The sequence below is a fragment of the Rousettus aegyptiacus genome, unplaced genomic scaffold, assembly GCF_014176215.1.
Source record: "Rousettus aegyptiacus isolate mRouAeg1 unplaced genomic scaffold, mRouAeg1.p scaffold_m13_p_2, whole genome shotgun sequence".
Lineage (NCBI taxonomy): Eukaryota > Metazoa > Chordata > Mammalia > Chiroptera > Pteropodidae > Rousettus > Rousettus aegyptiacus.
In genome coordinates, this window is record NW_023416295.1 from 40,072,651 (window position 1) to 40,144,739 (window position 72,089).

At 34.8% G+C, this 72,089-nt stretch overlaps 1 protein-coding gene across 2 annotated transcripts; it reads right to left on the reverse strand.

Moving 5' to 3' along the window:
- Positions 1 to 757: 757 nt before the first annotated feature.
- Positions 758 to 38,904, reverse strand: ITPRID2 (ITPR interacting domain containing 2). Of its 2 annotated transcripts, none has more exons than XM_016149794.2 (18): positions 38,526 to 38,904; positions 38,118 to 38,163; positions 34,922 to 34,971; positions 34,060 to 34,116; positions 31,844 to 31,883; positions 31,658 to 31,756; positions 30,234 to 30,442; positions 28,394 to 29,085; positions 18,973 to 19,045; positions 15,125 to 15,204; positions 12,574 to 13,773; positions 10,493 to 10,567; positions 10,286 to 10,413; positions 9,731 to 9,881; positions 8,612 to 8,677; positions 7,492 to 7,953; positions 2,723 to 2,840; positions 758 to 1,866 (listed from the first exon to the last, which is right to left on the reverse strand). In XM_016149794.2, the coding sequence occupies exons 1-17, from the start codon at positions 38,734 to 38,736 to the stop codon at positions 2,736 to 2,738; spliced, it is 3,744 nt and encodes a 1,247-aa protein (XP_016005280.2). In that variant the 5' UTR covers positions 38,737 to 38,904; the 3' UTR covers positions 758 to 1,866; positions 2,723 to 2,735. The 2 variants fall into 2 exon arrangements, with proteins under 2 accessions (XP_016005280.2, XP_016005281.2); XM_016149795.2 differs by having other exon boundaries at positions 1,007 to 1,866; positions 8,624 to 8,677.
- Between the last annotated feature and the right edge of the window lie 33,185 nt (positions 38,905 to 72,089).

A 72,089-nucleotide genomic window follows, 5' to 3' on the forward strand; every position in this document is an offset into this window, starting at 1 on the left:
AAATTTTTTATTCTTCTTCATTTTCCATTTAGTACTTCTAAACTTACCCATAAATAAAAATATGCCTTGTTCTTCCACCTAGTTTGTAGACACTCTCTTATTTCTACATAGCAGCTAGCATGGTGGCTTGGATACAGTAGCTTTCAAATGTTCAAGTACACAAAGGTTTAAATTGGGGAGAGGAAAGAAGACACTCTAATAGTGTTGAGGTTCATTTTATTCGTATACTATTAAGTGATCTGCCCATTGGTTCAGCTTATTGTTGCAACTGCTATATTTCTAATTTTGATTAGCAAATTCTGGTTATCTTGTTTGTATCACCAGAAATGAAGTAAAAGTGGCTACAAAGCTAAATAGTTAAAATCATGGGTGCCTGTATTACTTTTAATGTGGGGTGTTCGGTTTATACATATCACTACTGTTATTAGCATCAACTAGTTAAATTGCTGAATAGTTTGACCAAAGAATAATACTTTAATGTCTTTTTTTTTTTTTGTAGTCTAACAGTACATTTTAAAGAAGTTTTATTTGGCCTCAAATGGCAATCATTAGGACCACAGAACTAGATGAGACTGAGAGGAATCAGTATGAGCTCTTTCTCCAGGGTGGTCTAAAGTACACTTTAATCTTTTAAGGAAAAGAGAGTAACAATCTATTAGGTTATATGCTGTAATTCTTTTGGACCTCATTTGTTCTCATCAAATCTAATCCAAATTCTTCATGTCATAGTTCAAGAAAAGAAAGCACTAAAAACATGTTAGGCAAAATAAATACTTTATTGTTTTAATTCTTTTTTAGAAATCGGCCTTTGTGTGATAATTCAAACATTTATAAACTTTTAGACAGTCTTTCAAAGAATTTCAAACACTTTTGATTAAAATTTCACACAAAGAAATATGAGTTGAAAATTATAAATGCTAAAGGAATAATTCTAACATTTGGTTGTTACTTTACATATTTATTTAACACATATTTATCCAAATAGGAACCTTTCCTTTTTTTTCCCCATAAAAACAAACAGTTCTCAATGGTTAAAAGTGAATTAAAACCATCTATTATGAGAACAAATCTAAATTACTTCCATTTTTAAAAAACAAAACCAGCTTATTTCTATCCACTCAAGTCACAGGCCCCATTATTCTGGCAATCCTCTATTTAGCCTAAAAGACAGAAGAAATATCTCCTTCTAATGAAGTCTGGACAATGCAAAAAGTACATAGTGTTTAACATAAGGCACATTTCCAAAAGAAAACTACTACATAAGCTATAACAAAATTACATTTGTCTTGGGTAAAGTAACAACGCTTACAGTGTAAGAACATTAAGTAGTTGCGGATTAACCTCATACAATTCTATCCTACTGCTATTAGTAACTTCCTCAAGAATTAAGAGCAATTTTCACAAGAACAAGTTTTCTTCTGGGAAGTGACATTAATTAACAGCAGTGGAGGGAAAATCATTGGTTGCTTCAAGCTCTCAAAAAATGAATCAGTTATTGCACAGTCAATACCTCATAGAGGTCAGTGTTTAAGGGAGCTAATTTGAAGAAATATGTTATTTATAAGTTGGTTAAGTCTGGAAGTTTTCAAGTTTTAAAATTAATTCTACATAGGGAATTGACTGGAAAAATTGACAAATAAATATTAGGCTTTTCAAATGGCTACAGTTTTGATAGTTTAGAAAAGTCAGCAAAGTTCCTAATTTTCTATGTATGTTTTTAAAAAGATATGCATAGAAGAAACAAACATTGTACACTGTATATAATAGCCCAGCCCAGCAGCAAATATCTTCTGAAGCACAAATAACACCTCCACCAGTGAACATCATTAACTCCAATATTATACAGCTAATACGGTCCAGGACAACCTTGAAAAAGAGAAGTGAACATTAAATGTCTTCCAAATACATTACTAAAAATTTCTTTAAAAAAGAAATGAGAATATTCTCTAAATATATACATAAATAAGATCCTGCTGTGATCTCTAAGAGTTAATTCTTTTATTTCTGGGTTTGAAAAAAAAATATTAGTTGCTTCATGAAATAGATTAGGAAAACACTTTTCTCATTTTCTAAAGCTAGAATTATATACTTTTCTAATTATATTATTGTTTCTCATATTTTATTGAACAAATATTTTCAGTTCTATTAAAAGTATTATTTTACTGAAGGGTATTACTCCCTTTTGTATTCACCAAGTATTACTATTAACACATATTTTATAAAATGTAACTAGAGTTATGATAAGATTAAAGTCATTCATTTCAATAAATATAATAAACAAAAACAATTCCTCATAAATTATGACATGTTTAAATATGGACATATGGGATACATTTCTTTAAAAGACAAAAAATTAAGATAACAAGAATATGTGATTAATTCTCAAAATCTTGGTCTGTAAATTGCACATCTGAATACTATAATAACCAATGCTATCAAAATAAGATTCGGGTTTGAAGGTCCTGATTTCTTTAATTCCAGCATTTATTTAACTATAATGAAATTTCAGTAAAATAACATAATAATCCCTTGGAGGTTAGTATAAGATTTAACTTGCTTAATTTTCAAAAGGGGTTCTATGAGGTTTTCACACTGTAGGATAACATTATCTACATTCTAAAAATTAAAATTTCATTAGAGAAATGGACCTGTGTACTAACAAAGCATTAAAAACTAATTACTAATTTACATTTATCTAAACAAAGAAATTCAGAAAATTTACCTTTTAATTCCATTTAATGACTATCTTGCTTAGAATTAGATGCTTTACTTGAAGATACTGCTGCCAAAAGTCCACTTACAATTTCCCGTCTGATTTCTCCAACAATAGACTCTTTAATCTAGAATGGAAAAAGAGAAAAATAAGAATTTAGCAATATGACTGTAATCTATTTTTTGTTTTCAAAAAAACATAAATAGCATTTAATTCTTACAATCCTCTAAACCATAAAGAAAAACTAGAACCTTCATGCAATACAGAGAAGTTGTGGGGAATCACACCCATCTATCCTCAAACCCAGGTCAGACTTCTAGAACTGGTCTACCATAATTCAGACAATTACATTACAAATATCACATTTCTTAGATTGAGAACATTAGAAAATGTTATTTTATAGATTAAAAAATTTCTAAAGAATTTACTTCATGACACAAAATAACCTGGAAGAAGTGATTAAATGTTTGCTTCCCTTTTGTTTTTTATTAATGTCCTCCTTTGTTTGGTAATCAGCAGGATGCTTGAGTGTTCTCATTGTTAAGAAAACTCAAGAGTATCTAAAGAAGTTATAGGTTGTTCTAACCTAACATGTATATTTTAAGTGGAAAGAAGAAATGATCATTTAGCACAAATAATTTTAAAGCATGAAAACATTCTCTAAGCAACCATAAACTAGAATGAAATTTTTCTTTAGCTGTATGGTCTATGTGTTACCTGTCTGATAAGGATATACATCTCATTTTATTATTGGAAAGGGCAAAACAGACCCAGGGGCAATGACAATTCCATCAAGATTTTCTTCTCCAGATATGCAAACACTACACATGCCTAATCACACCTTTTTCTCTCTAATGATATAGCATCACCTCCAAAAAGCCTTTTGTGAAGACTTTAAATGTGCATTTCCTGAAATAAACTGACAATGCCTTCCTAAATTAGCACTGGAGACAATCTCAACCAGCTTTTAAATATTCTGCATTTTCAGTTTCCTGTCAGCCTGATCTATTTCCTACAATGTCTCTAAGTACATCCTGAACACATCTCAATTGAAGTCTTTCCAAAAATGGCTCTGTATTAATCTGTCATGCAAAACTGGTACACAACACACCGATTTATACATAAGTATCCAGAGTAACAAATGTGCCTTATCTATCAACCATATGCACTGGAATATAATTAAATAAATATAAACTACTCATTTTACCTTCTACCAATATTTCTAAACTTTAAACATCATCAAAAGTGTCTGAAGTTCATAGGACTTCAGATTCATTTTTGAAACAAATATGTTAGATACAAATATTATGAAAACCAGAATCTCTTAGCCACAGTATATAAGCACAAATAAAATGTGTTTAATGGGAACCGATTCAAATCTGTATTTACAAAAGACAATGACTGAAACAGTCTTTCTACTTTTGCAGTCCAAAGCAACATGGCAATTTCATTAAATCTCATCATTCTTCACCAGTCAAAAAACGAACTAGCCAAAAAAATTATTTACAAACTAAAAATGTGTGCCAATGTATTACTGGAGTAAAGCGAGAAAGTCTCCACCATTATAGATGTTAAAATCTTGAAGGGTGCAAAACGAGTATACTGTTACATAGAATATGAAGAGGAAAAATAACTTAATTCATTAATAACCTAAGAACAGAATAAATTTTGAAAAATGAGAGACTAGTATGGGCTAAAAGAGGAAAAAAACAAATTCTCAGAGAAAGGCAGATTTTAACATAGTAAGTCACAGAGAGGAAGGATGATTTCAGGTGACAATGAGAATAAAAAACTGCAGCAAGAGCACCCTGGATGAGAGGGGAGCAGAAAGGAACCTCACTGGTAAGATAGCTGCTGCTAGGGGATGGAAGAATAGAAAGAGTGAGGTCAAATGGAAAGTGTTTACTGTGAGCTCTTTCAGGGAGAGGACTGGGTCTCATTTATCAATGTATCCTATTATAAAGTAAGTCCTCAATAAATGTCTGAATGAATGAAACAATGACAGAGCAAGAAAGCACGAGTGAGAGACCATTTGAGACATGAAAAGCAACAGAAAGAAAAACAAAGGACTACAGACTAGCATGACGAAATGCCTTTAAAAATTTATCAAAGGAATAAATGTATGGACAAAAAAATTAGTTCTAAAGTCTGCCACGCTACAGCAAGGTTGGAGGGTTAGGAGTGAGAAAACTGTAAGGATGGATGGTAACACTGCTTTTATGAGCACAATTTCCAAAAAGTGATACAGGATGAAGACAAGCTACTTGAAATTAAGTAATGCTCACTGGCAGCCTAAACAGACTGACTACAAGTCTAAAGTGTAGGGCAACGTATCCATTTGACATGCATCTATTGAGTGCTGACTTTGTGACAGCCATTATATCAAATGATCACTAAAAGAAGTTATAATAAGAACATGGTCAAGCTGTGTATTTACCAAAATACATGTTTAAAGCATGTCAGATGAACTGTAATGAAGATGCTAAATGGCATGAATCAAGCTTAGGAACTTCAATAAACAAAGAACAGCTCTTTAAACATAAAGCAATGTATGTTTACACGTGGACATTTAACTCTGTTGAATTTGCTGTGAGCAAATGTTCATTTATTCTATTAAGTAATTTTTTACCTTTTTTTTTTTTTTAATACTTAAAACAGTTTCAGGCCACTAATACATACATCACAGGCAACCTGGGCAAATTCCAGGAGAGTACTTTCCCTCCACTATAACATATACAATCTCCACAGAAAAGGGGTATCTTCTTTATTCTGACAAAAGCTTAGATATTGAATGAGTGTATTAAACATTTGTCTGAAAGGACTTTCTTTCAATGCTCTCCTTTAAACAAAAATTCTACTGTATTAATATATTATAAATAATGAAAGCTTTCTTTTCAGACATTTCACATATCATGAAATGATGGAGACAAAGGCCCAACAGACATTATTGTTTTCATGCACTCATGAGTGCAATAGGAAATCTTCTGCCAAACATGCTTAACCCTTACTTGCAAAACTGTTCAACCCAAGCTTAAAACTTGCCTTCCTGAATGAAGACTTTGTTAATAGGGTCAGGGGCCCAGAATTTACTAGGAAGGCAAAATCTAATGTTCTTGGTAGTTGATACAATAAGCTTTTAAAGAAATGGGAATTCAGTACCAAGTGTATTTAAGTAAACACATTATGAATTTGAAGTGAATGGAATCAAGACTAATCTGAATTTTAAATATTTTGTAAACAAAGTTTAACAGAATACCATTATAATTGAGTTAAAAAGATACTAACACAAATTATAAATGGCATTAGACTAATTTATCAAAATGTGCTTCTAAAGTGGTTCAAAATAGTTTATTTTCTTAAGAATATCAATACTCCTCTTTCCTCTTGATCTATATATTTTGCTTGGTAAGTCATTTTTCTATAAACAGTACAAGGGTAACTGTTAAGCCCAGCTTCTTCCAAACTACGCCAAATTCTGAATTAGAGAGTTTCTAATAATGGGTTTAGTAACAAATTCTGAAAAATTCTTAAAATATCTGCTTGCATTTCAGTTTAAACATTTTCGAATCATAAAATCTTATAAATCTAATGGGAGAGTCTTCTAAATGTTAAATAATTCTCTAGGACCAAGAGAACAGCTGACTTCCTATACGTTATGTTCAGCCGGTCCAAAATCAATGCTCTGGTCTAAGATATTTACTCCTAGGAAATTACATACAGCACACATCAGACCATCCATTAATGACTTTAAAAACAGGGACTCAAGAGTGCATTAAGGGAGTATTTGTGCCAAATGAGTAATATACAGTAGAGTTTTTATCCAAAGCAAGGTAAAGAAAACTAAAATATTATATTTCAGAGGGGAGCGTGGGAAGTACCTTAAAATTTATTTCTTTGGTTAACAAATATAGCATGAAGAAAAACAATTTCACTCAAAAATTGATCTTTGACATGAAGCATGTAAATAAGAATGGATTATAATCAGTTAGACCTAGCTGAGTATGATGCATGTACAGAGCTTGCTAAACATTTGCCAGCTAACTAACTTACAAAAATAATTACATTGGTAGGATCAATTTAAACTTTTAATTGGTAATTCATGTTATTAAAAAAAAATTACATGCAGTCTATTCTCCTATAATGCTTGTTTTGAAAATGTGAACTTATCTCAAGGTGACTGAAATATTAGGAAACAACTTGGTCTCCTTTTTTAAATAATATATATAATATTCCTTATTACCTGATCCTAGTGCCAAAAACAGTGACTTAACCAATTTTCTCAATTAACTTTTGACCTTTAATTACTAATCTTCCTAATTTTTTGCAATCCTTTTGGTACCCTAGAACTCTGGTTAAACACTTCAGGTTTGCACACTGCTGTCCTCTAGGGTAAACTTTTTCATTCTGATTTCTTTTTTTGAGCAACTCATATAATTTTTGTATTTCTCCACCCACTAAACTAAGAAGATCAAATTATTTGTACTAATGTGAAAATGGAGATCTAAAGAGTTTGTCACGTTTTTTCGAACCCGACAAACACCTTCGGAAAAGTGAATATACACAATTGCAATTATTTCACACTGCAGTATGAAATTTACAGAAATGCCATTATAAACATGACAAAAAATATCTTAATAGACACAAGCCAGATCAATGGAAGAGTTAATTTTAAAGCTCTCTGAAAATTACTGAATACAGTGAATAAAAGGAATATCTTATAATTAATGTTCAAATAAAACCTCCTCCAATATATATTGTCAAATAAATTATTTACTCACCTCCCGTATAACTTGCTGCAATTCATCTTGCTCTGCATTTTTATGCATTTCCTCAGCAACTGGCATTAATGGAATTTTTCCACATCCCTCTTCCACTTCAGATTTAGGTCCCACAGCCTCTGATGCTTCTTCAGCTGCTCCAGCTTCCTCAGAACTTTCCACTTCTGGAGGAGTCTGCACAGAGCCTGTTCTAGAAGGAGCAGTTGGCGTCAAGGCCACTGATGCTCGGAATACTTTCTTGCTTGGTAACCGACGGGTCTTGGGTTTGCCTGCTGAGTCACTAGGAACTCCAGTTCTTTTATTAGCATGAGAGGGACCAGAACACACGGAAGACGACTCTGATGTTGCTTGAGAGAAAACAGATTCTGAGCTTTCTCCAGGAGGAATTTCAAACCCCATTTCTCCAAGTCCCAGGCCCAATTCGGACTTTAGATATGACTGTTCCCTCATCAGTTCAGTGACCTGAAGATCAGAAAATTGTAATTCATCTCTCTTGAAATTAAGATTGGTAGTTAAAAGAAATTAAAATCCTAGCTGTGATTACTGCCAAAAATCACTTAACTTGTAAAGACATGACTCTAATTCATTCATATAGTAACTACTCAATGTCATTTCCAAAAACTGGAAAGATAACTTAAATTCATAGTGAGATCAAGCCATAAAATTTGTAACTAGAATATCCTGTTACCACACAGGTGTCCAAATTACTTGTAAAGAAAAAGTAACTAGTGAAAAACAAAATAGCTACTTATGCTTTTGCCCCAAATGAACCAATTTGTTTAAAATTAACAAAAATCAGACTTGTTCAAAAAGTAGTCATCTTCCAGGTCCAACTACCTGAAAGACCTAGAATCAAACTAAAAGAACACTTCCCCTGAAGTATAAGTTAAATATTTTTTATGACGCATTATCTCCTTTAGGCCATAAAGCTAAATCACTATTTAATTAACTGGCCTAAGATGGCAATAGACTTTCAGAAGTGTCGAACACAGTTGCGATCAATTTAACTAACTTATCGAATACTATATTTAAAAAAAAAAATTTCATCTACACTAGGAAAATTGTGCGTTTATGAAATGTATCATTCCCTTCCCCAGTGATTTAAAAGGCATAGGCTTACTGGTTCCATTACATTCAATGGACAAGGGTATGACAAGTTATCAGCGCTTCTACTGCCACACATTCCCTGAAAAAGAACAAAAATGTATATATGAATATATTTTTTCAAACTGCAACTGTTTTATAATAAAATGAATTAGCTAATTATGTCCCTAAAGCACTCCTTTATGTCACAAAGATCACCCTCAACTGTCACGAGAGCCTATAAAATGTAGTATCGTAACTGAAGTTACACAGATGTTCTAATTCTCTGTCGTTACCAACACATATTTCTCAGAATAATAGATAAAAACCGTTTACTGGAAAAGATATTCACCAATGATATTGGACGTTCCCACTCCATGCTACTCATACATATGTGTATACGCACACATTCTTATTCCACTGATTCTACTCCATATGTGTTCATGTGCATGTATTCATCCATTTATTCTTAACAAAATCACATATGTTGTTCAGGTTACAAAGAAAAATTCACTATTTCAACATTTCAAAATATTATCTTCTACAACTGCAAAGATATCAGCAAAAATAATGCAAGTGTTGAAGTTCAGATTTCATGTAAAGGAGCATAAGCAGTATAAAAAGTGGTACAAATAAAGAGAAACAGTGTTTTTTATTCTTTGTTGTATACAAGTTTTATGTTTTTACAACGATCTCATTTGATCCTTTAAAAAACATAAAGGATAAAAAAGAATTCAAAATAAAGAAAAAGCTTAAAGCAAACGCTTATTTAAAATAAGGAAGGGGGAAAAAGCTGAGTGAAATACATATTTATGTTCTTTGTAGTTACGTACAGTGATTAAAATCTAAATTAGTCATACATTAACCCATTACCATTTTTCCTTTAAAATTCCTTAACTTCTGTATTGCTCCTTATTAACTCTATTAAAAATTATAATTAGAATTTTTCAAAGCATTTCTAAATATACTAAGTATTTAAGAAAATAATCACCAATTGTATTCAACTGATTCAGGGAAAAGGAATCTTAAACATATGTATGCCTCTAATATGCTATTAAAATAAGTGTTTTTAAATTAAAGCATCTGTCTTCAGTTATATGGAACAGTATGAATAAATCCTTACTTAAAACCACTGACAACCCCCAAGGTACCATACCACAAGTGCTGAGGGGCGGAATGGAGAAGGTATGCGCATGGCACGGAGCTGATCCTCCAGGCCCAGAAGACGCTCCTCCAGCTGCAGTTCCAGGTCTTCAAGTTCCATTCGGACCGAATTTCTCAAACTCTGGAGCTGATCAACTTCATACCTATTCGTGAGGTGAGAGACACTAAGTTTGAAAAAAGCAGTCTGGGGATTCATATTCACAATTCTCCCATCAGCTATAAAAGATACTGAAATGCCAAGTTCTAAAAACTGGCACAACAGCAAATACAATTGATGTAACCATCAGGACAATCAGTCTTTTTTCCTCTAGACTTTCTCAACAAATATCTCAGACATTGAAAAACAGACTACAGTCACTCTATTCCTTAATACACTGAAAGCAGAGTAGTTTACTTTAGTAAATCACTATGCTTAATTTTATTTATACTCGTTCACAAAATAAAGGGTACACAGCAGTAGAAATAAAATCTAGCTTAAAAAAAAAAAGTTGACAATGCTTTTTAGAAAAAATATTTTGAGTTACATTAAGACAAAATGAACTTTTACCGTTCCTCCTCAGTCATATGATGGTAAACCATGGTTTGCTGACGCAGCATTGCCAATTCTAAATCCATCATCTGTGTTCTAAACAAATTCAGGCTCCGTCTCATTACCTGGAGCTCCTGAAAAGTATTCTAAAATAGAAAATAACAAAATTATACTTCTAAATCATATAAATTATTTTGTAGAACAAAGACTTAAGCAAGAACTTACTTCATAAAGAGGTAGAACAGATGATTTCTGAGTACTATATGGAGCAGCAGCAAGATCAGGTCCTCTCATAGGGTACTTCAAAAAAGGGAAAGTATGGTTACAATTAGTTAAAGTGACTACTTCCAAATTATTTAAAGTATTAACAAAGGAGGCATCTGGGGCCTTCTATTTTTCTTTCAGGACCCCCAAATAAACAAAAACAAAACTTCATATTGTAAGCAGGAACCAAATAAATCATTCCCTAATGCTACCTATTACTCCTGTTTCAGGTAAAAGTCAGTCTATTTGGAATGAGGCCGAGGCAAAGGAACATGTATAGTTCATCTGTGTCTTATAAGACTTCCCTCTTGCCTTGAGAAAGTAGAAAAAGAAAAACAAAACTCAAAAATGTAGAACTAACAGCAAATGTCATTCTGAGATAACAAACTGTTGACTTGAAAGGAGAGAGTAGCAATCATACTCATTCTTAGATATTTGAGCATCCACTATGTTACTCTTTTAGGTAGTGAAGACAAAAGATAAAAGATATAATGTATTCTCAGCCTTCAAGCATTCTCACAGTGTAAGAAAAAAATAAGAGAAGTTAAAAAAAAATTATTATAATAGGGTAGAGGAGAGTGCTACAATGGAACAAACAAAAATCCAGATTAGGGGAGTATGTGGTCCCAACAGCGGTGACACCCGAGCTAAGCCTTAACAGTAAACAGGATTTGGTCAGGTAAAGAAAGGCAAGGCGGGGCACTGCAGGATAAAGAAAGAAAGAAAGAAAGAAAAAAAGTGGTGTGTGTAAAAACAGGTACCAGGAACACATAACTACTTAGAGGCCTGCATGCTGTTCAATATGGCTAGAGTACACAGACAAGGAATGAGTCTGAAGAGACAGGCGAAGGCCAGGTCACAAAGAGCATCTATCTACGAAGTGAGACTGGAAATTAATTAGCTGAGTTACTGATGGGATATCTAAGAGCAGATGACCACACCTAGGACTGGTCTTAGGAAAAAAAAAGTGCAACATGGCGGTGCAGGTAGACAGGGTCCTGAGAATCCTCAGCTTTGCATAATTACAGCTAGAGGTTAAATGTCTTACTCACAGAACTATATTTTGTACAGAATAGACTGAAAATCATTAGGAGACGTCCATCATGAGGATAAAATATGTATTTTGAAATCTGTATTTTAAAAAAAGGTATATTTCACTACATAACTTGAAAAGTTACAACTTTAATTTTTACTTTCAAAGTGGCTTTCTGTGTCATAGTGATGAGATCTATTATATACATTCTAGGCCTCCTGACTCCTAGCTGAACACTCTGACCATTGGATTACACTGTCATTTTCATTTCCTAACTGTCTAAATACAAGTAGTTCACAGAGATATTTAGAAAGGAAATATAAAATATGAAAGGCAAATCTAAAGACAATTTACTTAAAGTCCTTGGAAATTATTACCAGCTCACTAATAGATCTGAGCAATGACTTTAAAAGTGACAAGACATGCAGACCATTTTTATTCAAATTTACACTTTACCTGTTTTTTTTTTTTTCTTTTTGGGGGTACTTCCAGTCTTTGAACCCAGTGGAAACAGACTAATTCTGTGCCAGAAGACCAGCATCAGGAGTCAGTAGGTGAAGGGGAAAGCTTAATCAGAGAGCTACGAGCAGAACCAGGAGAACACACGGCGACAGAAGCCAAGGAGAGGAAAACGTAGAAAGGAAGACGTGGTGAACACTGTCAAATGGCAAAGAAAAGGAGAGAAAGTACTTGAAAGGGAAGATTTTTTAATAATAGGGACAACCTAAGACAAAGACAATGGAGAAGAGGCTAAAGAAGAGAGGATAGATACCTAATGGGCAAATCTCTTCTCTAGAAGAGGGATTATAAGCAGAGAAATTGACCTTGTTCAGGATTTAGTTACAGCCTTTCCCCTGAGATAGGACGGAAGAATATAGAAGGGTAGCTATAGGCACATTAAGAAAATGAAGCTGTGGTTGTTTATGCCTGATGGATCTTAGCTTCTCAGTAAATTAAGAGGTGCTCAGATCAATAAAAGAAAAAAGTTAAGATATACTTTTTCTCATACCTGTGAAAGATTCTGCAGTGAATTTCTAATATCATGCAATACTCTTCGCAACTGCATTTCGATGGCGGAAGGAGGGTTCACAGAGCACGCTCGATAAGGGTAGGCAGCATGTCTACGTGAGTGAGAACACCCGAAAGGGGAAGCGAAGGCACTACAGGTAGCGCTGGATATGTTGGGAACACTGTGCGTGCTCAGAGTTCTCATGTGATCACACAGGGGCCTTTCCTGCCACTCAGAGTGGAGAGAGTGAAGGGAGCAGGTGGACTGAGATATGGGTGCTGGGGCATACAGTGAACAGGTAGTAGTCCTTTGATGATGACATTCTTCCAACTGGTTCACCTCTCTCTGAGAGGCTTCTTCTTTCTTCACAGATGATGGAGAGATGAAAATAGTGGATTTAACTACGGACTGACCATCATGCTCAATCATCTCTTTTTCTAATTTCTGTTCCTCTTCAGGTGTGTATTTATAGGTGAAGGAAGGCGGACTACATCTCGTCTCTTTTCCTGGGGACAATCGAACATTGACAGAGGACACAACCCTTACTGGGCTCAATAAGGTGGTTGGTAAAGATTGAGACCTTCTTAGGGGATAGCCAGCTTTTGCAAGTAAGTACCTTCGTTTTAACAGATCTTTCGATTTTATTAAGCTACGCCCTGCTCTTTGATTAGACAGACCGCAGATCTTCATTTGAGCTCTTTGCAAAGCTGTATTAACTCTGTCCACAGAAGAGGGAGGTGCACTTATATTTTCAGAGCCCTTCTCACTGCATTTAGCTTCAATAGAAGCCAATGATTTAAGAATATGGTGTGTGGTATACTGGACAAATTCGCAGTCAATGCTTTTATCCAAATCACTTTCAGTACTTGCTTCCTTCGGCAGTTCCACTGGCTGTGCTGGGGATGAATCCTCTTTCATTTCAGTGATTTCAGTAGCATGATCCCTTGCACTATAGGTGGACAGTTTAATTCCTGTCTCGCACTGTAAGAAATCCTGGTTATCCGATTTTTTTTGGCCAGCAACTGTTGCTGCCTTCTCTTTTCCTTTCTGAAGAGGAATGAGAGACTCCTCCTCTGATTCATTAAAATAAGGCTGGTCTTGTGCTGCTGATGTGACAAGGTCTTCACCAAGTGACGTAACTGTTGTCTCACTGTCACAACTATCAGCACTACTCCCCATGGCCTGCAAAGATTCGTGAACCTGGGAGAGGTAGAAGGATGGAGAATTCAAATTCAAATACATAGCATTAACAAAATACCAACTGATATGATGCTTCTATACTTTTAGGGTCTCATATGTCACCTGTGGTCCTGGTGTTGTTCAAAACTGCTTTTACAGCCCTGGATCAGCAACCCCTCTGCTTTCTAACATTATTCCAGACCCTTACTATTTGCCTTAAATCTCCTTTTCAACACATCCTTCCTTTACTTCCAATGCATGACACCGACTCAGAGAAAATGGACAAAAATTTCTTGAGCTTTTTTCCCCTTCACCTACAAACTTTCCTATACCTCTCCCCTTCATTCCCTCCTCTCCCTTCTGAAAGGAAAATGTCTCTTTTTTTTTCAAAGCTAATCCTTCTAATTATATCCTCTCTAGGACTAGGGTATTTCCCAGTTTCATTCCAGAGATTTCTGCATCCAACTCTCTTGCAGCCCCTTCCCTACGACTTCTCTAAGTCACTGGCATATGGAAAAGACAGACCTATTGCCTTTATTATCCTTATTTGAAAAAAACAGTCAACACTCATATCTTCTCTTATCACTGTTTATTCTCCAATCATGCTTTTGCTTCATTTATTCCATCAAAACTATTCACTCAACTACTGAATTTCCAAATAACCAAATTCTCATCTCTGCACTCCGATGGCCAGCTTTCCTTTAAAAAAGTTCCTCCTCCATCTTTCAATTATTCTGCCCACCAGATTATTCTTTCTAAGTCTCCTTAGACACTTCTCATATATGATTACCCCTTAAATACTATGTTTCTAAAGGTTATTTTGGAGTTCTCTTTTTTTTGCTTACTCCGTTTTTCTTCAAAATTTGTGTATAGATATTTTAAACACTTTTCATATACATTCTGTGCACTATACACATAGACTATAAATTCCTTGAGAATAAAAAGATGCCCATCTTCTGGATTATCTAACATACTCTAGCATAAAAGTCATATAATATTCAGCAAGCTATGGATCCACACTTAATATTAGTTATAAAATTTATTCTAAAATACTAAAACACAATGATGATAAAAAAATAAGAAAAACAACAGACAGAATAGGTTTATGATTAAAATAACCTCTGTTTACTGGTAGTCCAAAAAAAAGTTTTTGTTTTTAAATATTTGGAGAGACAAAGAATTAGTGAAACCTAAAATTTATAGTCAAATGCTCAGATTATATCTGCATTCCAAAAAGTTTTATTCTTAATGTCACTTAAAAAATGAAGACAACACAGATTCAGTCTTGAAATATGTAACTACTAAAAAAACCCCCCAAATACTCAAATTTGAAGACATCTATCATAGTGCCTACTACAATAGGAAATTTTACCTGAAGGGAGACAGAGTCGGCTGAATCTTCAGCAAAACCACTGCTATCAGAATGCTGACTTGCAGTACGTAATAGATGATCTACCAAAAGAAACACAGTTATATGAAACTGCTAAATATGACTTCGGTGAGAGCATTATTATTACAGGTAAGTGATTCTCAACATTGATTCTTTGAAAAGAACGCGCCGCTTATGCAAAATTGTGGCTTCAAAGCACAGTAGATAGCTCCAATTCAAACAAAAACTGAATCACATCAGAAATTCTCAATCTTCAGTTGCTAATTGAGCTCTAATGATAATGTATTTTGATAAATCCAATGAATGTCTTATCCTTAGAGAAAAACTGTTTGAAATGAAAGTCCCAAAGTAAACCATTTCCATCATGTAACCATGTAAAGGTATTTAGTAGACGTAGTTAGAAATTTCAATGTAGTGTGTAAAAACTTTCAGTATCTTCCTAATAAAAAAAGAGAAATAGAAATAAGGCTAAAAAAATTAAATAACTTGAATGCAAGAGTATCTAATGTCTCTGATGTTTTAAATGACACAAACATTTATAAGTTATGGAATAATTTTTTCATAACAATTGCATAAAATTATGTTAAATAGGTTTAACAATTCCATAATACTGTAAATCTTATAAAAACCTGTTTAGTTTTTGGCCTCAAAACTCTAATTCCCAGTTAGTATAACCCCTCCCCCCCAAAAAAATTGTTTTTCAGTATGTAAGCAGGCCACTAAACACACCAAGAGTAATCACAGGCCCATTCACTCCACAAGGACCACAACAGAAGAGATGTTACAACTCTTATATTTACTAAGGGAGACATTTCATGAAATAATCAAGTTCTGCAGAACTTCAAAAGCAACAGGCTAAATAAAGTGTGCTCACCAAATCCACATTCATCTAAGATTTGAATGCTAAAAATAAACTCCATAATGTTCAAATAAAATCCAAAATCAATTTAAAGTTCACCTGACTTTAAAAAAATATCCCACTGTAGCCTCAGTTTCTATCTAGAGTATCATGAAATGGACTAAATTTTTTCTTATTATAAATTAAGAATAATTCTGTAATAGTATTTGGAAGTTAACAAAACTGCATAATGAAATATAAGAAAATGATCTATATACCTGATAATCTAGGGAAACTGGAATAATTGTGATACTGGATTGCATAAACTGTTAGTTACCACAGGTACTAATTACATATATTAAGAAAATGATTAATATCTTATGTTATAGCAATTATCACTGTAATTATGTTTGCATTTTTTTTTCAACTACATAGAGAGCATTCTGAAAGCAAGAACTTTATTTATTATTCTTTGTAGTGCAGTATCTAGCACAAGTTAACAATAAAAAATGTTTGCTGAGTGAATTAATTATAACTACCCCCTTAATGCAACAACAGAATGAAGCAGTCACTTAAGGATTTAGAAAAAAAATTGCCTATCTGGTTGGGCAAAGGGCAAGCTGCCAGACAGCCCAGGGAGCCTGAGTGACTAGCTCTGCTCAGGTTCTCCCTGCTAAGATCTATTTTATCTGCAATGGAGTAGTCTGTGCCGAGTTCACCTCTCCATGGGTTGCCACGTCTGAGTTCACGTGAGTTAGGTAAGAGTGTAGACTGCTTAGGTTTCAGAGCAGTTCTCAGGCAGTGGAAAGAACAAGGAGGCCTGGGTTCAAGTTCCTGCTTTATTACTATAAACAATAACTTCTCTCTGCAAAACAGAATAATTCTCCTATCTATCTCATAGGGTTACTTTGGTAACTAAGTAGAATATAGATGAAACTATTCTGTAAACTATAAATCACAAATCTAGGTTCTTTAGTCAGACAATTCACAAAAAATACTGTTCTCCACAGAAAAAGACAGAACTAAGAAAAAATACATCTCTGTCCTAGCTGAAGAGGTAAGACATTTCTAATTAAAAACTGGGAAGTTAGAGCAAACTAATTAAAGTGAGAACGAAACAAAATCTGGAAATTCTGTTTGTCCAGTATCATAAAGAAACAAAACAGAACACCTGTATACTCTACTAAACACTGTCTTTTGTAATAAGGAAAATACTTCACTGCTTTCCACGTATTTACTGAATGCTAAGTGATATGAGTGAAGTCACTAAACCTGAGCTTCGATATGGAAATCCCAAGACTGCATTTGAAATCAAGGTCACTGGAACTTTAAAAGTCCTATTAGTAAAGCATGAAATAGTTTTATACATGCACCATATGCGTTTTTACTAAAGTTATGAAATATATTACCTGTGATTCTAATTCTGAAATTATAATGGATCTAAGATATTTGCATGTTGCATTGTCAAAATTTAATAGGCTACTTTCAAAAAATGACTAAAACACTATGCTGTTCTTGCTCCTGCTTTCTCATGTACCCATAAAACCATAAAATGTTAATTTATAAAAATATGATTTATAAAAATGCTAACATTTTAACTTATACCACCAGAAATAAAGAGACTCTATACTGATAAAAGAAAGAAACCCAGATATGAACACAAACCACATTCCACCTTTCCTACCACAGGAAGCTTACTCTTGAAAGATCTTAAAAGTAATTATACTGTTTTTATTTAAATATAAGTTTGCCCACATCTTAGTAATGTGGGAAAACTAGCCAAACGTATGCAATTTGAACTTTGAACAAATCAGAGAGCAAATAGTGAACAGGTTTTAGGCAGAATCCTGGAAGTTTTGAGCTACAGATCTATTCAAGAATAAGAAATATTCCATAGGAATAACAGCGGAATGACCAACATAAAAAATGGCTCAAAGGTTACAGACACTATTAACCCTTTTGACACAGGGCAAGTTCTTTTTCCACTGTACCACTTGTCGACCTATCTAAAGCAAAGATTCCTTGATGGCTGTGTACTCGGCTTCACAGTTCAGAAACACATATATATATATTTATGGACTGCAAGGGGGAGAAAATTAAATAGTAAAGTTCGCTTGTGTTTGACCAGAATTGTAGTGACCTAGTAAGTGGAGCTCGTTTCTTACTATCTTATTGCAATTAAAGAAAAGTCATATGCAAATTGTCTCTTATGAAGTCATTTCAGAGATCAGAAAAACACAAACATGAAATTTCTTATTCTAGGAACATATATATGAATCTTTGCTCAAAAAAAAAAAAAAAAACAAAACAAAAACAAACAAACAAAAAAACAGGGTGGTTCAGCATGTGTAAAGTTTTAAAAATAAACAGTCCTACCTTCAGTGGTCATTTTAACTTCTTTACTTCCTCCCTCCTTTTCTCTAAATCTCAAAAGCTTTGCGAATATAAAATTTAGACATGCTTTTCTTGTTGTAAATTAAGAGTGAAAGAAATGGATTCAAAGGTTCTTTGGTCAATAATTAATAATTCAAGACAAGAACAATATCTACAGCCATTCACCTTTGATCCATAGTTAATTTAACTAGCTTTAACTACTGCTAGAATGTTGGTGTTTTTTGCCAGAGGCATGCATATTCATGTATCATACCTAGGAGCCATATTTAAATAATAAAAAACCCAGATGTAAGTAATACAGTATATTTTTCAATCAAAACCATGTAAAAAAGTATGCCTGAATGTACCACTCTGTCATTTCCTATCTAGCCTTTATGAAGAACTGAAAAAAGCAAACTAAAATTACTTTATGAGCATAAAAGTCTTCAAAAAGATATGAGAAATTCTATAACTAAAACATAATGAAGCATATCTGTGTTCTTAACATCTTTTTATTCTTACATGTACCACAAATACTGATAGATGAAACCCCTTTTCCACATCAACTAATGACACTTTGGTTATGTGCTTGAGATCTAGTGGATATTGGTCTACTTACCTCTTTTTGACTTAGTAAGACCTAGCTGGTAAGTGGCTGGGACATGAGGAGCTTCTCCCTCTGTACTTTGAACCTAGAGAAGAATTTAAAGTAAGTAAAACTTAAAGAATCTATGGCAAAGAAAATCACCTCTTGATAATCATTTACTAAACAAATCAACTTAATTAAAAGGGTACCAAAGCTTTTAAAAAAAAAAAAAAAGCAACACCTTATCTCAAAATTATTAGAATATCCCAAATCTCAATTTTGTGATCTATCGTCCAGTTAACAATGGAGTGCAGTTTGTAGCTAGCAAAGAAAAATGAGTGCATGTATAAACTACCTCATTAAAAAAAGTTGCTATTATATGAAAAATAGATCCATAAGAAAAAGTTCTCTAAATGTTCCAAGTGTAAGGTCAAACCAAAGAGAAATGCTAATGAATTCACTGCAGCAAACCATGGCTAATACATAGCTGAGGCAAGTACAAATCCTGCATCTTTGAAAAATAATACTTCCATGCTCCCATTGCAAAATTCTATAAAATCCCGGACTTTCAGGTATCAGAATCACTTATGTGTGACTTCTAGTCAAGATTACCAAGTAGAGGTAAACACTGCTCACCTCATCCCACAACCACAGCAAAATTACAACTAAACTACATAATAACCATGGAGAACTGCCTGAAGTCTAGCTGGACAGAAGTCCTGTAACTAAGGATGTACAGAAGAGGCCATGCTGAGACTGGTAGATGGGGCAGACAGAAGGAATAGGCTGGTCCCAAAACCACGTGCAGTGGTTAAAATTTGAGAGGAACATCTCAGCTGCTGCAAAGATTTTCCCTGTGGAGCTGACGGTCCCAGTCCCTCAACCAGGCTCCCCAGCCCAGGGTTCCTGTTAAAATGCCCAAGCATGGACTTACTTGCTAATGGACTCACTCACTCTGAGTTTCAGTGCTGGTATAGCAGCTCAAAAGAGGCCAGAAACACATAGGTAGGAAGTAAATCATCTGGCGTCAGGGTAAGTAAGTGCTGGAATGGCAGCTTTCTCCCAGACACAAGTGCTGGGATAATCCATTATTCCTTTATTAAGCCCTCCCCTATCACCCAGGTTTCACGCAAGGTGGGCACCATATCCGACTGTCCATCAACCTAGCTAACAGCACTGGCCCTGCCCTAGTGACTCCCCGAGACCCCACCTCACCAAACCTGTAGGCCCACTCAAGCCGCTTCCAGTGGCTTTTCTATATAAATGCCTTGTCTTGGCTCATTCTGTGAGCTTTCCTAAAATCTCTCAAAGGTGCATAAACCCCAAACAAGCAGCATGTAGCCTTATCGTCTTCCGTACCTCTTGCTAAGCAGCCCAAGCCTAGCACTAGTAGCAGCCGGTCTCATTTTGCAGCTTAGCCTCTTCCAGGCACCTCCAAGCCCAGTACAGGTGGCAACCATCTGTAGATCACTTTGTAGCTCATAACAAGTGGCCTCAGGCAGGGCAGAGGCAGTGGCTAACCTCAGCCTGCACCAGAACCCCTCCCAAGAGGCCCCAGAAACAACACACCCAGTGGCCAGCTTCAGACCACAGCAGAGCATGACCCAACCACCTCCCCAAATGACACACCCAAAGGGCATACTCAGCAAGCACAAGAGCTCCACTAAAGCGAATCCTTCTTTGTAGGGTCAGCCCCTGCGCAACAGCTCTTCCACTGTAGTCATTGCCAGTCCTCGCAATCAATCAGCCCAAGGATCAATCCCTCTCAATGATGTGCTAACAACTATCACAGCTCAACTACAACAGAAGGGGGCACACAACCCACACAAGGGACACACCTGGAGCACCTGGTTCAGGTGACCAGGGAAACTGAGCCACTGGGCTACACGGGACAATTACTACATAAGGCCATTCAACCAAGATCGGGAGATGGAGCAGTTATACCTAATACACAGAAACAAACACAGGGGTGCAACCAAAATGAGGAGACAAAGAAATATGTCCTAAACGAAAGAACAGGACAAAACTCCAGAAAAGAACTCAACTAAATAGAGGCAATCAATCTACCGGATGCAGAGGTCAAACACTGTTTTATAAGGAAACTCAACAATCTCAGTGAGAAATTCAACAAAGAGAAAGAAAACATAAAAAAGAACCAGTCGGAAATGAGGAATACAATGACCGAAATAAAAAATACACTAGAGGGAATCAACAGTTGATTAAACAGAGGACTGAATCAGCAATTTGGAAGATAAGGTGGCAGAAAACACCAATCAGAACAGCAAAAAGAATCCTCCCAAGTGAGGATAGTTTAAGAAACCTCTGGAACAACATCACACGTACTAACTACCATTTGCATCATAGGGGTACCAGAGGAGACGAGAGAGAGATTTAAAACTTATTTGAAGAAATGGTGACTGAAAATTTCCTAACCTGATGAAGGATATAGACATACAAGTCCCAAACAAGATAAACCCAAAGTGGCCCATGCCAAACCACATCATAATTAAAATGTCAAAGGTAAAAGACAAAAAGAGAATCTTAAAAGCTGCAAGAGAAAAGCAGTTAGTTACCTACAAGAGAGCTCCCATATACTGTAGGTAGATTTCTCTACAGAAATTTTGCATGCCAGAAGGGAACAGCACAAAATATTCAGTGATTAAAAGCAAGGACCCACAACAGAGATTATTATACCCAGCAAACCTATCATTTAGAATTTAGAGGCAGATAAAGACCTTCTCACACTAGAAAAAGCTAGAGTTCATCCCACTATTACAAGAACTGTTAGAGAGACTTATTTAAGGGGAAAAAAAGCAAACATAAATATGAATAATAAAATGGCAATACACACCTATCAATAATCCCTGTAAATGTAAATGAATTAAATGCTCTAATCAAGACACAGGGTAGCTGAACAGATAAGAAAAAAGACCCCTACATATTCTGTCTACAAGATACTTCAGACTGAAAGTGAAAGGATGGGAAAATATATTTCATGAAAATGGAAACAAACAAAAAAAGAAGCTGGGGTAGCAATACTTATACCAGATAAAATATGCTTTACAACAAAGGCTACAACAAGAGACAAAGAAGGACCTAGCAATTCCACTTCTGAGTGTTCATCTGAAAAAACCTAAAGCACTAATTAGAAAAGACACGTGCATCCATACATTCATTGCAGCATTATTTACAATAGGCAAGATAGGGAAGCAACCTAACCGTCCACCAAAAAGTGAATGGATAAAGAAGTGATACAGATATATAATGGAACATTATTCAGCCATAAAAGATATCTTACCATCTGCAACAATGTGAATGGACCTACAGGGTATTATGCCAAATGAAATAAGTCAGAGAAGGACAAGATATGGAAGCAACCTAAGTGTCCACCAAATGCCACGATTTCACTTACATGTGGAAACTAAAAAACAAAATAAACGAACAAAACACATTCATAGATACAAAGAACGAACTGATGGTTACCAGATGGGAGGGAGGTTGGGAGGAAAGGTGGAAGAGGGGAAGGGATTAAGAAATACAAATTGGCAGTTGCAAAATAGTCATGAAGATGTAAAGTACAGCACAGGAAATGGAGTCAATAATTCTGTAATAATTATGTAAGGTGTCAAATGGATACTAGATTTATGGGGTGATCACTTCGTAAGTTTTATAAATAATCTAATATGTTGTACACCTGAAACTATATTTTATATCAACTGTAATTGAAAACATTTTTTTAAAAGGGCCAGTAATAGAGCTCTGATCATCATAACCTTGCTTTCCCGATCAAAGCATTGTGATCCCTACAAAAGAAAAAAAAAAATCACTCATGTGTAAGACTTTTGTCCTGACATATTCTTTTAAGAAATAACTTGAGAGTTGTAAGTGGAAAAGCAGGTTTCATTACAGAACTAAAATGTTGTAAAATCTCTTTACGCTGTCTTTTTACCCAACTGCACAACTATAATTTAAGAATTTTAAGATTTCTTATTCACCATACCTACCTTCCAAATTATCTACCATAACTCACTCTATATTATGATGAAACATTTGACTGGTTGGGGGGCACTAATTCCTAACACTTTACCCTATAATGATTAGCACTTAAAAAAATAAATAAATCCTAGTAAGTGTGGGTGAACTAACCAAACGTATGGGATTTCAACTTTGAATAAGTCAGAGAACAAATAGCCAACAGGTTTTAGGTAGAAGAACCCTGGTAGTTTTCAGCTATGGATCCATTCAATAAGAAATATACCATAAGAATGATAGTGGAATGACCAATATGAAAAAAAGCTCAAAGGTTAAAGATACTATTACCCAATTTAAAAATTGGTCTGATATGTGTTATCTTTGTTTGAAACAGTTCCACGAATCCAACTTTATGAATCTTTTGAAAACTGAAAGCACACTGGCCATTTAAAACCATCACCTATAAATTATACGTAAAATAGATTCTACTCTTCTTTGTTATTACTGAAACTTTATATTCTTCAAAGCAGCAGACATAAGTTCAACAGGAAAACCATTGTTTTGTGTGCAAGGAAACAAAATGCATTTTCTTTTTATATTCAACAAAGGGTCTATTATTAGTCTCTATTCAGGCCTAGCCTACTTCAAAGCGTTTTCTATAAAGTAAATATCAAACAGACCAGAAAAGTATAAAAGAAATATAAATGCCTATTTAATTATATTTTAGGAATCTCAATTTAGGCACAGCATTATGATACAACATATTATAACCTCATTTTTAAAATGTAAAATTATCATTCTTTCCTTAGATTTATAAAATTAGTCACAAAATAACGACTTTAATTAATATGTATACTATCCTTCGAGATGCCTCTCTATGGCAATCTACTTCCTCTCTTCTTTCACTGCCAACCAGATAAGTGAAAAAAAGGGGCCCTTAAAGAAGACTGTGAAGGTCCTATTTACTTAAAAAAAAAAAAAAACAACAACTAAAGTCAGGATCCTTTTGCCTACTTACTCAGCAAAATCACTTTGTTGAAGAAATAAACAGACATGCTAGTGATAATGGTTGAATTTCATAGCTTATTATATTTTATTATTAGTCAAAGATGTGTAAAGGAAAGCTGTCATATGGGGTGCAGCTCAGAAAATTATGACAACAAACATAGAACTTAGATTTACCTATGTGGCTTGATTTTCCCTATTCAATGGTTCAATTCCAGGTAGAATTCTGGTCATTTGCTATAGGTTGCCTTTCATTAAATTAACAATAGCTCAACATTAATAACAGAATTGAGTGATGGATGATGGGTGTTCATTATATTATTTTCTCTATGCTTTGGGTAAGCTTGAAACTTTTCATAAAAATTACCAAAACAAAATAAAACCTCAGTAAAACCAAAATGACAAAATCACTCTGTCTCAGTGTTTTAAGATTTAAATCTGTATGAAAAGAGCTTTAGAGTAAATCGCACATTTGAGTTACTTCATTTAAAAAATGTTTTAATAAAACAAAGACTATACCTTTTTGAATCAATGTCCTACTACCATGGCAGACATCTACTTTATCTTTTAAGCACAAGACTATTGTATTGTGCTTCACAGGACAGGAATACGTGGAATGTTCAAACTCAAATAACCCTTCCTTAAGGTTGAAAAAGACTTGTATAGCGGCTTTTTAAAAAAGAAATCAAAACCAAAGCTTTAGAAATTATAACTCTAACTTGTAATGACATCTCAAAAAAATTCAAAAGAAAGCATTATTTTCCTAAATAAGTAGTACAGGACTATGCATCAGATGACAGGAATTCTTGTCCAGCGTCCGACTGCATCAATCAGTCTGATCTTTACCAAGTTGTATGGTGTAGTCAAAAGTAGCAGGTTTGTACAAAGTCCTGAATTCAAGTGTTATTCATGCCACTTACTGACTACATGGCTTCAGACAACTATCTGAATTATCTGTGATGATTAACTCAGTTTTCTTAACTGTAAAAGATTGAAATTCCTACCTCACAGGTCCTTAGGATGATCAAATATTATTCTCAACATTTTGAAACAGTAAAGTAGTAAAGACTGACAAGAGATCTCTCTCTGCCATCCCACAGGAACTCACCTAACTCTCCCCTGCCCCACCCTCAGTAAGGCACCAATATCAAAGGGAACATTACACCCCTCAGAAGGAATGATGGAGAACTCAAGTAACATCAAACGTTAGTTTTTGAAGGAAAATCCTTCCTCATCTGTAAAGGGAGAAAACTGGTAAATGAATTCAAAGATCTCTTTCTGTGCTAGTTTATGATTCTATAGTTAGTTGCAAATTTTTATCTTTAAAAAAGACCTCTCATGTTTTAAACACACACACACACACACACACGCACACACACACACACACACACACACACTTTTACTGTCAGGTAAATACTTTTTTTAAAAAAAGCTAACTTACTCCTCTTTTAGATAAATATCACATAAAACTTAGTGGTTAATTGGGCTTTGAAATAAAGATATTGCTGCATATGTCATGTGGTAAGAATTCATATTCTACTGCAGACACAATACTGGCCTTCAAAACATATACAGTTAAATTTGAAAGGTCAAAGGGATAACTTAGCTGTCAAGTGCCTGATTGATTTGAGATTATTTTAACTCAGGCCAATAAATAAAAAGAATGCTTAAATTTAATGGTTAAAATAAGTACAATAAAGTCCTCACTTAACGTTGAAAATAGGTTCTGTGACTTCAAGCAAAACGATGTATAAAGGAAACTAAATTTACCATAGCATCTCATCAATATTATAAAATGCTGCTGAATGAAAGGATGATAATTGAAGATCCTCTGTAAAGAACTACATTAGTCAAATCAACAATCAGTATGAAGACAGGATTAGAAATACTTGTTAAAACTTCAGTAGCTTAAAAAAATGTTTACTTCCAATAATATCTGTATTTGAATATAAATTCATTTATAAAGTGAGGAGACACAGAACAACCTACTTACAGAAATAGACAGATAAAAGTTTTCCTTCTTCTAAGTATTTTTCCTTTATACCTAAAAGATGAACAATTGCCTATTGAATAGGATGACTTGGTTTAACTGTAAATCATTCATGCTCTAGAGAGTTACTATGATGTAGCCATTCAAAATAAACCATTTTAAGAAGAACACAAGAATTATCTAGGAAGTCATTTAAGAATTAGAAAACTGAAAAATAGAATTTTACAAGTTTTAGACACCCTGAGACATTTTAAATAGTCTAGAAGATATTTTTTTATACAGCAATCTATTAGTTGAAATTAGTCCCTGGCCTTCCACCCTACCCCACCCTCCCGCCCACCGCGCCTGGGTCCTTCTTATCTATTTAACTCTCTTTACAATTAAATATTCCCTCTGTTCTTGGTGACCATCAGATCTCACCTTCTGCCTCAAAGAGATTAGGCATCTTCACACAACAGAGCCAAGCCTACAACATTTTCTCCTACCTAGATACCCAAAGCAGTTGGCAGTCATTTAATCCGCTTGAGAACTGGCTTACTGAGAGACAGAGTGAGTTCTAACTTATATTTATTCATTGTTTTTACAGGAAGAAAGTTCCCAATAGGAATCAAACCTCAAGGGAATGAGTCCAAAAGAAAAATCTTAACAACACTTTGAATGGGATCTAAAAGTCTGCTTCAGTAAGATTGTTCTCTTCATTTGTCAGTATGATTCAAATCATGCTCGGGAGGAGAGGAAATTAAAGAAACGTATTATTTCCCTTCTTTTATCCATTGTTCTACAAGCTCTCTTTAAAGTCCCCAAAGGGACAAAAACACAATTCTAGTAGGTTTTTTTATCCATATTTCAAATATATCTGGAGAATAAGGATTATCTTAAAAATTCCTCATATTTACAATGTAGCTATGGTTGACCATAATTTTTTCCCCAAACAAAATATTCCATTATTCTTCAACCACCAATGATTGTAATCTTGTACTTCAAAAAAAATGTTCACCTGAATGTTACATTTTCTTTTCATTAACTGCTTTTGCCAGCAGAGGGGGCAAAAAAAAGCCCAGTCTATCATTGAAGGTTAACTTGCCCCCTAAGTGCATCTAACACTTTACAAACATTTTTAAGATCTTTTTCTGTAGATGGTGTCAATAATTTTAACTGCAACTTAGAATTCAGGAATTCTAGAAATAAGCAACATGAAAGTGTCTTCTCATATGAGTCACTAATATCAGATTTGCAAGTGTCTACCATAATTTGTTTAAACTTTGATACTCTGCTATTGTATTAAAACAAGGAAACTACCTAATTATCATGAGGGACCCTAATGGGAGACTAATGTTACACTTTAACCATGAGTGCTAGGACAAGTTTAGATTATTTCAAAGAACTGCTCTTGCCCCCCTTTTTGTCAGAATCAAAGTACTCAAAGACCACAAAAAAAGGTAAATAACTACATCAGCAACTGAAATTTTGTTAACAAGTGCAAAACTTCACTAATAATACACATTCACCTAAGAAGACATTTATGGGCAGAATCGATTATCCTATTTTCCAATTCCCTAAAATAATGATATGTGATTCTAAAACTGTGAGCTATAGCTAAAACTATTGTTATAAATTAAAAAAAAAAAATTGCACGTTATGTAATTTATAGCCATAATTCTTCAGCAGTACATATATGCCTATTTCCTCATGTGTAAAATGAGACCACCATGGTGGCCTGCCTCAGACTGAGAAACAAAAATACTACGAGGGGCTAGCACAGTGCCTGACACAAAGAAGGTGCTTGATAAACTTACTTCTCACCCCAAGCTATACAGCTCCGACTCATAAGAGTCAGCTTCTACTATTCAAAAGCAGTTTTAGCCGAACCTCATCAAAATTATTTTTATCTTGTACAATTAGCAGGAATACCACTAAGTTTAAAAAAAAAAAAAAGTAACACCACTGTTCTTCTGGACTTGCAGAAATCTTCAATGGCCTTTCTAACGTCCTTTCCCAAGGTTCCCTATCCTCCCGTTATCTTTCTAGTCCCACTACCAAACCTATCATCAAAGTCTTCTTCACACTTATCCTTTCCACACATTAATAAAAGCTTGCCCCGATGCACATAGCAATTTGGTGACCAAAACAGAACTTAAACCCATTTGATTTCAGAGCCTGCGTTTTTAACTATTATGTAATATTAATATGAATTTGAATATTGTCTCTCAGGCTTTCTCGGGGCATCAAAAACTGAAAGAAATGGGTTAAAGTTTAAGTACTGCATCAGCAGTGGATGACAGAGGATCTAGAAACGTGGATGAACTGTACCATTACCCTGATTTACACAGTCCTGTAATCACTTCTTGATTGTGAAACACAAAACGAAAATGTAAAAAGTCAAAATTAGGATTTTTTCTAGTATAAATCTATTATCCACCATTCATTTGAAAAACATTTTTTTTTCTAATTCACTATTTGAAACAAATCTCAGTAATTTTTACCTACCTCTTCCATTTCAAAGGAGTCCTTTTGCTGTACCATTATATTTCTTATGGATGGGATTGTCAGCGGTACACATGGCTCTTTTTCAGCTGTGGACATATGGATGTTTTTCACTTCCACGCTATTTTCCAACTCACTGTGGCTAGATGTGTGGAAATTGCTACCTATATCAGATTCTCTAATACCAGATTCCTCCCCCAGTTTATCCTGACTTTGAGTTTCTTTACTTTGTTCACTTTCAGTTTCTTGGTTAAAATTACTGTTTGCTTCATCGGAGAGTCTACCAACATCAGCATTCTCCATAATAGTTGCTGAACTATCTGATGCTTCTTCTTTAACTGTAGCCAACGTAGAAAATGAGTCTTTTACAATTTGTTGAGACTTTTGATCATTTTTATTGCCACTTTCTTCACTCACTGAAACATTCAGAATCTTTCCTTTTTCAATTGCTGGATAAGCAGTACCACCTTCTCCTTTCTCTGTTTTATCAACACATAAATTTAGTTTTGATAGTGTTTTTATTAAGCGATTTGCAGTGTTACTTCGGGTTAAAGGTGGAGGTGAGTCTGTCTCCTTACTAGAAGTTACTGAGGACATACTTCCAATTCTCTGCAAGGGAGTCCCAGAGACTTGTGAATATAAAGAAGAAAATGCATTGGCCACAGTAGTAAGCACTTCAATTTGACGAAAACGACCTGCCAAAAAAAAAAAAAAAAGCATTAATTGTATGTACATCTACGTATATATATTAATCCCTTACTACTGTTCAGAAGTCCAGAATGTGAATTTTGATCACAAAGACTATGAATCCAGATTTTTTTCCCCTAACACTTAAAACTTCTCTACATTTACTGTGGAGAGGGAAGTTTTTTTATTCTAAGCACTAGAGTTTACTTTTAAAAATCATAAAGAAGCACAATGTCTGAGAGTAACACTGGATAAAATTGAAAGGGCTAGGTATTGAATTGATCTCAGCTGTGATTCTGTTTTTAGGTCTTGGACTTCATTAAGACTCTCCTAAATGTTCTCCTAATAAAGTATATATAAATATATATTTTATACATTATTGGGGGGTAGGTTATAGATCTCTTAAAACTAATCCAAGAACCACATAAAGATTCCATTTTTAGAACTTGTGATCAACAGAGAAAAATACACAAAGACATAAACGACAGGGTGGCTTCATAGTGTAGTGGTTAGCACGTCTGCTTTACACGCAGAAGGTTCTGGGTTTGTGCCCCAAGTGGAGTTGCAGACCACAGCCCTGGTGTGCCAGACCCCGAGTATATGCTGCGAGAGTGTGGGACAAGATACCCTGCCTTCAGAGATCCAGTTCTTAAGGGGAAATAGCAACATCCATAGGTCAGAGATGGAAGTGGGTGTGGGGGGGAGGAATTAAAGAGGGGGGAAAAAAAGGTATAATATGAATAAAAATCACCACAGTAGAGCCATTCTTTTAGATGTACAAAAAGCACCTGAAACTGACTTTAGTGGCAATAAGGCCCATCCCCTACTTCTTTCCTTCTTGAACAAAAGCAAGCTGGACCTAAGTATAAGCCTAAGGTTCTATTTGTAAGTTCCTCTCTTTAAGTTACATTCTACAAGGTAACAAGTGTTGCTCTGCAAGGTAGCATTTAAATAAGTCAAGAACTGGGGAAAGGAGAAAGAATAGGTAAATTACCTTCTATAAATAGAATAAAAATTCAGAATAAAAGTTATTATGTTATCCTCAATATTTAATTTCCAGTGCTATACCTAGAAATTAGTAAAACTTTAAAACTAAGACTATCTTGCTGTAGGTGCTGTAATTTAAAAATAACATGCTAACATTTAAAAACCTTACTTGTTAAAGCATAATTTGGGTTTTCTACTTCCATCCGCTGCATTTGAGCACTCAAAAATACTTTAATATCTATCCCTTTGGCAAACGATGAAGAATTAAAAAATCTAGAAGGAATTTTAGAAGCAATATCTGGTTCGTCTCGTCCAAATCCAAGATTATAAAGAATTTCTTCAGGATCTTCTTCATAAAGTTCCAACAATTCTGAAACGCTACAAAAAAAGAAACATCAAGACATAAAGTTTTCAGTCCACATTATAAATGAATTCATATTCCTGCTTTCTTATGAATAAAATCTTTTTCTACAGCTTAAACCATTATTTATTTCAGCATCTTTATACACTGTGCACTAAATATGACCCTTTAAAAAAAAAAAAAGGGTCCATTCTCTCTAGCTGTTAGTACTGGGAAAAGAGCTAAGAACTCAGTAAGAAATTCTCTAAGAGATTCCTCGCATTTTTTTTTTCATTTTCTTTTTTTTTGTGGGGGGGGGGGGGGTCATTTTAAGAGATTCCCAGTAAAGCAGCTAAAATAATTAGAAGATGAGGGAGAATAATAAATAGATTAAAGAAGAAACAAAAAGGGAAAACACCCTAGGTAGTTGGTAGAACTTTGGTACCAAGGGGCATTCTGTAGAACTTGAGATTTTCTGCTACCTTGGCTGTTCTAGAATAGGAAATACATTTAACAACCTGATTTCAGAAAAGTAAAGGAGAGATTACTTTCAGCTTTTCCCTAACCACTTCCACTCAGGAAGTGGGAGGAGTAAGGTGAGTCTAGGCTACACAAAGGTAGCTTCTTATTCTAATTCTATTGAGAACTGAACATTCATTATCCCTCTCTCTTATACCACTGATAATTCAAGCTGAGACTCACTGAGGAAAATATGGTTGTTAAAGACAGACTTGAACAGATGGAAATTTTAATCTGTTTCAGAAAAAATGCCCAGACTCCAATAGAATTTGGAGTAACAGTTAAAACTGGTTACAGAGACACATGCATATATTTGCTTATTTTAATGTGTTTTAAAGATCCTCCATTTCATATAAAGATAAATCTATGCTTAAATATCAAGCTTCAAATTAGAAAGGTTTACGCTGATTTTAATGTCAAAGTAACTCAAGACCCTAACAGAATAACGAATTATGAAAGTAGAAGTTACTCCACTAAGGAGTTGTTCTTTCAAGTTGTTGGTAGGGCTCAAAATACTCATCAATGAATACTAGCATTATAAACAGACTTGTTGCTTTTTATTTAATCTTAATTCTTAAAAAAGCAGTAGCTCCTGTCAGTTATGCTGAATGATGAAATACTATGGATTCCTTTTGCTTTCACACTATCAAGCCAAATCCAAGTTTGAAAGGTGGTAAAAGCGTAGATCATCTTATGACACAATGTAACTGCAGCATAATTTCGTAATAAATTACCTTGAGACTGTCCCACTACTTTTTCCAGATCCAGTGGAATTCATACTTCTCCCTTTCTGATGAAACTGTAGTCTTCTCTCTTTGGCCAAGATATTAGTGCTTTGAACAAAATTAGATTATATAAAACCTTATTTTCATAAATGTTCTTCATTTTTAAAAAGGAAGAAAACAAACACAGTTACATACCAGTTTTCAATTTGAGCATCAGTTTCATTGAGGTGGTTGGCTATAGGTAAAAAGAAAAAATGTGGAGTATGACTGTTAGTCAGACAGTAACTACTGCAACACAATCATCAAGAAAGTAAATTAGCCACAATATTATTGCTAAATGCCTAATATGCCAGATTCTTGTCTTGACATTAAATCTGCAACACTGAAAGTAATATACAAGTCAATTGAATAGAACCAGTAGCTTTTGGAGGGTTTTTTGTTTCTTGTAGTCAACAATGTAATACTACTTCTAGTGAATGTTTAAAAGACATATTGATAACCAACTTCTTTAACAGTTTAGAAATATGTAGTAAGAAGATGTACAGCATACATGGTATATGTGGTTCTAAGTTTAAAAGCTGTTAATAAACAATACCATGAAAACAAAACATGACAGCATTATGTAAGTGTGGCAACAGTACACATTAATTTCTAATGTGATTTTTTTTTTTAAGGCTGAATCTTCACAACCACTTTTTAATGCATGCAGTTGGAAAATTTCTACTCATTTCAACGTTTTCTTTTAAAAACTGCCTTTCAAGTTTATCCCAAACTTATAAGATCTAAACAGATAAATGTTGGTAATGTTTAGAGTGAGTTATATTTACTGCATTTAACTTTAATAAACAAAGGGTAAAATTAATTTAGAACAACTATTTCAGCATACCAAATTTTTTTTTATTTCTGATTTGCCAAGTCACGGTAATTTCTTATGTTTATTTTTACATCAACCAGAAAGATCCCTAACACATAGCAACTCAATATAATTAATGAATGAAAATAACTTTGACATAATTTTCATTAAAACATAACAAACAGCTCCACTCTTCTTTTTAGGGTCTAGTTTCCAACAAAATCATTCAATATAGATAAACAGACATAGCACGGAGGATGTTTTAGAGCAGTGAAAATATGCTATAAGATATCATAATCATAGATGTTTATCATTATTCATTTGTCCAAACCCACAGAATGTATAAGACCAAGACTTAGGATAATTATGCTTCACTGTAGATTCACCAATTGTAACAAATGTACCACTCTAGAGGGAGATTTTGATAATGGGTGAGGCTATACATAATGTGGGCAGAAAGTACATGAGGAATCTCTGTACCTTCTCAAATTTTTTGTGAACCTAAAATTGCTCTAAAAAGTCTTAAAACATAATTCCATATTGCAAAACTACTCAGACATCAAAATGTTCTTTACAGTAATACTGAAATGCATTTAAAAGGGGGTTGGCACCATATTCAACTGTATTGACTGGAAATCAGTAAATATAAGCTCCTTAAACAAGAGTTTATTCTTTGAAAGCATATTAACAGTATAAAAACTAATATAATCTAGACTTTTCAATGTTTCCTAGCAGGTTCTAAATCATATAGATTTACTTAAACAAAGGACCATGTATATTAAATTTAGTGGATAAATTCACTATTCATCAAATTACAATTTACAGATTTAATAAAATCCTTAATTTTTTTATAAAAAGCATACTGTATTAATAACCAGCTATACTGTATTAATATCCCAGCTATACAGTTACCACTAATCTTAAAGTGCCAGTAAAATAATAACAAATTCTTAATTTTACATTATGGAAAGCATTATTATGAATCTACAGGAAAAGATAACATAATTCATGAAAATTAACATATTAATGCAGTCTGGAACAGATATCAGGATAGTTATTTCTAATGAAATTCTAGTAACTCTATTTTGTCTTTACCTTTAACCTAAAAATCTGGAAAAAGAGGAAGGGGGAAAAGACAGGAGATACTTGACTGCAAAGAGAAAGACAAGCTGAAGCTGTGAGTCTGACACAAGGCTACCTCATACTAAAAATAAGTTTCAATTCAGTTTTATCATGTATAAATATTTGAGTTTCCTTTCTTCTGTGGGATAATTCTTCCCTCAGTTATATCACCATTGTGTGCCCCCAAACAGTTCCTTTAAGTATTTAAGACCAAGGAAGACAAATGGACATTTCACAACAGTTTTTCAGAGCCATTCCCGTATGTATCCGACAGGCTCTGACGAGACTAACATGGAAAAGATCCTGTAAAATGTGTCTGAGCCATTTTCAAGACCTTTAAATTTAGCTCTGAGGATCTTCAAATTGAAAGTACTCAGCATTCTTTTTAAAAAATTTTAAAACTACATGAAAATATAGTGCTTCCAAACAAACATACCTTCAGCACCCAGTGACAGATCATCTTCAAAACTTCCTCCATTTCTCACAAGCACACCTGAAAGAAACATTAGAAGATTCATCCTGGTGTTCTGCTCCTCCTGATCCTCATGTGAAATCACTGTCTTAGTAAAACAAATTGACCAAACAAATATAAGCGACCATAAGTGTTTCAGACCCGAATGCCCTCAGAAATTATTCTGATTACATAATTTCAAGAAGTACAAACTTTTACTTTTATCAGCCAGGAAAGTTCTTAGAAGCCAATCTACAGGCTATTTAATACTTACATCTTTGAAGATATTTAATTAGATAACATGTTTTACCCAAGAGTTTCATGGAAAACCAGATCCTAGAGCAATCATTCCTTTTACACCCCTTATATTAAGTCAGAAGCTCCAGCTAGATTTTCCTGATGCTGTAAATGTTTTTTATATGCCTTGCCACTACCTGCACATTCTTGTTGTACTTTGAACTTTAGAATTCTGCCTTGCGCAGGTGGTAAAATTTCAGGTGTGGCAATTTCAGTTAATGTAAGCAAAGAAATGCACTAAAGCTGATCTAGTTCACTTAATATATATTTTCCTTATGTTCACATAAATTTCTATATTAGTCTTTATAATATCTTTATCTAGACAATAAAAATGAGTTTTTTGGAAAACTCACATTGTGGAAAGGTTTGGTAATTTGCTTAAACTCACCACTGTTTTAAAGTTTGCTGACAAGGTTTCTCCTTTTTTGCTATCTTAGAACATATTTTAAACATAAACATCACTTTTATAATTCATATATACACTTTCACTCAGAGGACAGATGAACAAGACCCTCAGAGAGAACAGATTTAGAAAACAACTTTCTCTTACCCTTAAGTGTACTGCTGCTTTGCTCATCCAGTGAGGCTCCCAAAGGGGTACTGAAACCACATAAACATATAAACCTTAGTCTTGAAAAGCTGTCTGGAGAGCTGTCATTGCACAGCCTTATGCTTAAAGGGTTATATAGCTAAGCAAGCTTCTAATCAAGGTTTAACACTCCTCCCAAACACACAAGTGGATTACGTAAGTAATGTGCTACTAAGCAAATACCTATGTCAAATCAGTTTACCAGGAATAATCTGCCAGCAATTAAGAGCTAGAATGGCAATTATAAACACTATGAATAGGCATTTTCTTTACAAAAACAGAAAAAAGAATCACAATGAAAATGTCTGCTTCCCTCAATCCCCTCCCTAGAAACGAATTAAAAGGAAGCAATTCTTTACCTTAATATTATAAAGTCATTGCCTAGTTAAAATAAGGCTCAACAGTTTACTTAAACCTCATCTGTTAAATATATCACTAGCATTTTAGAGCACCATTCAACACTGCCTTTACCCCACTATCTTTTTTTGATATAAATGGAGATGAACATTTATTTTCTGCTTTTAAACTGAAAAATACATATATTTTTCATTTAACTCTAAAAAATTACTAAAAAGCTGGCTGGAGAATCAGCTCTAAGAACTAGCCATTACTAAAATTCTTTCACATTCTTGTAGTTCAAACACAGGTAATTTAGAAATATTTTTTTAAATGTGAAAATGATTTTCATTTTTTAAAACCACATTAAAAGAAACAGATTGTTTTATTTCTACAGTTCTATTTTGTGATTCAAAACTTTCCTAACAATCTATACCTGTTAAAAATTCACATCAGATATACAGGAACATAAAAATATCAGTTGCAAATAAATACTACTGAAATGTCAATTAAATGTTCACTTTTTGCAAACAAATATACAAGCAGTGTCAGTTCTTTGAAAATTAGTGTTTCAATATGAAAAAGAACCACGAGCAACTACCATAAAATATTAATAAAACTTTGGAATTAAGTTTTTACATATATTTAATAAAACTCTAATTTATGCTTTCAAAAAAGCCATTCTCCTTCCCGAGTGCTACTTTCTTAGGATAAAACACTGTATCACTCCTTGCGCAGATGTCTCCACTGGTCTATGCACTAATAGAAAGTGGCAAATGAGCAAAATATAATAGGAATTTTCCTTCAAATGTAAGTTTCTCTCTTATAATTGCTCTTTTCCAAATTCTACCACTCTGTCCCTTCTTAGATGGTAATTCCACTTAGTCAAAAAGAAAAAAAAGGGTTAACAAAACAAAGATTCCCTTTAAGGAAAGACATGGTATCTTCACTCAGGATATGACAGCAATAAGTAAATAAAAACTATTTAAAGTCTCCAGCCAGGACACCCTGAACACGCCCGAGATCAGATGAGATTCGGAAGCTAAGCAGGGCTGGGCCTGGTTAATACTTGGATGGGAGACCACCTAGGAATACCAGGTGCTATAAGAGTTTTTTTTGTTGTTTTTTTTTAAACAAAAAAAAGAAAAAAAAAATATCACTCCAAATAAAAACTATTTAAGAACTTACCAGGAAGAAAAATGCTGTCTTCTGATCATTTATACATAATGTACAAAGTAGATAGATGCTCATCTCTGGGAAGGAGTTGCCCAAATTGTTATAGAAAAAAATACAGTTGCATATATCCTAGCAGTGTAATTTATGATAATAAAGCCAACATCAAAAGACTGTTTGTTCTAGCTTTCCCAGTCATAATGAATGCCACTTTTGTATAGAACATGTGCAACTGTAGTGAACAAGAATGAAACCTATGAAGAAAGGAGCAGCAGACTATAGAACCTGCCTGCGTAAGACAAGATCAGAAACAAAACTGTAATTTTCAGAGATGGTATGTCCTGGTGAAAGTCAGCATTTGACTATTGCATTTACCTTAAAAGATGCACTTATTTCCTATCTACTTGAAAGGATCTGTTTATTTGATAGGATTAAGGAGATCCAATCTACTTGATAGCTGATAGGATCTCCTATACAATCTTAATTCCTATACACCATAAACATAATGTGATTCTTCTGTTGCCCTTAAACATTTTTTGCGTGTGCATCTTTAGAGAAGGTTCATCATATCTCAGGAGGGTCTATGACCCCCCAATAAAGGTTGAGTTCTGTAAGAGTGTTCAGAAAGGCTCTAGACAGTTCATCAAAACAAGACATCAAGAGAGTAGTGGCCGATATTTTATCTACCTTTAGGAAATAATAATAAACCGGCATATATGAGAATCACTTCTCCTTCCCCTCAAAAAGACTTCCCAAACTCTGATACTTGAACAAAAGATTTAAGAAAGCCCAAAATGACATGGCAAAAAATATGTGCACAAGCAAACACCTTAATCAAAGTTAAAAAGCCAACACTCATCAGAAAAAGCAACATTGTTCATCGGAGATTTTACAAGTAGCAAATAAATTGGAAAAAAAAATAATTAAAATGTGAAACGAGGACATTTCACTGTATAAGGTTTACTTGCAATATGATTCATCTCCTCTGTACTTTATCAAACATTTTTGTACCAGTTGCCAAAGCATGTAATTAAACAGATTTATGCAGTCAGAATGCCCTCAAAGCTCTATTTCCTGTTCGTGAATTCCAGCGCCATCTGACAAATGCATTTCCAAGAAGTAAACTACAAGAACAAAGTTAGCTAGCTAGTTTTAATGGCTCTCCAAAGAGAATTAGGGCACACACAAAAAAATTAAAGCTCAGTCATTGTACTGTATAGTTAAGTAAATTAAATTCATCTAAAACACTTTGAAAGAGAAACGATTTCATGCCAGATGCACAAATGTCAAAACAAAAGTAAATGAAATATTGTGTGAAATATGGAAATCCTTTCGAATAAAAAAACAAACCAAGCATAATAACATGGCTGATTATGTTTTAGATTTCTGATCTCTTACGCTAACATCATGCACCGGAGCTTGAAGTCCTCACAGCTGTAAAAGGGAACACGGTCACTAAATAATCAGCGGTCACAGTACTTCCATTTCTAATCGCTTAAAGGAGGAAGCTATCCGCCGGTTCACTTTCCGGTTTATAGTTTGAAACGGCCATGGGACCCACAGGGACAGCAACCCGAGTCACTGTGCCGGGGCGTCCCATCTGTGTGGATCTCCCTCCGGGACGCGAGCGGCGCCAGCGAGGACTCACCGGCAGTCCTTGAGCCATATCGCGATCTTCTCGTTAGGCACCTTTCCTGCGGGGCAGAAGAAGGGGAGAGCTCGTTACCCACCCCAGGAGGACTCCGGAGGCCGCGTGCACCTGGGCACTCCCGCGTTAAGAAAATCGACTGAGAGCAAATGCAGCCTAGGCGGTCTGTCTTAAGGTCCATCTGAAGGGAAACGAGATGGCACTGGGCGGTCTATGTTGACGTTGGAGACGCCTTGCCAAGCGCGCGTGCTTAAAGGTCGGAAGTGTTCCCGTTCTCCTCTGCCCATCAAGCCTGGGAGGCTCTTCCACAACTTCCAGGAGTCGCCCGAGGCGCACGAGACTCCCCCGCCCGCCAGCCCGCGCTTCCCCGAGTGCCCCAGCCGCCGCAGCCGGGATAGGAGCACAGACCTCTCTCCGGGGCCGCTGGCAGCTTCGCGCCCGCGAGGTCCTCGTCGTCGTCCTCGTCCTCGTCCTGCGTCGTCGCTTCTGTGGACAGGTCCTCCGTCCCCGACGCCTGCCAGGACCCGCGGCACTTGGCCCAGGCCTTCCTCCTGCGACTCGCCACTTGCCACTCCAGTTCCTCCTCCGTCTCCGCCGACGCCACCAGGGGCCGGTTCATGGCCGCACCGAGGGCTCCGCTGCCCCAGCCGGACCCTGCGTGAGACAAGGCGGCGGCGGAGCCCCCCGCCCCTGCCGTCACCGCCCGGCCGGGCTGGGGGCCCGGGGCAGCGGGCGCAGGAGGAGGAGGAGGAGGAGCAGGAGGAGGAGGAGGGGACGGGAGGGAGGGAGGGAAGGAAGGGGAGGGAGGGGGCGGAGGGCCAGCGCTTCACATGAAGCCGGCCGGGCGCAGGAGCGCGAGTGGTCCGAACCAGCGCCGCCGGGAGCGGAGCGCCAGCCGGTCCCAGCTCCCCGCCCTCCCGGCCCCCGCTCCCCACCCCGCGGCCCCCGCCTCCCGCCCGACGCGTCTCGGGCCTGGACGGCCGCCGCGCGTCTGCGCGCCCCTCCCTCGGCGGCGTCCCACGCCCCCTTCCGGCCGGGGGCGCGCGGGGCGGGGAGGGGCGGGGCGCGGCGCGCGCGGCGTGGAGCAGCTGTGCACCTCGCGCGGTGTTTGCGTTTGTTAGTGATCGTTTCTTCCTCGCAACTTTTCCTCTTCCCCCAAACAGAAAATGTGAGAAGGCCAATTCTCACTAAACGGCCCTCTTCACTGCGTCAAAACAAGTGTCTGCCTGGGCTCGCTCAAAACTATTTTTCGAGGAGTCAAAAGAATTGTGTCCAAGAAACTGTGGACGAAGATAAAAGAAAGAGGCGCGTAATTGATATTTCTTGTCGAAATGTCAAAACTGGAAAAGGCCAAGCTTCGTGGAGTGCTGCTTTCATGCTTAAGAAAGAGGTTGTGTTATGTATAAGAAGGAATTGAGAAAGAATAATCTGGAAATTTCACATTGAAGTTGGACGTGGAAAGGTAAAGAAAAATAGAGCAAGGAATAGCTAGAAAAATATGTGCTCGGATTTCAGTGCAACAATATGCTACAAGAAACAATGTCAGGGTTCAGAATGAATTTGAGCATTCTCTTTTGTCATTTTAAAAATCTCATTTGCAGAATAATTATAAAATACGCAAAATCGGATGCCAATTTCTAATGGTTTACCAGTATCCACAAGATCATATCCAAAATCTAGACTAACTTTGCAAAACCATCTTAATTATCATTCTGGGCCTTACGTATTCTGCGAAGTTCTGGGGAGCTGACACAATAATACAGTATCTTAATGGTTTGAAATTTCACTATTAATCTTTGAATTTTAAAGACTTTTCAGCCTGAAAGAGTACTATAGCAAAATGTGGCTAATAGTTTAACGGTCCTCCAAACTAGGCCTGTAGGAAGGGTTACAAGAATGAGGGAAGAGGCACTGGAAGGGCAGGTCAAAAGCCACAGAGAACAAAGTATTCTATCTTCACAGTTTCATTCAGAGCCAGGATGGACCTCACGCTACCCATCTGCTCCCAGCTTCAATTTTATCATCTCCACATGTTACTGCTGACTGTATTCTCACTTCTAGGTTCATTCCCATTCTTTCTCTCCAATGCTTTCATGACCTTTAAGATTCAACTGAACCAGAAGTTTTCCTCCACTACATTTTTCCACTCGTCCCAGTCACCTCTCCCACAATTCCCTGATGTATAATAGAATGTCTATTGCATTTATTTGGGGACTGAATTGTGCAGTAAATAGTATGACTGACTTCTGAGGGTATGTTTGACTTACCAGACAGGTTGTAAAACTGTAAGAATAAAGAACATTTCGTAGTATTCTTCCTGCATCCTTTACACTTGTACAATGCCTACCCCAACAAAGAACAATGAGTTCTCTTGAGGTAAATTTTCTATTCTTTATGTTCTTTACAATGGAAAGTTCAGTGGATAAAATAATTGCTTCATGTTGTTTTTCTAAGACCTATTATCTTTGATTTTGTTTTGTTGTTTAAATAATACTCTTTTAGACAACTATGAATACTTGCAAAAAGCAATAATGAACCATATTTTATATTTCAAAAACAAACCACAAGAGTAAAATAATAAAGGGGAAAAAATAATGCCCGCAGCTAACAACAGAATAGAGTACAGCAACTGTGGAATTTCTAATAGCACAATCATATGTTTTCTTCTACATGATAATTTTTAATGTACAATATTGAGGTTACAGAAATAATGGAAGGAAATCCTTGAAACAGCTATTTTGAAAGGGGTTTTAATTCTCAATTTTAATATTTTAAAAAATGTCCAAGGTGTTTTATTTTTTCGATAATGAATGTCATACCACACGAGGAGAATCTAGTTGTTTACTTCTTCAAGGATTTTTTCCAAAGAAGTACTGTATTGCAGACCAATTGCAAATCCACATCGCAGTAGCTCTAATAAAGAACGTGAGTCACTGATGCTTACAAGGTGGAAGAAAAAACATTTATATTAGATATGAATAATTCCATCCAGCATGATATAGTGGAAATAATAGGGATATTGGTATCAGACTGAAATCTGTTTCTGTCTCTTTCTAGTTGGCCTAGGGCAAGAAAGCTAATAATACCTCTGGTCATCAAGTTCCTCATCTATGAAATAGCATCATGATGACTACCTTCCCAAGGTAATATGAGGATCACATGGAATAAAGTAGGTTCCTAGCATAGCTATTGAAATTATATTGTGGAAGGAAAAAATCAATTTCATACAAGAGATTATTATTATACTAGCAAATGGCATCTGTCTTCATGCTTATACAGTTGAATTTTTAAAATGGCACAAATTCAGGCTAGGGCAAAAATGTACTCTAGTTAAATTAGACAGTTCTAAATGGAAAAAATTGCATCAAAAGTGAAACATGCTCAGTTTGATTAGTTATTTTTTGCTTTTCCAGATTTTAACACATACCTCAAAATTATAAAATAAGATTTATTGTTAGGTAAGCTAAGGCATTTTGGTTCTAGTTATGGTATTGTTTCTTCAATAATATTTATATAATCAAAAATTATATTTTGTGCATTGAAATCTTAATTCAGAATCTGATCAGAAAATGATAGCATTGCAGTTTACCAAATTTTCACCCTTTATTACGACAAAAGGGAGCTGGGAGGTAAAAGGTGAGTAGAATTGCAGATTAAACAGATGGAACAATTTATATTTCAATATGATTACCTGGAAAAAAATTCTATATGAAATAAGCTTGGAAAACACTACATATTAAATCCTTATCTACCCCCAACAGTAACCCACTCACAATGAATGTTAAACACTTGAGAAGTCCTCAGATTTACTTTAAAATATATATTTAACTTGTCTAACCCAGTATTTCTGAAATTCATTTTGGGACCCCCTCAAATACCTATTAACATTTCCAGGCACAACAGTGAAATTATTTGCCATAGGATGAAAAAGAATGATAAGAAAATATTATTCAAGGAGTGAATTCTTCAAAAACTTTCAAAGATTTATTTACAAATCCTATAACAACTATAGGGAAAATGGTTAATCTGACTTAGATTGGTTTTTTAATATATTCCTTTAAGTCATTCTTAATCACTAAAGTATTCATAGTTATGGTGTACATAATAAAATCGCATATTTAAGATCTGTAAACGTACTATTTATTCCTAGGGCTTCTCCACATTAACAAAAATTTAAGGATTATACTAGTTCATTATCATAAGAAGTATTACATCATAACAATCTGGTATGTCAATATCCCTTATTTTCCCAAGTCCATACTTTGCCTTGTGGATTATTTACATAATTTGGGTAAATGTATGTACATTCTGATTTTGGGCATGTTGAAGACTTTTATCACTCATTTGACCATTTCCAGATCATCATTTCTTCAGTTTGCCACAAAATACTAAATTTACCCTCTCCACAGGAAAACTTTGTAGACAGCTTTTCCTTTAGGTGACTCAATTCTCTGGTGTTTCTGAGCAACAGGTAAGAATGGCTCATCAGGTCTTCATTGACAATTGAGGGAAGCAAAATTATATAACAATAAGCTTTATTTTGTCTGTTTCATGAATTCATGAAATGAGGTTTTAAATCCTCATAGCTGGACATAGGAATGCCAAAATATTTTTAATTCATCTGAAAGTCTTACTGCTCAAGTTTAGATAAGTTTTTTTTCTTTTCAGGTCTGCCTTAAAATATTGTTTTTAAATATCTCTGACACTTTGAATCATAAAAGCTTTTAGTATATTTATCAATATCAAATGCTCAATCTAAGCCACTTAAGAGTGAACATTTTTCTTCAATATATAACGAAACAGGAAGATGTCATTACATTTCTCAGTTTTAACACTGTCCTAATTATGTGATCAATTTATTGATACACATTTTCTTCCTAATTTGATTATTTCTAGATCTTATATCACTTATGCGTTCACATATTCCTTGCAGCTATTTAGAACTTTTTAAATTTTTATTATTTCTCTATGTTTATTATTTTATTTCCCTATGTTTATCTTTGGAATTATGTATTTACCTTTTATGAAGATCAGAAGGAGGTTAGTGACTAGATGAACCTTATATCTAATACCAATGTATCTTTAAAAGCTTTAAATGGTGCAGACCTCACAAAGGGTTCTTGAAAACACACGCACATGCACACAATGTCTTTTTAAAAAATAATTCTGACGTGTGCTTGAACTGCACTGGCCTCTCCCACCACATTTCCCTTCTCTAATCTCCCTTCTGCAGCTCCTTCATGCCCATCTCAGAACAAACACAATCTGCATTCTGAACAGGACCGTTTACAAGTTGAATGGAGTTATTTTGGGTGAGTCATTGAAAACACAGTACAAAACCTTTCCTCACTCACCAGAAATGCATTTTAAAAATAAAGCCAAAGTGAACAAGGCTTGGCAAGCTCTAAAGTGGACAAAAATGGGTAGAGAACAGGGTTTCTTCCAGACTTTGGATTCTGCTAAATGATTTATGGCTGTTCTTTACATTCAATTCCACCAATTTCCCATACCATCACTAACCAAAAAGTGCAAAATTGAACAGGTAGGACATTAAAACAAGAACACTCCATTTCAACCAGTACTGTGCTGGTGAGCTAAGCCAGTAAGTCTCTTATAGATTAGCGACAGTTTTAAATTCCCCCTTTTGTCATTCTTTAATTAAGAAATTATAAGATGTGTCTACTTAATAATCTATTCTGATTAAATCAATTTTGACAAAATAATTATAGGCAATTTATAGAAAGCTGTTATAAATTCAATATGCATCCTTTAAAATTGCTTTCAAAATAAGTGATGTTCTTTGGGAGTTAATTAAACAATAAAATATTAAAGGAAATAGAGCTATAGAGACAAAATAATAAGCTAGTTCCTAAGAAACTTAAAATTGATAAAAGTTACACAATGGCTGGATAAATTTTGGATCTTTAACATGCAGATATTCCAGATTGATGAATCAGTGTAGATTCATATTTATCTATCTATGAAACATATTACTCACCCTTGAACCTGCAGAGAGCTCTCTAGCAGAAATACAAGTACCCTTCCACAACCTGCTACAAATCAGTTGAGGCTCACATCTCATGAAGAAAGAGAACCCTAGAATCAATAAGGAGACATTCTTAAACAGATAATGGTAATTCAGAATTCTTCTGCTATAAAATTTAACAGTCCCTGAAAGTCACCTTTAACACAGGTTGACCCAGCAGGTTACTATGGCCTAATCAACACACACTGTAGGCAGCCCTGTAGTTATGTGTTCCCTGTTCACCAAGGGTCTATCTCCAAGCTGTGGGCACACACCAGGCTCTACTAGATGTAGTTATGCAAATATTCTCTTTGTAAATTATCAGTTTCCCAAGGCAGAGTGACAATTGTTGGTTAAACAGAATGAAAACTGTGTCTGAAAGTTAATTTGGCTATGGAAGCACTAGGGTCAAAATAAACAAACACCTTTTTCCTGCTGTAGTTAAGAGCACAGCAAAGTACTCTGATTTCCTACATTTGGGGGAATTTTTTTCTTTTCTGGTTAAACTACTGTTTTTAAGTTATACAATACTGTACTTATGCAGCCTTTGAAGCTTATCTCACCCATCTAAGAATGTTTTATCACATTTGCTTGTATTTAAATATAATCTACATATGATCAAGAGTTAAAAAGACTAAATATTTATTGATGGGAACCCAAAACTAAGAACTTCCCTACAATCTTATTTCAAAACAAACAAAACGAAGCAAACCACCATTAAAATTTCTTTGGAGCAAGAGAGTTTATTATTGCTGTTAGGTAACATATTTGGCCTGGATTTCATTAGTACTAATCAAACAGCTTAAAGTTGTGTTCATTAATAGATTGTTATTAAATAACAGAACCACAGGATAAAGGTCAGCACACAGGTTGTTTTGCTTAATTTAAAAAAATCCTCTGAGCCCATATCTTTCCAATTTTTTTTTAAACAAGTCCTCTCAAGTTGGCACATTACAACTTTTAAGTACTGTAATTATAATAGTGCTGATATTAAATTTGGAGAAATGCTATTAGAAGAGAAATTATTTCAGTGGACCCAAGAAAATAACAATGTTAAAAATGGATACCTTTGTTTGAGTACTTGCTTTGTGCCAGACACTGTATTTAGAACTGGATTTAGAGAGTCTCATTTAATACAACACTATAAAGGCTTGTATTATTCTCACTTTGCAGATAGGGAAACTGAGCTTCAGAAAGGTTACTAAATGCCCCAGGCCACATACTAGTGAGTTACAGAGTGGAACCAGGACTTTTCCCCTTTGAATCCCATGCTTTGACCTAAGTTGAGCGACCATCTCAAAGGACTCCAGGGCTTCTCTTACTGAGGGGGTTTCTTCTCTTAGAGCTGATGGGCAGAGAGAGGGTCAGTGTGACTTATAAGTAGAAGGAGTCCTAGGAAGACAATTATCTCCAACAACTCCCTCATTTTACAAGGGAGGAAAACTGAGCTCATAAACTTTTAAGTAGACTGCCTAAGGACAGCCATCTAGTTAATGACAGAATTCATGAGATAGGAATCCATATCTCAACAGCCCTACAAACATTGATAAAGGCAAAGGTAGAAAAACTGCTTCTATTTTATCGAATCTGAAAAACTCAGAGACTGTAAAAACAAAGATTTTATTATCCAGGGTTTTTGTGTGTTACATGCCAATTGAGTAGGCCCTGACACTTGATGACCCATAAATGAGTGATGTCCAAGTGTCCTGCCCTCCACAGCCCTGCTCAGGTCCTATAGACTCACACCTGTGGGTTTTTTAAAAAAAATCGGTCCATCTCATATTTAGTTTTATTTCCCTGTGGCCTTCTGTCTTTCCCAGCATTATTGTCTTTTCCAAAGAACCCTGCCTTCTCATGACTTGCCCAAAGTAGGACAGCTTCAGTTTTGTCATTTGCTTTCAGAGATGCTTTAGGCTTAATTTGTTCTAGGACCCACTTCTTCCTCTTTATGGAGGTTCAAGATATCCATAGGGCTCTCCTCCAACAGCACGTTTCAAATGAATCATTTCCCCCCGCCCCTATAAGCCTTCTTCACTGTCCAGATTTCACATTCATGCATAGTAATTGGGAATATGAGGGTGTGGATGATCTTAGCCTTGGTCTCTTATGACATATCTTTGCTCTTAATCATCTTTCTTAATCTTTCTATTGCTGCCCTTCTGAGTCTCGGCCTTCCCTTTATTTCTTTGCTGGAGGTTCCATTGGAATTGACTGAACCAAGATAAGCAAAAGTTGTGTATTTCTTCTGTAGTCTTTTTTTAAAATAACTATTTTTCCATTATGGTTGACATACATTATATTAGTTTCAGGTGTACAACATAGTGATTAGATGTTTATATAACTTATAAGGTGATCACTCTGATAAATCTAGTACCAATCTGACACCTACATAGTTATTACAATATTACTACCTTCCTTATGCTATACTTTTCATCCCCATGACTATTTTGGGTCTACCAATTTTTACTTCTTAATCCCTTCCCTTTTTTTTACTCACCCCCACTCAATCTCTCTCTCATCTAGCAATCATCAAAATGTTCTTCGTATGTATAAGTTTGTTTGTTTTATTTGTTCCTTTATTTTGTTCTTTAGATTCCACATGTGAGTGAAATCATATGGCATTTGTCTTTCTCTGTCTGAACTATTTCACTTAGTATATTACCCTCCAGGTCCATTCATGTTTGATTTTTGTTTTACTGATGTTCAGATGCAGTCCTGCTTGGTACTTTCTTCTTTCACTTTCATCAGAAGTCTTTTCAAGTCATTGCTACTTTCTGCCTTTAAGATGGTATCATCTGTATATTTTACATTACTGATATTTCTACCAGTTTTCACTCCTCCTTCCACTGAGTCCAGACCAGTTTTTTGTATGGTATGTTCTGCATACAGGTTAAATAGAAGGGAAGAGAAAATGCAACCTTGTCCGACACCTTTGCCTTATAGGAAACTATTCTGTCTTTCTACATTCTGTTCTGACAGTGGCTTCCTATCCATGATACAAGTTACCTATCAGTATGATAAAATGCTGAGGCATGCTCATTTCTTTGAGGGCAACCCAGAGCATTGGAGAGACATTCCTGGCTCAGGCACATTCTTGTATTCAGAGGACTTTCCCAAGGGGAGCCTTGTTCATGATCAAAAAGTAAGAATTTTTACTTCTCAGCCTAAAATCTGGTCTATCAAGCAAGGCTCAGCTGCCCTGAAGTTTTAAGATTTCATCAAAGAAGTATTTAAAGCTCAATCTTGAAGAAAGTTTAGAAAGTTTTTCTAAAGGATAAAAATTCAGCCACTACTGTGCCTAATATGTATTATATGTGAGTATTTCAATATATTAGTATTTACCCATGATTTAAAGCAGACCAGCAAAGAGCTGGGTGCCTTGATAGTGTCAAATGGTTTCAAAAAATGTGATTTTTTACAAAATCACTCTGTGACTTGTGCAATGGCATCTGCCTATATTGATTATCAAAATGCATAATGACATAAAATGAGATGCATTATCTCTAATAAGGAATTTTCCCAGAAGTTTTTAAATATATCATCCTGTATTCCTTTTAGTAGGACCTCTGGAGAGATCATTTTACAATATGTGTTCCAAGAAGAGTCAAAATTACCGGGACTTTTTTTTTTAATCTCAAGGGCACTGGGACTTGGATAACTAACAGTTTATGTTCTCACGTTGGTTACTAAAAATGAAGCCAAATATGTGGCTCACTCATGGCAGATGAGTACGTTATCATAGTATGCATCTTAAATCTTATTCATAGCTCTATTTTGTCCCCACCCATTTTTTTATTGTTCCTTTTATTTTTTCTCAAAACAATATTTTGTAATTTTTTAATTTTTTCTTTGCAACATGAGAAGGAATAGCAAACTAAAATGTTAGAATATTATGCAAAATTATGTATTTACTATATACAAATATGTACATTCATAGAGGAATATTAAGAGGGAAATAAGTAAAGATGGCAATATGGCTAAATTTTTTCTTCGACTTTCTAAACTTTTTGAGATTGTATTTATAATTTAGAGAGAAAAAGTTATTTGAACTTTGAAAGCTCTAGTTATTTATTCCAGAGGTAGAAGAAGTATGGGAAGTATATGCAGGGCCCCATACAACGTACTTAAGGTTGATTATGTTAAGGCAAGTGGGGAACTGTCATAAACTGAGCTAGGGATAATAGGTGAGAGCCACATTTAAAAGGTCATGATGTGCTATTCTATGGGATGGTATTATTGCCAGTGGGAAGACATAAGCAACTTTGTTTTTAACTAAATTGCCTTATTGAAAAGTAACTGGTAACTATATAGTTGAAAGAGTGGGGCATGGGAAGTTCTCAGGCCAGGGAACAGAACAGTAAGGAGGCTTATTAGTATAGAAAAGGAGGTTGATAAAAAAATCCATGAGTTAGAGCAATGGAGATAGGTGCTGCAATCAGATTTGATAGGTTAGAAATAAGTGTGAGGAAAGGAAGAGAACATCCCCAAGGTGTTTCCTACTGAAAGTGAACAGGTTGATATTGGTGTCGTTTAACATGAGAAAGAATTTAGGAGAATTGGGCATTTGGTATTAATTTATTTGGGAATAATGAGAACAAAAGGAAAAAAGGAAATGAGTTTATTATTGGGTCTATTCGATATAAGGTGCTTGTAATACATGCTGATGGAGATGTAACTGCAAGCATTCAGAAATAGAGTACAGAACTGAAAATCTAGATAAAAGTTTGGCTTAAATATTATAGAGGTGTTGAGGAGAGAGAATTAAAACCAGACAGCCATCGTTTTATTTTATCCTGGTCAGCCCTTTTCCTATTTCCCAAGTAAGCTATTCTAAACCTATTGAGGCAATTGTCATCAATGACCTCTAAAATGCCAAATCCAGTAAATGCTTTTCAGTCCTCATTTTATAGGTTTCCTTATAGCTGCTTTTGTCAGGATTGACTATTGTCATTTCTTTTTTTATCTTATGATTTCTGATTCTCCTACTTTTTGGTCTCTTTCACAGCCTTCATTCTTTTATCAACTTTATTGCTGTGTTTCTGAGAGTGCTCTCCTAAGTTCATATACTCTCCCTGACTAAAATGGTGCAAGCTTCAGGTGGAAGAGTTTTGGGAGGAGAAAAATTTTGTTGAATATGTAAAGTTCGAAAAGCCTGTTAGACATACAAGCAGATACCTTGAGTAGGCATTCGAATATATGAGTATAGAGTTCAAGGGGAAAATCTGGACTGGAATATAAATTTAGGAGTCATCAGCATATAGATGGTATCTAAAGCTTTAAAAACAAGACACACACACACACACACACACTAGCTGGGGAATTCGTGAAAAATGAAAAGAGTTATCCAAGGACAGTATCTTGGAGTACATCACATTTTAGAGGCAGATAAATAAGAATCAAGCAAAAGAGGCTGAGAAAGATCACTAGCAAGGCAGAAAGGGAACTAAGATAAAGTGGTATTCAGAAGGCAACCAAGAAAAAAAAAATAAAGGTTTTAAACAGGAAGGAATGGTCCATTCTACCGACTTCCTGAAAAGTTGGTAAAACAAAAACTAAAAATTAACCTCTGGATTTGGCAATACAGATGTTCTTGCTGACCTTGAAAATAATTGTGGTGGAATAGTGAAGAGTGAAGCCTGATTGGAATAGGAATCTGTGTGGCTGTTGCCTTTAAGAAGAGTGAAACAAAAAATAGCAGAGGTATTCAAAGGAAAACCAACAGTTGGTTAAGATAGAACAAACGAACAGAAAAGTCATTATATAAATAAATGGCCATTCAAAATCATGAATATCTCTGCCTGGCTAAGTTTGAAAAAGCCAGGTTCTAAAGTTTTGACACCTTTGAATTTATTTCCAATTAGTTTTAATATTAGACCTTCTTACAGTCATGTGCTGTAATTTCTCAGTAATGCATTCATGAGGAAGGTAAAGGTAGAAAGAGTAAATGTAGACATCTGGTGAAGCAAAGGATAAAGATAGGAAAATAGATAAAATGTAAGGTTGAAAAAAGATTTTTGGTTATTTTTGAAGGGGAATGCATGGAAATAAGACATGTTTATTAGTTATAGATAGGAACAAGTAGAGAGAGGTTAAGTAGTTGAAGGGATAAGATCTTGAAGAAGAGGGGAAAATTAGTTTTAAAATGTCATTTCTTTCTCTTAGTTGGTAAAGAGACATAAATACACCAATGTACTTAGATTTTCAGGGGGAGATAATTTAGAGTTTACACCTAATATCCTATATGTACTCTGAGAAGTAGTCTAGATCATTTGCTAAAGTGATGGAACCTGAGCTATTTGGTGAATTAAAGAGAATGAACGTTTAGAATAGCCGTTATTAAAAATGGAAACAATACTATAAGTGAGAAGTAAAATATGTGTTTGACAGTTATGCACTCCTCTAAATACCTTATAAATATTAGCTCATTTATTCATCATAATATACCTATGAGATACACTTGATTATCATCTTCTTTTTATAGATGAGGAAAATGTACAAAGGAGCCATGCTATTTTTCCTAACGGTACCCAGCTGGTAAGTGGAGGAGCCAGGAACTGAGCCTCAGTGTTCTGGCTCCAAGGTCCATGCTCCTCACTACTTCACAATGCTGATGACAATGATATGTCATTTTATTTATTAGGCTTAGGTACATAGGTATTGAATTTGAAAATATAAAATTTTAGATTCATCCAGGATAGGAGTTCAGAGGTTGAATGTGATGGAAGTTGAGGGATTAGTTGGTGAGATAAACCATGGAATTAAGGCTAGATGGAAGAGGTAGGGCAGGAGGGAAGGAAGCAGCTTACAGAAGTGCTCAGAGACTTAAATGTTTGCTATTTTCCTAAAATTTTAGATCTCTTATAAAGTTAAAGAGGCAGTTTGATAGAAGGAAAAGGGATAGTTGAAAAGAGCAGGAATTCACATTAAGACAGTGTGATTGTGAAGTGTAGTTAAGAGAGGTGAGGAGATGCTGGGTGACTAGGCAGCGCTGGGGTGTGGCACTGGTAGTAGATCACTAAAGTCCAAAGAAGTTAAAGGCCTGTGCAGTGAAGGAGGTCACGAAATGATGAGTCTAGGGTGTTGGGTGGGGCATCTCTATAAATACTGAAGTCACATATGAGTCACTCAAGATGAGACAGGAAGCGAGGTGGAGAAAACAGCTGCAGAAACCAGGGGATCTCGATGTGAGTTTAATGAGGAATGAAAGATGGCATAAGATGAGACCAGGCTGACAAAACGAACAGATTCCAGGCAGTAGAGTCCTATTGGCCCAACTTTCTGATAACTATTGGCCTCTGTAAATGTGATAGGGAAGCAGAAAGTACCCATACCACTAATATGCCTCAATTGGCAGCATTCCTGAAGAGCTTTTTAAAGGGGTTGAACTTTTGAAATGATTTAAGCCTTAAATTACTTCGGAGGTCTAACACTAATGTAAAGATTAACACAAATTAGTTTACATAGGCCATATAAAATCATTATCACTTAAATACAAACAGGGCCCTAAGGATATGGATAAGTTTTAAGAGGTGGGAGAGTAGAAGGAGGAAGGGGACACAGGGAATGGAAGTTCACTTTGGCAATGGGTAATGTGAACAACTAACATAAAGGAGGAGGAAAGAATCAGCAGCCAGAACATGGAGAACCTCTAATTCATGCCCTAGAAATAATGTGGAAAAGGGGAAATGTGCAAATGAGCCATATTCTTCCCTCAATTCAGAATATTCAATAAAATTATTTTAATTATTTCAGACACAGTGCTATGGGCTTTCCCAGTTCAACGAAGTGAAAAGCCTCAAAAAAAAAAATAAATAAATAAATTTGTACAGGAAAAAAATCCTATCCCTGAATCAGAAGACAGGATAATTTGTACACTATTATAGAACTAGCTAGCTAATATTAGAGGAAGTTATGTTTTAGTCAACAGAAATTAAGATTTGCCTTGGTTATATACCAAACCACCACTCCTCTACCTTCTTCTTTCCAAACAGAATCCTTTTTACACTACTGGATATTGGCATCTGCACCTAACATTAAGAGATATGGTAGCCATTTTGTGCCCATAGATTGAGGGAGGTAGCCTTCAAAGAAAAACCAAGACGCCAATAATTTTCCAAGATTTAGGAAATAATAACGCAGGGACGCAGTTAAATTTGAAATTTTAGATAACAGACAATGTCGCATGGAACATGTAATGTTTAACTAAAATTCAAATTTAACTAGATGTCCTGTATTTAATCTGACAACCCTAGCTAGGATGACAAAACGGAAAGTCAGATAGATCCTAAGTCATGGATAAAGTAATTGAGCTGCCAAATTAGCCACCTCTGGGACAACTTTAACTCATAACATTTTAATACAGGGTAAACCTTTTTTTACTGTTAAGGTAGTTCTTGTATCTTCTGTTACTTATAGCCAAAAGCATGCCACCTGGTCCGATTTAACAGCCCTCTCATTGAGCAAGTCAATAACACAAAGTGTTCATCCCTAAGTATCAACTTATAAATTCTAATTAGTATTTTCAAAAGGTCTTTTAGTTAAAGTTCTTCGGTATGAAATACATGTATGTTTTTGGAATTCATAGTTTTACATCTTTGTGTAGTACTCCATACAAATTATTTTTGTGAAATACATAACATGTAATGTCTTCCTCTGTATAGTTTAGCTGGATTGAATGATCTCTAAAATCTATTCTAGTTCAGAAAATATTAGTTAACATAGGACTAATGAAGATGTGATATGTAGATGGACACATATTTTCTTACTTCATAAAGCACCTAACAATAAGGCTATACAACAGGTACCAGCCAGTGTTAAAATTAATTTTATAACAAAAGGCTTCTATTGACAGTAGTCACTTGTTTTAATAGTTAACAGTTTTATTCATAATACCACCACCATGAAAAACAGTAATTCAATAACTTCAACATGGTGCTTCTTGAGTTCTAAATTCAGATTAGAATAAAGTCCTCTATCCATGAATAGTTTTTATTCTTAATATCCTAAAAGTACAAAGTAACCTCAGGCAAGAGAAAGTAAGGTAAACAATGCAAAATTTCTAGATAATTATATCACAGGCTGTATGGCCAAGCAAGTATCAAAAGTTGGCATTTTCCATCCATTTTCTAAGGCTTTCACAAGGCTGAATCAGTTTATTAGTTCTCTTTTCTATCATTGAGTATAACCTCAGTGTTTTAAGAACAATAGAAGTTTTACATGAAGTGACCTTCCCTGGTCAATGGGGAAATGGCTTATGCTGACAGGAACTCTTTTACATGGTGATATATGTGCATGTATGCACAAATCTGCAAGTATATGAACATATCTATATATGTGTGTGTACACTTATGCTTGTGAGTGATCCAGAGGTTATTGAATCAAGAAGCCTCTGCTCTTCTCCCAGTGCTTATCTTCAAGGCAAATCCAGCTACACAATACCAGAACAGTGAAGTCCTTCTTACTAAAGATTTCTAGGAATGGTAAATAGAGGGGGAATACCAAGAAGTTTATAATGGACATTATTACCTGGCATACTACTACTCTTCAAAATTATATTCTGATCTAAGACTAGCCATCTCATCACTCTTCTCCCTTCCCTTTTCTAACACAGTCTTATTTAAATGTAATGCAGCTCTCTTTCCGAGTTTATTCTCCAAGAGAAATAAAAACACTGAAGTTATAGAAGCCATTCATTTTAGAATATTGTCCAATTACCACTATTCCATTCAAACATACCTATTTATGGGCTTCCCATGCACACTTCTCAACAAGTATAATATTTATCCAGCAGAACCAGGTAACTTGGGGAAAGAAGAAGAAGGGAGAAGAAGGAATATTTGAAATTTTAATCAGGTGGTCTGAAGACATTGGAGATTGAAAAATATATCTTTAGAAGTTAAAACATCTTTTTGTATGATAATTTTTATTTGAGATCTATTTTAAACTACATAATAAGATATGTTACTTTAAAAAATGGTAGTTTATATGATTTCCCCACCCCCCAAATTAATAATCATACAATAAACTCTTTCTAAGAACCAATCAGAATTGACCTTGGAAGGATATTTCCAGTCCATTGGTTTCTTCTTTACATTACTTATTTCTTTATACTAGGTAAAAATTTGTCTCCATGTCTTTGCATAATGAAGAAACAGAAATAATATAAATGGAAAAGAATGATCTCCAGGGTCATTTAATTCAAATCTTCCTAAGGAAAGTTCTTTCCTCATTTTTAATTATCTAGCAATATGTACCCAAATAATATTTCTACACTACTGTGAGAGACTATTTTATTTCAAATATCATTTCTCTCACCAATTATACCATTGAGAAAAATTTCTTAACATATTTTCCAAATTCCTTTAAAAGAGATGATAAAAATTAAAAATTATACGTATTATATAAATCTGACCTGAAGGAGATGGAGTAGGTCATGGTCTATCTATGCTTCCTAAGGTTGTTTTGTTTGTTTTTTTGTTTTGTTTTGTTTTGTCACCTCAATAGTGAGAGCAATATAAAATGTCTGTGTGTCTACTATTGTATATGTGATTTTAAACCTATGAAAACAATCTAACATCTTTTGAAGTACCACCTAAATATTTTCCACCAGTAATTTAAGACAATAGAAGAAAAGTCTCTTGAATATTCAGAACACACTGCTAGCCAATTGGCATTAAAGCATTTCTTGGGTTGAATACCAAACTTAGTACCATATTGCCCTTAAGCATACTTTAAATTCTCTATTGCCTTCAAGGTGCTTCTTCAATATTACCCCATTTTACCAATCCAAGCTTATATCCCATTGACACATCACTCCTCTCCATTTGGATCTATCTTCTTTCTTCCCAGTAAACATGCTTCACCCCTCCCCTTCATCTCTACTGTTCTATCCATCAGGAATGTTATCTTCTTTACCTTCTATTCTTACTTAAGCACCTCTTTACCAGAAAGCTATTCCTAAGTATTTTGTCTATAGAGTGTTCTTACTATCAGTATGTCCATTTAGGATCCCATTGTTTTGATTTATGTTAATTAGTTTATTCTTATGCTTTTCTCTATGCTCCCCCTATCCTTGTATTCTGGAATACATTGGAAGTTTCTCTACTAAACTTTGTTTATTCAGTGTTCATTTCTGTACAATTCAAATTTTTAGAAATACTAAGTAAACAACCAAGTACAAAAAAAATGAAAAAATATAACAAGATTTTACTTGTAAAAAACCCTCTAAATTCAGGACCTTTTCCCCCTTATTTTTTAATGCAACTTCTAGGCATTTCCATGATAGCTACTAACAATGACATCATTTAAAATTTGTGGCCTCGTAACATTTTCTCTCTTTTTTCTCTCTGGTATATGATGTAATACAGTGGTTTTCAAGTTTGTGTTTTTTGGGAACGGAATTTTTTTTTGTCCAAACTCATTCATACCCAGCATTTCAAATATGTAAAGGAGATGCAAGCAGAGCAACTCTTGTGAAAGAGAGTGCAGTGTATGAGGGAAAAGTGGGGGATCCTGCCCACTGGTAGCTCCTGTGCTCCCAGGAGGAGTTCTGAAGGCACTTTGTAGAAAGAGCAGAAACCTAGCCTTGGCTCTGCTGTCTCCTCTCTCTGTTCAAGAAACTTGAGCAAGTCTCCTTCCTCAACCTTGAAAACTATGGATTTGATCTTTAGAGACCATTCATATAGACTACAAAGCTTCATAATGCAAGCAGCACTCAAAAGAAATGAAAAAAAGATTCATGCCTAAACTACTTTAGTGTCCTATTTGTATTGGGTCAGTATTTTTAGATACTTTCTTAGGAAAAAAATTGGTTGATGTTTTATAAAAATTAGTATCAAGGGTTGATTAAAGATTTGAATTTTTTGTTTATTTAGATTTTGATTTGTGAGTACCTTTTATTAGTAGTAAATTTCAGTTTTGAAGATTCTACTTTAAGGTAGCATTTCAAAAACAGAAACTAAAGTTTGTATTTAACATTCACAACTTCTAATCTGTATTCTTTCAAGGAAGCAAGCGGTGTAACATTGTGTTCCTACATAGAAAAAAAATCTGGTATAAATATCATTCAGATATTTGCTTTGGCAGGTTTTCATTTAACAGAATGTGTGAAGAAATACAAAAACCCAGTGTCAAGCAAATACAATTAGAGTATTATTATTCTAGTCCATAAGATATATTGGTGAAATTAGGACATTACATTTTGGCTCTATTTAAGAACTATTTTTACAGGGCACTGATTCATTTGTAAATTTAAAAAAAAAAATTAGGCAAAATATCAAAAGCAGTTAAGTTCCACTTGATTCTGAACAATTTGTTAAGAGCTGCTGCTTTTAACGTAGAGTAGTCAAATATAACTGCCAATATCTGTAATTTTTTTTCAGAATTCCTGGTTTCCCCTCAGATAAACTTGACTCAGCTATTAATATAAAAGCACCTTAGCTGTCAATTTGGTTTGATCAAAATAACTTTTGATACTACTAATTTTTTACCAATTTTTTTATTTTACAAAGTAGATTTATAACATGAATTTAAAGAAAACAATTTATCTGTGTGTATGTATATATGTATATCTGTATTTATATATGTATATACATATATAATTTTAGAAATATTGTTAAATACAGGTATTTCTAGTGAATTAAACTTTGCAAATAAAAGTAATACATTTCTACAACTTACTAAAAATTTAATTTTTTACCACAGTGCCCTTATTACTAAGAAGTTATATAAGATTTTAAATACACTTAAATTAGAAATCATTCAGTCCATGCACATAACTATTTAGCTGATAAATAGTTGTATTGTGCTTTTTTGTACAAGGAAATTTACTTGACCCAGATAGGAATTGAGTACTAAGATTTTGTTCCTGATACTCAGAAAACTACAAACTAATGAGGATGGTAATGAGGAACTACATATAAGATAATTATCATTTTAATGGTACAGGCAAGTGATTTAAAGTAACACTTATTAAAAAAAAAATGTCAAAAAGCAAAAGAGATCTGAAATGAATCAAAGAGAAACTTCTTTCTTGCAGTGAGATTCTTGGTCACATTTTCTCTCCTTCTTCCTACAGAAGCCACATTTACCAGTTTTAAAAGCACAGTTATTTTTTTAAAAAAGCCTGGCAAGGGTGAGAAGAGTGATTTTGACTTGGGAAAGCCTGAGGGAGGGAGGAAGTAAGATAAGAAAGAAAGGGAACTAACATTTATGGAGTACTTAGCAATTGAGTTTTTATGTCTGTGATGAGATTATGTTTCTTCTTAAAGGGAACAAGCTAGAAAACTATCAAAACCACTGAGGTATAAGTTCTGCCATTGTAGCAGGAGGAGAAAATGAACTAATATAATAAAAAATTTTAAATTAGCTCTATTCAACTTTGTCCCAATTGAGCAGTCTTTAAGGAAGAGTATCTAGCACCAAACTAAGAGAAAATGTCAAGATTTCCTTTCATACTGTATTCAAGCCTTGAATTTAGTATATCAATGGTTTTTATTTGGTTTAATTAAGCTGTAAACTACAAGGAAACTGAATAAGTAAAGTTAATGCTCAGAAGAAACATATATTTATGGAATAAATTTTTGGAATAGATTCCACACATAAGCAATTGAATATAACTACTCTTGATAAGATCCACAAGAAGTATACTATGGCCAGGAAAATACACTTGAAAGTTGGTTGCATATTTCTTTTTAGAAAGATATTGAATTTGGGGGACTTTTAAGGAAAAGATCCAATTATTTTTCAATAGCATAAATATATCAAAATAAAAACCAAAAGCAAAGCATCTGACAGTCAAAATGTAGTTTCATTTTTTTTTAAAAAAAAAAAAACATAATTTTACTATACTTTTGTGTTTCATTTATTTACATTAGGTCTTTTTTTTTTATGCTCCAAATTAAATTTCTTCAAATTTCTAGCAATAACAAAGAGGAGTCTTTTATTTATTTATTTTTTTAATTTCTCCTAAGTTAAACATCTTAAGAATAGAAAAAGGGGTCAGGTAATAATTTGAAGTTAGGTAAGCCTTCTAGAAAAATCAAAATTTAGTTTATTTTGTATGTTCGACTGCTGAGAATTTATTATTGGTGCAACTTTATATCGCATATTGTAGAATTATAGCACATTTTGTCTGAAGATTTTTTTTAAGAGTTATATATTTGTGCACAAGTGTAAAACTCTCTAATAGAAAATAATATCCAAAAGTAAGGTTAAGTCAGCCTTAGTGCATATTTTAAAGCTGTAAGAATTATTTAGTAATTGTTTCTATTAAGAACTAGCTAAGGCAAGCTAAGCTGAAGTAGTGATGGGAATGGAATTATATGCCGCACTAAATTAGAGCTATATTGGTTTTACTTTAAAAGGAGACTTTTTTTTATATATTTCTCTGAGTTCATACTAGTCACATTATCAGTAAATCAAAATTCCCCTAATTATTTTATTGTCAACATGCATATTTTGATATACTGCTTCTATATTATAAAATAAAATATTAACATTAAATGCTGTGAAATTCTATATTTCACCTCTTATACTATGCAGATTTCTCATAGGAAATGCGCATATATCACATTATTAATTTTAACATCATAAAGTGAGAAAAATACTTATATAATATGGTTACTTAAATATGGGTCTTAAGAACAAACTTCTGTAGAACAGGGTCAGAAAATTTTTTGTTAAGGGCCAGAATAGTAAATGTTTTAGGCTTTGCCTGTCTAATAGTCTCCGTCATTACTCAGTTCTGCCATTATAGCATAAAAGCAGCCATAGGCAATATGTAAATAAATGAATAGGTCTGTCTTCTAAGAAAACTTTATTTTAAAAATGGGTGGTAGGTCAAATTGGTGACCACTGTTGTAGAACATATAAACTTTTCACATTTTCTCTGCTTAATGATGACTGAACCACACTTCTTACTCTCTATAGTTATTATATATTACATATTATTACATATAAAATAATATATATGACATACTGAGATTTTTGAGGAAAAAAAAAAAACAAAAAAAACCATGGGAAATCTCTCTAATAACTAGAAATATTGGTCAAAGGGTACAAACATCCAGTTAAAGACGAGTAAATTCTGGGGATCTAATATACAGCATGGTGAGTATAGCTAATCACACTGTAATTGAGAGGAGAGGAGGCATCTGAAAAATGCAAGGGAAAAGGCTTGCAGAAATGACTGACTCAGTTGGTTATAGATTAACCACACCCTATGGATCTTTAAATGGCCTTCTTGGAAACTGGCCACACCTACAAGAGAAAGATCTGTAAATAGATAGGACCAGAGGTCCAGGAATTCCTTCCCCCTTGCAGCCTCCACCCAAAACTCCCTCTCCCCATCCTGAGTCACGAGGTGCACATAGAACCTCAGATAAAGGAATCCCGAGCTTCTTGCATGGACACTACGGAGGTATATAAGCTGTGAGAAATCTAACCTAGGGGAGCTCATGCTTTGGTTTGGTTAAAGCCTCACACACTCCGCCAGCATTGAATTTTCCTTCCTCTAACAAAGTTGTCTTAAATTCTCCTTCTAACAAAGTTGTCTGAGCATCCAATTTCCTCCATCGAGTGTCACTTCTTGCAACATTATGTATTTGCAAGTTGCTAAGTGAGTAGATCTTAAGTGTTCTCACCACACACACAAAAAGGTAATTATGTGATGTAATGGAGATGTTAACTAACAATATGGGTGGTAATCATTTTATAATACTTAAGTATATCAAATCAATGTCATATACCTTAAATTTATATGTTAATTATAACTCAATAAAGCTAGCAAAAATTACTAGCTTATACCATGTATAAGTGAAAGTCAGTATAATTATAAATATGAAATGTTCAAATATTCATATGTAAAATGAGTACTATCTACCTTCAAACATATCAGGATAGCTTTTCTAATATTATAATGGATGAAAAGTGTTGCATATTTGTAATAATTGGGGAGACTTGAAAACATCTATTATTTATGATCCTCTCTTATAGTCAGTTCTATTATAAATAAGAAATTTGTTTGAAACTAATTTGGCAAGTTTTAACATTGCATTTGAAATACATAGAACCACCACTAATTAATTTCTCTTCCACACTTAAAAAAAGAGGAAGATACTAATTTTTAAAATGAAATACAAATTCTATATCTAACAATCCTGCTAATTTACTATAAAACCAATGTCACTGCCATGTGATTATTGGAGACAAGAATGTTTGGGAAAAAAATAAGTTAAAGAAGGGATGGTAACAGAATTGTTGATAATGGAAGCTTATATCACCTTTACATAGAAAAATAGAAGAAATAAATCTGAAATTCTCCATGTAAATTGGAAACTATAAATTCTGATCCAGTTTAGACAAAAGACATTCCTTTAAAGTATTTTAATGTAAAGATTGAATTAAAAATTGTGCTTTATCCATAATAAATTATTTATGATAAATTAAAGAGTTGAGATCATGGTGACAAATAGCTCACGGATTCACATTAAAACTTTTCCAAAGGCAACAAAAAATTATTTTGCAGTTTTAGAGAAATACGTTTTATAGCTTTCAGAGCTTCATAAATTATCATATCCACATTGTGTTCTTGGAAATACTATCAAATTTTAGGTAGCGACATGCCTTTAAAAATATTTATGATATATTACATAATCTAAGGAAGCATTTCTATTTTTATACATATAAAATAAATTTTTTAAAGCATTTAGTCTACATTTAAAGTGATTATTGATAGGTGTGTAGTTATTGCCATGATGTGTATGATAAAGACTAATACAGAAGTATATATCAAATCAATATCACACTTTGGAATCTAGAGAGAACATCCTCAGATGTGGAGAAAAAAATAATAATTAAGCAATTCAATAATTTTTTTTTCTCCAGTAACTGGGTGTGGGAGGGTTGAATTATTTTATATAGGTCAGAAAAACATTTGATTAGCACTAACTTGTCTAGTGTTTGATCCTAATTCAAATGAGTGATAATGTTAACTGGAATTGTTAGTTCCCTTATCTTTTAAAACACCCTGGTCTCCTTTGCAAGTGTTCTAAAACTGCAAATTATGTAATATTCACCAGCTTAACTAGAAATGCTTCAATTAATGTAATATACCACATGAAATGAAGGATAAAAATTTTATAATCATATCAATAGATGCAGAAAAGCATTTGACAAAATCTAGCTTCCATTTATGATAAAAACTCTTAGCAAAGTATGAATAGAGGGAACATACCTCAACATAATGAAGGCTGTATATGATAAACCCACTGCTAACATCATACTCTACAATGAAAAGCTAAAAGCAGTTTCCTTAAGATCAGGAAAAAAACAAAGATGTCCAATTTTACCACTTTTATCTAACATAGTATTGAAAGTCCGAGCCACAACATTCAGACAAGAAAAAGAAATAAAAGTCATCTAGACTGGAAAGGAAGATGTAAAACTGTCATTATTTGCATGTGACATGATACTATATAAAGAACCCTAAAGATTCAAACAAAAAACTTAGAATTCATAAATGAATTCAGGAAATCAGCAGGATACAAAATTAATATCAGAGATCATTAGCATTTTTATACACCAATAAAGAACCATCAGAAAGAGAAATTAAGAAAACAATCCCATTTACAATTGCATCAAAAACAATAAAATACCTAGGAATCAACCAAGGATGTAAAAGACCATACTTGGAAAATTATAAGTCATTAAAGAAAGAAATTGAAGATGATACAAATAAATGGAAGCATATACTGTGCTCGTGGATAGGAAGAATAACATCATTAAAATGTTCTTACTACCCACAGCAATCTATAGAATCAGTGCAATCCTATCAAAATGCAATGGCATGTTTTAGAGAACTAGAACAAATAATCCTAAAATTTATTTAGAACCACAAAAGACCCCGAATAGCCACAGCAATCTTTGGGAAAAAGAGAACAAAGTTGGAGGTATCATGCCAACTAATATCAAACTATATTACAAAACTATGGTAATCAAAACAGCATGGTACCGGCATAAAAACAGGCACATAGATCAATGAAACAGCATAGAGAGCCCAGCCCATAAAGTCAATTAAACTATGATAGAGGAGGCAAGAATATACAATGGGGTAAAGATAGTTTCTTTAATAAATGGTGTTATGAAAACTGGACAGATACATATAAAAAAGTGAAACTAGACTACTTTCTTACACTATATAAAAGAATAAATGCAAAATGGATTAAAGACTTACATATAAGTCCTGAAACCATAAAACTCCTAGAAGAAAACATAGGCAGTAAACTCTCTGACTTGCTCTCAGGAATATTTTTTTAGATATACCTCCTCGAGTTAAGGGAAACGAAAGAGAAAATAAACAAATGTGACTATGTCAAATAAAAGGGTTTTTACATAGCAAAGGAAACCATCAACAAAATGAAAAGACAACCTGACAAATGGGAGAAGATATTTGCCCATGATATACCCAATAAGGGGTTAATATTCAAAATATACAAAGAACTCATATCACTTAACACCAAAAAACGATCCAATTAAAAAATAGGCAAAGGACCTGAATAGACATTTTTCCAAAGAGGAAATACAGGTGACCAATAGACATATGAAAAGATGCTCAACTAATCATCAGAGAAATGCAAATTAAAACCATAATGAGCTATCACCTCATAACTGTCGTAATGGCCATCATCAATGAATCAACAAATAGCAAGTGTTAGCGATGACTTAGAGAAAAGAGAACCCTGGTGAACTATTGGTAGAATTGCAAATTTGTGCAGCTACTGTGGAAAACAGTATGAAGGTTCCTGAAAAAAATTAAAAATAAAACTACCTATGACCCAGCAATTCCACCTCTGGGTATTTACCTGAAGAAATCCAAAACACCAATTTGAAAAGGCATATGCATCCCCAAGTTTATTGCAGCATTATTTTCAACAGTCAAGATATGGAAGCAACCTAAGTCTCAATCAATGAACAACTGGATAAAGAAGTTGTGGTACATATATACAGTAGAGTATTATTTGGCTATAGAAAAAAATGAAACCTTACCATTTGGGACAATATGGGTAGACCTAGAGGGTATTATGCTAAGTGAAATAAGTCAGACAGGGACAAATACCATATGATTTTCCTTGTATGTGGAATCTAAAAACCAAAATAAATGAACAAATAAAATAGAAACAGACTCATAGATACAAAAAACAAACTGATCGTTGCCAGAAGGGAAGGGGATGGGAGGGCTGGGTGAAAAAAATAAAGGAATTAACAAAGGCAGTTTTATGAAATAGTCACAGGAATATAAACTACAGCATAGTGAATAGCGTGAATCATATTGTAATAATTATGTATGGTGCCACATGGGTAATAGACTTATTACATAATTCACTTCGTAAATTATGTAAATATCTAAGCACTATGCTATACACCTGAAACTAGTATAAGATTGAACATCAACTGTAATTGAAAAATAAAGAAAAGAAAAATAGATTCTAACATGCTTGCATCATACAAATAACTTTTCTACAGATTATCCAGGGAAACATTAGAGGGACAAAATTGTGTTACAGAGTAAGGAAAGTACTGTGCTGAAATCTCCTAAAGTAATTAGCTTTTATTTTAATTACTTCTTAATAACAAACTTGCTTGCACTAACTGTTAAAACCCACTATTACCTTGAACAATCTATTGTTAGGAACAGAGTTTGGAGAGGCCATTAAACCAATACTTCTATGTAGCCTATCTATCTATAGGTCATCAAGTATAACCTGTTTATAGATTATCTACTGCTATGAGAATGGTTAGATTAAAATACTAAAAATATTTTTCACACAAAAAGTCAGGAAGATGCTTTGCCATTAGAAACAAAGGAATTTAAACATATAATTCTAATGTAGATAAGTTTCCTTAGAAAAGAATACCTGGAAGAGGCAAGTAGGGGAGCTAACTCTCCATTGTTAATGAGGTTATTTTCCCTAAAACATGTACTACCTATAGACATGTCTGATCTCCCCAGGCCTGGGGCATACATTATATTTAAAAGGGTTTTGACCTATGACTCAAAGTAAATGAGTACCAGCCTATAATTCTAGGATACTGATTGTTTGGGACCAGTGTATACATTATCGTGTACAAGCATTTGTGCTGCCTCTTATTGACTTGTATTTTCATGGCTGGTAGAAAAGAACTGCTTCAACTTCTTCCTTTTAAAACCTGGCCCCTGCCCTACCCCAAATTCCACTTTCCAGTTGAGCTGGTCTACTGTAAATACCAAATGGCTTGTGTGCTCTCACAGCCTTGCAACTTTGCATGCAGAACATCCTCTCCACTGCTTCGTTTGCTTTTTGCTCTGCTTAGGACACTCTCCGCCCCATCTAAGTCAATGATCTAATTCCTACCAATGCTTCAAGACCTGGTTTAGCTGTAAATGTCTATGGAAGCTATCTCCAGCCCTTCCAGGCTGGGTTAAATGTTCTTTTACCAGTGCACCTGGAGTGCCTATGCAGAATTGTACCTTTGCTACTTGTTTTTCTCTCGTTTAAAAGTATTATCCTTGAAGACAGGGCCAGTGTCATAACCATTATCATATCTCTAACACTACAAAAGCAAGGAGACAGTGTGGAGAAAGAACAAGAATTTTGGAGTTGCCAAGGCTATAGGGTTTAATAGCAATGTTACTTTAGGCAAGTCACAATTTCTCAGCATCATAATTTCGTCATCTGTAAAACAGACATACTACTGTCTGCTTTTCAGGGTTGTTATTAAGTTCTCAAATAGGTACTTGGCGTCTTTTCTAAGCACTTTACATGCATTATTTAATTTATTCAACTCCCTCAGCACAACCCTAGGAGGTAATGTTACTATTCATATTTTATATTAAGGAAACTAAAACACAGATTCAGTAAGTTGCCCACAGATACCCAGCTAATAAGTTCATAACCAGGATTTGAACCTAGGCAGTCTGACTCCAGAGCATGCAAAAGTTCTATATTACATATTGCATTTTACTTTCTTTCATAACTTCTAGCGTGTTCAAATAGTTGGATTAAGTTGTCAGTTCTACATTATGTAAGCGTATTTTATAAGGATATTTGTTTTTCTGTATTTTCAGCTTTCAGAAAGTCTCATGAGGCAGTACTTTTGCTTTCTATTCAGAGTAAATTCAAACTAAATTGTATAGATTCAAAAAGAATGGCATTTATCGCCCTTAGAATTGTTTTTGCTGCATCCCATAAATTTTGGTATGTTACATCTCCCTTTTCATTTGTCTCAAGGTATTTTTGATATCTTTTTTGATTTATTCTTTGACCTAATGGTTGTTCAGTAGACAATCCCCTCTTAAAATATGTATTTTATTCTAATTTGAAGAGCAATATCAAATAGAATAGTTACAGTTTTCTTACCTTAACCCATGAGTCTTCTCATAGGCCTTAATCCATAAATACTTTAAATTCTTGTTTCACTTCCAGTCTGACCTTGACACTAAATGCTTTCATTTAAGATATTAACTCTTTAGGCTCCCAAATTATCCTAGTGTCTAGGAGGCTCCCAAGCTCAATCAGAGAGCCAAACTCCTCTTCTTTCTGCCTTTCCTATTCCTTTTGTCAAGGTATTTGTTCTAAAAATCTATTTTCACAGTTGTTGATTCTTATTTCTGTTTACAAGAAAGATTATTTCCCAACAGACCTGCAGATTAAACAAACTATGCTTAGAATCAAAACTCCCTTTACATTAAAATTATCAGTTCTGAACAATCCCTCTTCTTTTTCAAAACATAGAAGTCTAACTTTTCTTGAAGAGATTAGATAGTTGGGGTGGGTCTTGAATGTAGAGGGTTTACACTTCATTCTGCAATCATTGAAGAGCTACCAATGATACATAAGTATAATGTAAAATATTTCACCAAGGTTCAACTGCCAGGTGTGAGGAATGATTTAGAAGGGAATTAAGGAATTGAGACCGCAGCTAGTAGCCTGGTGCAATATTGCAGATGCAGGTAAGTGTTCTCAATTGGGACAGGCCAGAAAGAATGCAGAGAGGTGCTTTTGAAAATAATATGAAGCAAGAATCCATGCAATATCTAACAGGATATATGCATCCAGAGGAAGCGAGAAAGGGAAGAGCCATGGGTTTCTCTGTTTTAAGGCTGGGTGACCAAATAAAGGATGACATTAACAGAGATAGGGAGATTTGGGCAACAGGTGTGAAATGTGGTTTAGGGTGCTGGATGAGAAAAGGGGGAGGATGAGTAATTTGACTACCAACATATTTAATGGAATGGCAGTACATCTGCCTCTTATGCATCTTATATCTTACATACAAGAGCAAGATTCTTTAAGTTGAAAATTAACATATTCTAAAAACTCAGAAGTCTTATTCTTAAATTCTGTTTCTCTTTAGTAATTTCTAAATCATAAAAAATGAGTCAGTGACTTGTTAAAAATAGGATATCTAATTTAGTCCAATGAAAAACTGAGAGTGCTTTTCAAATACAGCAAGTATTAAGATACATCACATAACACTTCTTTCTAGAAATGACGTATTTTAAAAACAATCTCTCAGATACTCCAGTGGTCCTAAAATAGCCCTTCCATAGTGTTAGGTAGCTAGTCAGACATGAGTAACAGGGGGAACAAAGGAATAGGGTCTCAGCCTAGAGACACCCCCCCCCCCAAAGAACACCCTATTGGTAGTTAGAGAATCCCTCCTGCATCCCCAGAGACGAAGAACAGGAGGGCTATAGGCTCAGCTGGCCTAATCCAGCTACAGACACCTCGCAGAAGGTACTACCCTAATTTGCCTACAATTTAAGCTTTGTTATAATACTGTGTTTATGTCTGAAAGTTCATGAATCTAATTATAACAGAGTGAATTCTGGGCAAGCACACGAGTACTAGGCAAAGAGTTATATAGCATCCAAGTGTCAATCAAAATGACCTCACTTGCCTATCACCTAGGGAATGACTTTGGAACCACCCATCATGGCCCCAAATATAACACAGACCTCTCTCTCCCCTGGGGTTACAGTTCTCCATCTTCTCATACCCCACCCTACCCTCTGCCCCCCAGCCTCTGCAAGGGTACATACCCTTGTTTCTACATGGTTAACCAGTTTTAGGCTTGACCCATCTTCTACCTCATAAAGTACTTTTAATAAATGAATATTTCTCATGTTCACTGAGTTGAAATTTGTTTCTTTGGCAGTGAAAAGAACCTGTATGTATATTACCAGAACTCCGATTGCTCCATTGGTAACAATAGTATGCACTTTATCTAGTGAATGAATGAATGAATGAATGAATAATATATAGCCAGTGGGCAGTTTTATACTGTACAAGTGATCGAAATAAAGATGTCAATTTTGGAGCTTGACATATTCATGATAATTAGTCAAGAAAACTCTGAGGGAAGAAGAGCCAATACAGAAGAGCAAAGGGTCTAGGAATATATCTTGTGTTAAGACTAAATTTAAGCAATAGAGAGAAGAGTGAGAGCCAATGTACAAGGTTGGGTAATGTCAGAGAAGTGCAAGGAATAAAGGGTGGACTTTCATGGCAAATCCAATAGATCTTGGAGGGGGAGGGCTAGCATTCTAGTGAGTAGGAGAGGCTGGAAATTGTGCTAAAATAACAAAACTTTATATATATGTAAAGAAACTGTGTTATACAGTTGGCTTTTGGCATTTGTCCCACACCCACAATTTACAGCATTGGTTGGGTTCATATTTTCAGGTAATTGCAGATCAGCACTCATCTTCATTCTGCACCCTATCTATCTATATCTATATCTATATCTATATCTATATCTATATCTATCTATCTCTATCTATCTATCTATATCTATATCTATATCTGTATCTATATAGTTTGCTTAAATTCCCAATGCAGTCAACTGTATATCATTGTGCCAATCATGATTCAGGAACCTTTCTTTATTTGCCAGATATTGTTTCAGCATAAAGAAGTAAAATCAAGTGACGCAAGCAGCTTTTCTGTGGTTGCATTGTTTGCCGAAGCTATGATTGGATAAGGTCCAGCAATACTACTTAGGATAGGCCCAGACACAAATAAAAAGCAATGTGTATTTTGAAAGAAGGTTCTAGAAAAATCATGTTATTTCATAGCTTTAATCGACCTTAGAGATCAGAGCACAGTACCTCGTTTACAGTGAAAAAAGATTAAGGCCACAGGAAATCAGATGACCTGCCCAAGCTCACCAAACAAGTCATTGACAAAGCTGAAACCAGCAGTCAAATGTAATTCTTGTTCCCAGTACCCTGTTTACTTTATAAGCCATACCACATTCACATTAATTCACAAAACTCCCTGATGCCAATAATTTTGGTTCTGATACATTCTAAAAAATATCTTTTTTTTTTATGTGTAAACCAATCTAGTTACAACATGCAAGTGCCTTTAGTATCTGAGACATTCTGAAAGTAAGATTTTTACTATTCCAAACTGAGTCATGGTAAGCAAAATTTTAATCAAATATTTAATATCAGATGTTTAAAACAAATCAGTTCAGTGTAACCACTTCCCAGATTTTATTTGCCTATTTAGTTTCACAGGTTAGAAACTAGAAAACACTTTACTTTTCTCATGAGGACTTTGAAATGGTTTTAATAATTAATATAGTTCACATTTAAGAACAAATTTATATATATATATATATATATATATATATATATATATATATATATATATATAATTTTATAGTGAGACAGTCAAAGCAATATTAGGTCAACTTCTTGTTAGGGAAAGCCAGCTAACATTTTCTCTCTTTCTCCCTTTTTGTCTCTCTCCTTGACAAGTAAAACGATTTCCTAAGACTTTAAAAACATTACCATTTTTTAACTGCTCTCTCTCTGTTATTCCATGTAAAGATGCTTGTAGCTAATGGTGGGAACAATATCTGATGTGGGTTTGTTTGGTTTTCATTAGTATTTACAGTTTAGCTTTCAATTTATTTTTCACAAGACCATTTTATAACAGTTCAAACTAATATTTAACAACAATTTAGTAAGGCAACCCAAAGTTCATCCAATACACTCACACACGCCACCTTTGTACACGTGTGCACACATGCGTGCGTGCGTGCACATACACACACATACACACTTCTAGTCCTTTCGCAGATATCAGAAACCTGCAGATAAAATAGCCACCTGAAACTCATTATTGTCTTGAACATTTATCTCTCAGGCCTATCTGAACAGAAGTAAACCCACATAAGTATTATAATATAGTAACAGAGAAAATAGTTTAGAATACAAGCTAATATATTTTCCAATTATTTTTTAGAACTCCTAAGGTTTTCTGCAGTTGATTGCTTTGGTGGTTATGAGGTTAGGCAGGCCAAGGAAACACACAGTTTAAACTAGCCAGGTAGATTCTGGCAGATACTATACTTCGAGAGCCTCAGGAAGACTCTGTGAGGTAGACACAGGCTGGGAGGGGCACAAAGTTGTTATACTTTAGGCTGGAGTCCAGGCAAGTCAAGTAAGGCCAAGAATAGCTGGCAAGGGCCATTGTTTTAGGTAACTAAGGCCCAGAGTCCAGGAAGTCAGAGCAAGTTAGAAAGAAATGTTCTGGAGAACAGGTGACACGTTGTTCTTCCTGCAATGTGTGGCCTTCACAGGTCCCTGATTGTTGACTGCTACCAGAAAGAAGTCAAAAGTCTGCCTGGGAATTCTGTCTCTCACTGTGGGAGAACCAGGGGAACCAGGATCACTTAGTACATAGAGTTTTGCCATTTTAGGTCACAAATTACTGACTTCTCTATTTCAGACTGTGCTGTTAACCTTGAAAGGAAGTTATTGATTATATATATACCTTTCGTGCTCTTAATATGGCAATGAAAGCTAACAAGATTTAAATTTCCAAAATATATAATTATTATGAAGGAATAGAAATAATAAAATGGCAGTAGTTGCTAGGTAAATCCATCGTTTCACAGGCTGTATATTCTTGGTCAGCTTATAGAACTTTGTTGATTTCCATTTTCTTCACCTATAATGGAAGATGTAACACCATACAACATATAAAAACACTAATCCCTGGGCTAGTGTCAATACTTGACATAAATTTCTCACATTAATTTATTTTTTTAGCCAACAAAAACATTACTGAGGACCCTACCATGGGCCATTCCAGATTCTAGGTTCTGGACACAGAGTGATGAGTCAGTGAGATCTCTTTATACCCAGGAAGCTTGCACTCTTACACACTTCCCCTGTTTATGCCAATAACCCACTTTCTCCTTCACAGAGTAATAAAATATTTGAGAATGTAACCGCACACAAACTTCATTTTATTTCTTTAATATATATTTTTTTCTGATTCAAGCTGGTTTTGCCAAGATAATGGCATTGTGACTTGCTTGCTTTTTCCACCCACCCTCCCTGTATGCCTGCTCCTTTAATGTTAAGCCTTAAAAGTATAATATGTCCAGACTCAGTTCTATAGTCATGGGGACAATAAGTTTTAGTTACACTAAAGATAACATCTTAGCTTTAGATGTGCTTCAGCCCCAGGCCCATCTAGGCAGAACAACAACCCCACTGGCCATGGGACCAGGCCAATTCCAGAACTGAATACAATGATCAATTACCCCAACTCCCTTAGTGTCCATATTTTTGAGAGCATTAGCTCAACTGTGTCTCTGAGATTCATAACTCCCTGAAATAAATTTTTACTTTCTTTGCTGCAAACCTGCCTATATTTCTTCTTTGACTTGTGCAGGCAAACAGACCCTTTTTGTTCTGCTAACAAGAACATGATTAGGTAATAAGGAAACCCACAAATAGTTATAATGATCATGATCCAGGATGTCAATCACTTAAAATGTCAGTAAAATACTTGTCTCGTTACAAATTCTGGCACATCAGATCACAACAGATTAAATTTACTACTTCACATTATCTAAGACTATTAAATACGGTATTAAACTTAAGTAGTTCACATACATGTAGCTGTAACATCTGCTCAAATATCTTGATTCATTTCACTAAGCATTACTTTAATGCATCTTAGGTACCTCGATGGCTTTTCCTTTTCCCTACACTCAGGTCTTCGACTTCTCCACTTCCCAAATACAAATACAAGCTGAAATATTACCTCTTAAAAAAAATTAAAAGCCATATTTACATATAAAAGTATTTTTTTTCCTATTTGCATGCTTCATTTTGTTATCTCCTTTCAATATCACCATACCACAAAAATATATATAGTTAGGCCTTAAATATTCTTTGTTCAAAGATTAAAGATTGAGCTTCAACTCTATTGCCAAAGATAGTTGGTGTTCATGAGGTTATGAGGTTTTAAGAATATCCCTTCCAAAGTGCATACAGGAAGAGCAAGGGTACTCAAGAGAAGAAGATGCAAAGCCACTAATGATCATTAGATCATTAGATCATCCATACAATTATACCTCTCCTTTAGATAAGATAATCAATATGATTATATGTTAAACTTTCTATATCTTTAAAAGATATATAGGCAATAGTACTTGGCATATACACATATACATATATACCCACAGAATATGACTCTTCGACCCACGCAAGAGGGGCCTCTGTTTGGACTTTATGCATAGAGAATCTCTCTGAACTTCCTCTGACTACAGATTTTTGCACAATATAAAAAATTCTGGGTCTGAAGGGCTCTGCCCACCCAGAGCCTGATCCCATCCTTTTTTATGCCTTCTATGGTTACCTGGAATCCTAGAATCTCCCACCCAAATGGCCATGACCCTGCTTCATCTTCTCCAGGGCTCTCTCTAGGCATTTATTGTTCTATCTATATGGCCTGAGGGATGCCCAAACAGCAGGTGTTTTGCAGGGGATCTGATATGGAAATGTGAATAGGTGTGGCCACAGGCATACTCTTGAGACCTCTCAGGTTGTGGAATGGAGGTGGGGATGGGAAGAGGGACTGTTCTCTGGGCCTTGGAGC

What these genes read in the sequence shown, in the direction of transcription:
- ITPRID2 (XM_016149794.2), bottom strand. Translation starts at nt 38,736, where the DNA reads ATGAACCGGCCCCTGGTGGCGTCGGCGGAGACGGAGGAGGAACTGGAG. An exon ending in CTGTTCTACCTCTTTATGAA is followed by an intron (nt 10,414 to 10,492) that starts GTAAGTTCTTGC and finishes TTTCTATTTTAG; the next exon opens with AATACTTTTCAGGAGCTCCA. An exon ending in CATATGACTGAGGAGGAACG is followed by an intron (nt 9,882 to 10,285) that starts GTAAAAGTTCAT and finishes CCTCACGAATAG; the next exon opens with GTATGAAGTTGATCAGCTCC.